This window comes from Mesoplodon mirus, assembly GCF_964341445.2.
Source record: "Mesoplodon mirus genome assembly, chromosome: 9".
NCBI lineage: Eukaryota > Metazoa > Chordata > Mammalia > Artiodactyla > Ziphiidae > Mesoplodon > Mesoplodon mirus.
The window spans coordinates 104280185-104352273 of NC_138985.1; the positions used below are offsets into that span (position 1 = coordinate 104280185).

The 72089-nt window shown below is 42.5% G+C and overlaps 1 protein-coding gene across 3 annotated transcripts; it reads right to left on the reverse strand.

Annotated features, from left to right (window-relative positions):
- Nucleotides 1-2864: 2864 nt before the first annotated feature.
- Nucleotides 2865-41579, reverse strand: TCAF1 (TRPM8 channel associated factor 1). Of its 3 annotated transcripts, none has more exons than XM_082631768.1 (9): nt 41435-41579; nt 20850-21483; nt 11501-12495; nt 11116-11213; nt 9764-9977; nt 9209-9448; nt 7803-8140; nt 5824-6074; nt 2865-3246 (listed from the first exon to the last, which is right to left on the reverse strand). In XM_082631768.1, the coding sequence occupies exons 1-9, from the start codon at nt 41478-41480 to the stop codon at nt 3237-3239; spliced, it is 2826 nt and encodes a 941-aa protein (XP_082487894.1). In that variant the 5' UTR covers nt 41481-41579; the 3' UTR covers nt 2865-3236. The 3 variants fall into 3 exon arrangements, with proteins under 3 accessions (XP_082487894.1, XP_082487895.1, XP_082487896.1); XM_082631769.1 differs by having other exon boundaries at nt 5798-6074; XM_082631770.1 differs by lacking the exon at nt 41435-41579 and adding an exon at nt 29175-29251.
- Between the last annotated feature and the right edge of the window lie 30510 nt (nt 41580-72089).

A 72089-nucleotide genomic window follows, 5' to 3' on the forward strand; every position in this document is an offset into this window, starting at 1 on the left:
TAAGGTCAATCAGTACACATTAGAGAGCTCCAGTTGGCCTTGGAAGGTAGACAATAGAAGAGAGTAAATTAATGAAGAAGGAAGAGCCACCAAGAAACTAGGCGTAGCAGGACACATGAAACTTGGGAGCCTGAAGATGTCCACTAGAAAGCTGGCTGTTTCTCCCAGCTACAGGGGAAAAATAGCTGAAAATCGATTATGACATTGAGGCAGTTTGGCAAAGAACATACCAAAGAGACTAACAGATGCATAGAAATCCTCTGACATCACCTGGTCTCGTATATGACTAAAACTTAGCAAAACTGTCAAATGAATAGTTCAGGAAAGCTTACATCATGGTCTTGAAATGCTCCTGGAATAGAGACAAACATCATGTGCCTTCTTGGGAAAGAACACTAGTTGGTGATTTTCATGAACACCCTGTTGACACATACATTCACTCAACAGATATTGAAAACCTGCTAGACAGTAAGCTTAATCAGCAGACACATGGTGAGATTGGGACAGGATTTGTTTTCTGTGGAACACCTGTAGAAACAAGAGGAAGGGGAAGTGTGTCTGAATAGCTGGAGGGTATTTAGTGTGGTTAGAACTAGAGGGTAATGGGGGATGTGATGAGCCTTGGACGCACTGGGTGGATCCAAATACTTGAGGGCCTTATAAGCCACTTTAAGTGTTTTGATTGGACTGTATCTTAGTCAATATGAAGCCATTGAAGGGTTTTTATTTAAGTTTATTAAAAATTTTTCAAAGTAATACATGCACAAGGTAAAAAATTAAATAGTACAGAAGGACTTAAAATGAAAAAGTTTCCCACCCCACCCTTTTAACCCTAGTCCCATGCCCTAGAGGCAATGCATTTAACAATTCCTATTTTTAGATATTCTGTTAACTAACTTCCTAACATTAAATAATGTTTGAACAATAATTTCTTGACTTATTAACTTTAGACAATCTTTAATAATCCCCCATTACAAAAGATAAGGATTTAACTTACACTATTCCCACCTTTCATTTGCCTATCCTTTTCCAAAGTTTTGACAGATGTCATTTTTAATACTTCTATTGGTTTATAGTTTTGAACAGTAACAATCCTTTAGTCCTTGTTCCATTAACTGTAGACTTTATCTTTTCATTCCCATTTTGAATAGGTAAGTAATTCTACTCTTCCCTCCACCTCTCTTCCCCCAACCAATTCTCAACCTCTTTCTGCTTTCTTTTTCCTTTTCAGGATTACTTTCCATTTTATTTCTGAATAAAAGATTAAGCCTTTCATGTTTTACCTATAGGCTGATCAGAATACTGAATACCAATAACTACATTATTTTGGCTTTGTAAATACTGTTTACTGGGAGCTAAGTAGAAGCTAGGATATTTTCTTCCAAACATATCCAATGTCATGTTTCCTGTGTCACTTGAAATGAAATGTACCTATTGCCAATGTCAAAATGAGTCTCTTCTTACATTCCATGAGTTTTTATTATTGTCTCATAATTGAACCTGAATTTGACATTTTTGTTTTGTTCTCGTTTACTAAAGAATGTATCTCCTCCATATTCTCAAACATTCCAGCTTCTCAAGGATAATATCTATGGCACAGAATGCATATTCTCCCGAGAGCCTGAGACTGTGTACTCTCATCTGAAATGGGTCTCTTGGTTAACTGTCACTCTAGAGTGAGCCATCCTACTGGATAACTGTCACTCTGGAGTGAGCCTTCCTGTTGGATAACTGTCACTCTGGAGTGAGCTATCCTATTGGATAATGGTCACTCTGGAGTCAGCCATCCTGGGTGAGGGCCACTGTTTTCTGGATTCCATTTCTTTCTCTTTCCCGATTTTCATTCTCATTTTGCTGGAGAACTTCCTCAGTAGGTGACAGAGAACTTCCTTTCCAGGTGCTAAGAGGGTAGACTTTCTGAAAACTTGCATGTCAGAAAATTTCTTTTGACTTGACTCTCGAGTTTGGCTTGCTATGGAATTCTGGGTACAATGATTTTTCATGTGTGAAGACACTTCTCTATTGGCTTCTAGCATTGTGTTGATGATGAAAAATCTGCTCCCAGTCTATTTCTCATCCCTTTTTAGTTGAGCTAATTATGACGACCTTATTTTATTTTTTTCTCTTGGCACTTTCAATATCTTCGCTCTATCCTTAATATTCCAAAATTTCACAAGATTATGTCTAGATGTAGGTTGTATAGGGTCCTCTCAATTTGGAGACTTATGGTTTTTTTCCTTCACATTTTGTGTTCTCTCTTCCAGAAACTCCTAACAGTTAGATATTGTCTATGTCTCTTTCCTCTCTTTATATTTTCTATTTCTTTTTGCTCTGTATCGAGGGAGATTCCCTCAACCTTATTTTACAGCCTGTCTACTAAATATTTTTGGCAGTCCTATTTCAATTTAAGGGCTCCTCTTATTTTCAGGGTTTTCCCTTTCTTTGTTGCATCCTGTTTTTATCTTACAAATGCACCTTAGATGTCTCCGAAGATATTTAAGTCATTTTCTTCCATGTTAACTGTTTCCCCTAGAGTTTGTTATATTTTTCAAATCTCCTGATTCTGATTGTTTATTTTTCTCACATGCTGCCCCCCTGGTCCCTCCCCCAACCCCTACCCCTAAGGCTCAATGTCTGGGAATTCCCAGCTGACCATTTGCATTGAAGAATCAGTGTAACTGTTTTTATAGGAGTTGCTGTGGGTTCCCTCTGCCATTGTGTGGTCTGTCTGCTTCTCCAGTAAGCCTTTCTGTGACTGAACGCACTTGGTTACTTGAGTAGGGATCTCAGCCATCTGTAGAGAACTAACTAGCTGCTAGGGGCTCACTTTTTTCCACAAGAGGAATTTATTTTGAAGCACCAACTCCTACCTCTCCTCAAGCAGTTTATTTAAATCCTTTACACAAACAACAATAAACAACAACATCAACAGACTTAACAGAGACCAGTGGTAGGTTGCCTGCATTCTGTGCAAAGGTTGGGGCAGAATGAGATGGGGTTCAATTTCACAACTGACATAATTCTTGAGCAGACAGACTTCAGGTGCCCACATCTCCTTGGGGTTACGTGTTTAGATCAGCTTATATTCCGTCTGAGGAGCTGCACTCTGTCATTATCACTTCTTCCACTTTCTCTCTTCCAGAAATGTATTGAGATCTTCTTCACTTATAACCAAATTCCTTCAGTTTTCTTTGCTGAGATGTGTCAATTCTCTTTTACATTTCTCGACTTCGGTTTCAGTGGGGCCTGGGGAGGAAGGGAAGTAAACTTACATGTTCAGTTCATCATCTTAAATTCAAAGTCCCATTGGAAGCTTTTAGAAAGGGGAGTGACATGGATAACTCGATATTTTTAAAAGGTCCCCGGGGCTGTACTGCTGAAAATGGACTAAGGAGGGCAAGAATGGAGATAAAAATTGTTCTAAATGACTGAGGATCTAATTTCCTTTCTGAAAACATAGTGTCTGAGACCTTTGGGAGTCAGACACTTTACCAAAAGAGCCCATCGTTCAAAATCCAATAAGCTAGTAGAATGCTTTCATGGTGCCCTGGAGATAAGGACTGAAACCCGAAGATCCCGGAACCCAGAGGACTGGGACCATACTAAAGGGATCATCCCAGCACTGTCCATTGGGAAGCACTTCAGGTGCCTACCTCAAAGTCTGCCTTTGAACTGGCATTTGGGGTAAACAAAAGGACTTTCTGTTCTGATAAAATTAGATGAAAGCTAAGTAAAAACAGCCAAAGTGCTGGCAAGGAGGGACATAAAGTTCCTTCTATTTGCTGGTTCATTTCTTCATTTACTCATTTATTTGCTTGTTCAAAGCACTGTAGTTACTAATACTCATTTGTATTCAGAATGCCTGGGTTCAGATCCCAGATCTATCACTTATTACCAATAAAGGCTTAGGCAATTTACTCAATCTCCAAAAAATTCAGTTCACTCATTTGAAAAATGGGAGCTGTTAAGTTTCCATTCCATAAGGTTACTGTGAAGATTAAATGAAACAATCTATATACCTGGCACATACTCAACAACCCACTAGTTGATAACAATTATTTTCAATGCTGAATGAATATTTAACATCTCTGTTTAAAGTACTTGGATGATAGATACTCATGAAATAAGGGAAAATAATTCTAGTATTAAGAAATGACACAATAAAAGAATTGAAAGAAAAACATTGTCTAGGTCAAATCTTATTGTCTATGCATCCATCCAATTCCCAATTAAGCAAATAAAACAGTGCACTAAAGCAACTAAATCAAAAGAAGTGAGCTAAAGGAAAACTGGCTGGATGTACACAGCATTAATCCTGGAGCCCCAACCCTAGCTGAAACTACAAAGAATTGGGAGGTTCTGAATAAGATTGGAAGCAAAGTTAAAAAAATCTCTGAATGTACTGTAATTAAATGAAATTTGGGTCAGTTGGATCCAGTTATCTTGTTCCAGTGTAAAGATTCTATTTGTGCATGGACTTTATCTGCCAAACAGCGACAGGAATCTGTGTCACTACGGAAATACAAACACCATCACTCAGCCGGATGCTCCTTGTTTGCTAAGGATGAACATCCTCATAGAATTGTTCTGGTTTTCAAGCAACTTCCACTCTTAATCAAAGAAGGGATTTTACCTGAAAGGTGGAATTGAAGGAGACCAAACCCCAAGCAGCTTTTAAAACCCCACTATAAATAGACCTTCCTTTAGATCATAGGGCAATATACCAGAATCCTTTCAGAGTCAGTGTATAAAAGTGTAGGATGGGATAGGATTAATTCACTGCATCTGTAAATGCCATCTGAAAGTGCAGTCCTGATCTAAAATGATAGAGTTAATCTGACAGTAACAGCGGCAGCTGCCAATTTCTCAGTACCTACTAAATGCCACGTACTGTCACTTTTAGAGGTGCTAAAATTTAATCCTCACAATAGTCCTATGAGATAGATCCCATTTTATAGATGAGGAAATTGAGTCACAGAGAAGTTAAGGAGCTTGCCCAGAGTCATATAACTAACTGGTCAAAGAACCAGAACCTAGATGTGGTAAGTCAACTGTGAGAGATGATGACCTTAATTAACCCCTGGGCTGTGGGAAGAGAATGGGGAGTAGGAAACTCACTACTCTGTGGACCATCACGAAATAAAACCACCCCTTAAGAGTGCATGCCCGGTATCCGCACTCCTCAGAATTACCGGTCTGAGTCTTCACCCACAACCCTGTGAGGCAGGGATCTTTGCCCTCACCTTACACACAAAGAAATGGGAGTTCAGAGATAAAACGACTTTCCCAAGAGCTAAAACCCTAGTTATGGGCTCTTCGTAATACACCAGACAGCTTCTGGAAAACTACCCAAGACATAAAATGTATTAGTCATCAGGGAGCTGTCTGAATATCATGGTAAATTAGTATTTCAGTTGGGTTCTATCGTCAGGTTTTTGGGGAAATGATCAAAAATAAAAGCCCAGGGAGTCCTCAGGGTGAGAGCCACCCTCTATGGGCTATGGTCCATGATGGTGAACCAAGGGCTGGCATAGGAGCAGGGGCCAAAGCTCTCAGCACTGGCCCAGCACAGGGTCAGGAGGGCATCTGATGGCTGAGAGCAGAGGAATGAGCTCATAAACGGAAGGCTTTGCTCCTGAGGAATTATGATTCCACTTTTTTCTATGTTCTGAACCCACTGCCCAGAGATATGACTAAGATCTAGGGGCAGTGAGCTTGAGAGGGCAAGGCTAGAACCTAAGAGACAGAGGTCGAGGAGTGGATCCCCATCTCTGCCTAACTCCCCAAACCTCTCTACCTGCCACCTCGCTGGGCACTCCTTACATCTGTGTGAGGAGGTACAATTTCATAATATTTTCCTTCCACTCAGGCAGATAGGCCAGGCTGGTTGCCACTTCCTTCTGGATCGGCCAGGCCCAGGCCTCAAAGAACGGAGCCAGGTTCTTCTGCACTTGGTGGGAGAACATCTTCACCCACAGATTCATTTTGTCGACATTGTCTGTGGGCAAGTTGGTCTGGTTCCTATACTCAGTGAAGAGACGGATGAACGGCTCCCACCCAAAGGCCTCCTGGAGCTGGAAAGAGAAGGAAGGAGGAGGATGAGACATCTGATCTACAAGAGACCCAACAAACACTCTAAATGAGTTAATGCATTTCACCCCTTAAACACCAGTTTCATATCTATCACTGACCCTCTGCTGTTTTACCTGCCAGCCTCAAGTGCTACTCTCATGTTCTGACGATGAGAAGGGCCTCTGAGCCGGCACAGGGCTCAACACAAAGCAGACGCTCAAGACAGCTGTGGTAAAAACTGCAGTGATTAGGATCAGGATTTACCACCAATATCATTATTCATCTATCTCACTAGACCATGAAAGTAGTCATAGGATATTACACGAGGATTTAAAATTGGTTGAAGTGGAAAAAATCCACTGTTTTTCATAGTTGCTAAGTTAAACCCCAACAATTAGGGAACTCCCAGCCGTATCCTGACATAATCCGCACTAACTGTAGGTCTATGTCAACTTGCAAGGCGACCAAAAACGGCCTTTGGGAAAAAAAGGTGAGTCCAGTAGCAGCAGAAGACAATGTATAGTCTAGGTAGCTAGAATTAAGAGTAAGGCGTAATTTTGGGAAAAGGCAGCCATCCCGAGGCTGTTGGAAACAGCCCATGTTAATTTATTTATTTTTGGCTGTGCTGGGTCTCTGTTGCTGTGCGCGGGCTTTCTCTAGTTGCGGCGAGCGGGGGCTACTCTTTGCTGTGCTGTGAGGGCTTCTCACTGCGGTGGCTTCTCTTGTTGTGGAGCACGGGCTCTAGAGCGCAGGCTCAGTAGTTGCGGTGCACGGGCTTAGTTGCTCTGTGGCATGTGGGATCTTCCTGGACCAGGGCTCGAACCCGTGTCCCCCGCATTGGCACGTGGATTCTTAACCACTGTGCCACCAGGGAAGCAGTTCCACCCTCGACTTGGTTTCACGGAGGAGGAACTTCTGTCCCGATGACAAGGTTAAAGCAGTCTCCTAGCAGTGTCACCGTCATCCTTGTGGCGGAGGGAATCTGCAGTGAGAACTCCAGCAGGAGGAAGGGCCAGAATAGAGTGTGGCTGGCCTGAGTTCCAGAATCCAAGGTGATGAAGCCCTCCACAGTGAGCTGGGAACTGATGCAGGGACCAGGGGGCTGGAACTGGGGTGTTGTGTGATAACTAAAAGGCAAAGGCCACCCCCATGTCCAGTCCAGTGAGGAAACCTGGCTTGCTTATAAGGTGGAAACTGAGGCACAGCCAAGTCATAGTAAGAAGACGGTTTACTCACCTAGGGAAAAAACAGCTCCTTTCCCACATAGAGTGTGTGAGAGAGAGTGTGTGAGAGAGAGAGTGTGTGTGTGTGCGCGCGCGCGCACAGCGCGCAAGTCGGTGTGTGTTCGGCTTTAGGGAGCTATTTAAACAGTGCAGTTTGGCTTCAGTCTCAGGTATGTCTAGGTTTAAAGCCAGTGACAGCAACTATATTTGTAGTATCACATTTGCCTCTACCAATTTTTAACCTTTCTCAGTGCTGTCTACTCTCAAACATCTCTTCAGAGTCCTGGGGTGAAGGGTGGGGCTGAGGTAATTAAGTCCACCTTAGGGCCATGCAAAGCGATGCCCTGAGAAGCATCCTCAACTAGCACCTTCACACCTGGGCGCTGTCAGGACCTCCCCCGCCTGGTGCGGGAGGCGGGTCAGCGGGAGGTTCCCCCGGCACCATGCTACCATCTGCTCAGGGTCCCCACTGCAGGGCTCCCACCACCCCCGGCGCTGGCCCAGCACCTGTAAGTACGTTTCCAGGGCCGTCCACGCGTTCCAGTTTTTCACATTGGGACCCTTGCCCAGGTAGATTCTGACTCTCTTCTCCCGAACTGGGGGCCACAGAGCGATATTGGCTCGTCCTCGAGGGATGCCCAGGACCGTCTCGTGCACATAGACACACCACAGGTTGCACGTGGCCTCGGTGGTGTGCGGGGGGAACTCCCACTCCTGCCGCTGCTGGTTGCGGCCCAGCTCGTGCACAGGGCCCCACAGCCCCTTGGTTCTGATGAGTTTCTCACTGATGAGCTCCTGCACCGACTCCAGGTGGCACATGATGGGGTAGCCTGCGTGCATCCAGCCTGGGAAAAGCAGGAGGGGGAAAAGAGGGTTAGAGCGCTCCCCACCCATCTAACAAAATTATTCTCTCTATTGTATCTGCCAAAACACCCAGTCCCCACCGACCCCATGACTTCCAGAACCCTGTAATGCTCAGAAAGGCAAAACCCGGACCCTCCTGGGCCTTCATCCTTATCCTCTTATTCTGTAATAATGCTTTCATCGCCGCTCTGACTGGCTATGGGAGCCGAGGCAGGTTACAGATCGCCGTTCATGTTACTATTCAATTTTTCTGTTTCTCTGAGGGTGCTCTGTGTGAACCCATCATTATACTCTTTTCTCAAAATTAAGAACTCGTGGTTCTCAGTATTTAAACATGGAATTGCCCACGTCGACACTACCTCATAGTGACCCACGTCGACACACTACCTCATAGTGATCATCTGCATAAGCCAAGAAAACTAAGGTCCAGAGAGATTTCCTTGGTTCTTTAATTTCTATACACCCTTCATTTTTCAGGCCTCTTGACCTGCTGGCAAAGATCTCTTTATTCAGTGCTTTCTCCCAACACCTGTGACCTAGGAAATGGCCCTCGGTCGGTTTTATCTACTCCTCGAAGTCCCCTGATGGAAGTCTGTGAAAACCCAGCATGTATTTTCTGCACCATTCCCACTGTTTGATAACATCTCTTGACTAAAACTGTTACATATTTTAACATACTGTGTACGTACAGTTCTGCGGCCTGCTTTTATGTGTCACATAACCTCATCATATTTCCTTATGCCATCAAAATATCACTTTAAACGTCTTCCTTAATGTCCACTGAAGGTATACACATTACATAATACATTACTGAACCATTCCGTAACTGTTGGGCACTTAGGTAGTTTCCATTGTTTTGTTGAGGGACACAGTGAGTCTTTTTCTTTTTGACGCATTTTTTCCCTTTCCATTTAAATAGCAAGGATTACATTTTATATGTCTTGCCATAAGAACATTTCTATCCTGCTGGCTGCCCACCGCACGGCTGTTGCAAGAAGGAAGGCCCTAAGACGGGGCAGCATGCACACAGGTTCGCCCCAGGCACCCACCGACTGAGATCTGCACGTCGGCAACGATCCTCTGAGGCAGACGCAGGGGGAAAGGCTCAGCCCCCAGCCGGGCCACGGCCTGCATCACCTCGTCCCAGAGGCGTAGCAGCGGCTCAGGGTTCTCCACAGTGCGAAGGTTTGCGGATGGCACCGTCAAGATGATGTTGTCTGTAGCCAGCTCTCCCCAGGGACCTGGATTCTCCTGGATACGCCTCTTCCATTCCTCCTGGGATGTCTCCCCTGGAAGACAGGCCACAGCACTTGAAACTTGGTTCCCCAAATCCCTGACACTAACACGTTCAACTTGAACCCTAGCAGGAGAACACCAATGCCATGAACCACCACGTACCTGCTCTATCCTTCTTCTACAAAGGTCCCATGGATGTGATACGGTTTGGTCTTTATCCCCTCAGCCTCAAGGCTGACTATAAGGAAGCTTCCCTCCCTTCCCTCCACCAACCCGAATCTCCCTCTTCCCACACCAGGCAGCCCCAGATGACCTCCTCGCCCCCAGCTCTCCCTGTCCCTCGGGTTCGCTCCAGGGCGTCCACTCACCTAGCCTGTAGTAGGGAGCGTGCACAGCTCCCTTGACCGTGATGGGCACGGAGCCCAGCTTGCTGCCCTGAGGCACAATGATGTACAGGAGGCCCCCCCAGAGGCAGGTGACCGCCTTGGTGGGCTTGTCCAGGCAGCAGCGGTTAATCACAAGGGGGACTCGGAACAGCTTGCTGGCCCTGGTCAGGTCATCGGTGTGGCAGCCAATCTGTACCTGGAGCAGAGAGATCCCCCACGTAGTGACCCTGGGGCATGCATGAGCCGAAGGGGAGAGCGCCCAGGACATGGGGACAGGAAGGGTCACGGGGCCATGACCCTAGGCAGCTCCAGGCATCCCACCGTTTATAAGCCCTGTGCGCTAAACCCATGAAATTGTATCATCCCTCAAGGTCGTATGGACCAGATCATGTGAATTCACTCTCAGGGCGGGTCAAACAGCTCCACAAAGGGTCATGCTGAGACGCTGATGTAGGGGCACCAGGTGTGGCCCAGATGCTAATTCTGAGGTGGGCGACTCCCACACAGAGTCCCTTGGTGTCTCTGTAACAGCCAGAATCCTAGGCTGCCTATTCCCCCGTGGTGATTCTGGCTTTGGGAAAGGGCAGAGGGGATCCTGACTTTTGACCTGAGAGAAGGCCCAGTGGGAGAACACGTGACCGGTTGATGTAGTGGAAGATTGATTCAGTTCCACCTGTCCTCCCAGGCCCCTATTCCTGCGCCAGTTGAGTCACCCCTGTCCTTAGAGGCATCCTGGGACTGTTCTCCCGGGTTTATGCTAAACAAGTTCCAGGACAGATACGGGCACAAAACAGATGCTAACCATCGTGATGACCCACAAGGGGGGGGAGAGCAGGACGGCAGCTTAATGTCGTGAATACGGTGTGTGTATGTGAAAGTGACAGAGCTGACGTGGACTGGGCAAGCTAGGAACAGTGTCTGGTGTCACAGGGAAGAAGCTGGAGTCAGAAGGACCTCGGGCTTTGATGTGAAATGTACACGGGATGGAACGTGGACTAAGATTTATTGGACTGTGTGCTAGGGCACCAGCCATCTGGTACCTCTCCTATTCCCCACTCTATGACATAAGTTAAAAGCACAAAATTTGAGCCAGAGGTTGGTTAGGTTTGAGTTCTGGGCGCTGAAATGTATCAAATCCATACATTTAAATCAATCAGTTAGCTGTTCTGCACCTTAGTTGCTTCATCCTAAGCAACTAAAGGGGGTGGAAGTACATGCCCTGTAGTGCCAGTTGGTTTTGTAGGAAGGTCAGGTCAGATGCCCACTATGAAAGCAAGAGCATTTGGCTTCCGTATTTGGCTTCCATGTTCTGTGGTAAGATGGGCATGCCTCACCTTCAGGTCAGCAGAGATAGCAGCTTCAGGCAGCGAGACCTGTATAATTTGCCTCCCGGGTATGTAGAGCGCGGTGCTCATCCAGCAATACCTGGTGCCTGCCAAAAGCCAAGGAAGAGGAGACATTACCCTTCCGCCACGATTCCACCGCCACCCAGCTTCCAGAGCCCCTTCCTGAGCTCTGCACATCTTCCTGCCTCCATGCTGCCCTGGCTCTGCTCTTCCAAACATCACCTAAAACCCCAACCCCCATCTCCTTGAGTGCACGGCAGAGGATGGAGATGGCCTCCTGGGGGTGATCAGATCTGGAGCTGAGCTGCTCAAGTCATCACGACCCACTGCCCCCCAGTTCCCACACACCAGGCTCCCACCCCTCATTCCTTACCTGGATTGTTGCAGTTGACCTCAACAGTGATAGGAGATTCCGAGGGGCGCAGGTAGAAGCTGCTGTACATATCTTCAATTTCTGGCACTAACAGAGAGAGGTCACTTCCAGTGTGGGCCAGCCCAGTGGCCAGGGAGAGCATAGCACCCCTGCAGCAGTCGCTGATGACAGGGGTCTCTCGGGTCGCTACTGGGAGCCGATAGCGACTTAGCAGCTTCCTTAGGAGCCGATGCACCGACATGTAGGCAGGGATCTCTTCTGCGGGGATCTGCAGGAAAGCTGCGCCATCCGGTCCCAGCTTTGCCAACCAGCCCTTTTCCACGTTCCCTCTCTTCCTGCCCATTATAACCTGGAACTCGGCCAGGGTGGAACGGAAATGATAGGTCCTTATCCCTGCCTTAGGAGTACGAAAGGGCCCAGGGTTGAGGCTTTGGCTGGTGATGCTAATGCCAAAGGGGTTGAGGAGGAGGTTTCCTGGGAACCGAGCCAAAGGGGACACTCCTGGGTTCTTGAAGGCCCACCACCAGGCTTGGGCTCCAACAAACAGGCCCCCGCCCTCTGCTACAAACTCCTGCAGCTCCTTGACTCCCACATCACTCATGGGCTCCAAGCAATAGACACTGGCCTCGCTGGGCAGACTGGGCTCAATGCTGCTGTCTATGCCCCCCACTGCAAGCAGCCCGCTCAGAGTCCTCAGCTCTGTCTGCACCACGACCTTGCCTCTGCGGCCTGCATCCAGCCAGCGCACAGCATTGAGCAGAAAGGGGCCCAGTTTACCAACGGTCAAAAGGACCTTGTGGCCAGTCACGACCACCCGGCCCCGGCCGTAGCGGGCGGCCGCTATGACACAGCCATGGTAGGAATCTAGCCCCAGGGGAAAGGCTAAAGCCCCGTGCACTAGCAGCTGGGACGGGAAGCAGTCCGAGTTGCTGATGTCCAGCTCAGAAATCCCGTGCAGGAGCTCATCTCTGTCCTCGGAGAGATCATCTTCACAACTGCAAAAGACACACGTGTTCTCTGTTACAAAGCATTCAGAACAGCACCCAGCATATAGCAAGCGTCAGACTTACTAATACCATTTTTAGCTCTTACAAGGGAACTGGGAGAACAAAGTGGGCACTGGGTAGGGAGACTTGCTGGAGGGAAGACAGAGGCACTCAGCATTAATTCTGCTCTGCTCATTCTCTGCGTACAAACCCTCCAAAGGAAATCTCGCAAGAAGTCCTGCTGGGTATACCCAATACTGTATCTTAAATATTCTGGATTTAAGTGTTTGTTTCAGCCTTTTAAGCACTATACAAAGAACTGAATGGAAAATCATGGTTTCATTCTTGTAAGGAGGCTTGTTTATAATTTCATGCATCTAATTTTCTACAAATAAAGTCAACCGAGAGCTGAGTCAGTCAGTGGCACTAGTGAAGAATCACTATTATCTCAAAAGGTCGGGCAGGGAGCTGACCGGCCTCAACTCTAGTGGAACCCTCCTGTTAGGTGAACCCAAGAGGATTGACTGCCTACACCCAGAATCCCACACATTCATTGTCGGCCCAACAGGAGTGATACACATCCGTGCTATAAGGTTTTTCTCATCACCAACTGTTCCTATTTAAGGGTAACAAACTCCTATAAGACCTCAGGACACCTATAACCCCCGAAATGGGGGATGCAGCCCCAGGTAGTGGGATTATGAGGGGGTAAGAGGTAGAGCGATCTCTAAGCTCGAGATCCCAGAGCTGGTTAAGTCACTCTCGTTAGGTAAATATCTGGCAACCGTATGGTCAGAGGCAGTTGTGAGGAAACACTGAAAACTGGGGGTCAGGTAGGTGGCATATTTACAGTATTTGTGTTATACTCTGGCAGAGCTGTAATTAACTGATGGGGAAACTATAGTCCTCTTAGCAGGTACAAACCTTTCCTGAAGATAAAGGTATCACCCTACAAGATGACTCTCCACCTCCTTGAAGCACTAGCCATTAAAATCATTCAACTAGCTGTTCTTGCTCTGATTCCAAATTCACCAAACAACCTTGTGATAATAATAGTACTTCCCAGGATCATCTGCCTAAAGAAAGAACTCACTGGCCAGGACAACCAAAATCTTCTATTTTTTGGTGACATTTATATTTCTCTAGCAACATCTTAGTATATCTTTAATTTGCTGATTCTAAAGCAAAAAACATTCGTTTTTAAATTTAAGTACTTTATGCATACAAAATTAAATAGAAAATGTTTTAGTTCTTTTATTTTTTAATAGATCTTTATTGAAGATGTGGCACATATATACAATGGAATATTACTCAGCCATAAAAAGCCATAAAAAGAAACGAAACAGAGTTATTTGTAGTGAGGTGGATGGACCTAGAGTCTGGCATACAGACTGAAGTAAGTCAGAAAGAGAAAAACAAATACCGTATGCTAACGCATATATATGGAATCTAAAAAAAAAAAAGGTTATGAAGAACCTAGGGGCAGGACAGGAATAATGACACAGATGTAGAGAATGGACTTGAGGGCTTGGAGTGGGATGGGGAAGCTGGGGTGAAGTGAGAGTAGCATCGACATATATATACCACTGAAAGTAAAATAGTTGGCTGGTGGGAAGCAGCAGCATAGCACGGGGAGATTAGCTCGGTGCTTTGTGGTTTAGTTCTTATCACGAGTTCTGTTAGTAAATTACATGCAATTAATTGTTTTACGAGTGTAGTCAGTGAAGAGGTGATTTACATTGGTATCAAGGTTTGTACATTAGCCTGTTACGACAAGATGAGCAATACTGAATGTGCAAAGTTGAGACCCAGACACTGCGTCACTAGCAGGACCCTGGATGCTCCCTGCTGAACCGGAAGCATCGTCAGAGACCTGTTATTTCTGACAGCCATGGCTTATGTGCAGGGGGAGATAAATAATTGTTTCATAAAAAAACCTGAATTGGATTTTTACTTTTCTTTTCCCTCTCTGTTCTGAAATGAAACAAAAGTTATTAAAAAAAGACAATAAAATCATGATAGCACTAGATTCACTATATTTCAAGAAGGGTGCAATCAGCAAGCTGGGACAGGAGGAATTTATAGGAAATATAAATCAAATGAAATCAGATTGATCAGAAACCCAAGAGAACAGAAGAATCTGTAACTGCACATATGTGAAAGAGAAGATCAAGAAAACAAAAGAACAGGGATTAATCATCATTTGTGAAAACAGCTATCCTTCCTTGCCTTGTTCTCAGTCTCAGGGTATTTCACCATTAAGTATGTTCTTAGCTATAGGTTTTTCAAAGAGGACTCATCACACTGAAGAAGTTCCCTTTTATTTCTAGTTAGCTGAAATTTTGTCATGATTTGACAATGAATTTTGTCAAAGGTTTTTTTGTGTGTGTACATCTATTGAATATATATGGTTTTTCTCATTTATTCTGTATTAACAGAATAATTAATTTGATATTTGAATGTTAAACCAGCCAAGCATTCCTAGAATAAGCCTTACTTGGTCATGATGTAGTATCCTTTTTATATATTGTTGTCTACTTACAATACTTAAGAATTTTTGTATCTATGTTCATGAGGGACATTGTTCTGTAGTTTTCTTGTCTTGCAATGTCTTTTTCTGGTTTTAGCATCAGAGAAATAATGTTTTCTCTGACAAAAACTTTTCTCCCCTCTTATTTTCTGAAAGAGTTCATGTAGAGTTAGCATCAAAAAAGATACAGTCCAAACTCTAAGCAGTGATTACCTCTGGGAAGAATTAGTAAGAGGCAGAGGTGGAGGACGAAGATCTTTCACTTTTTACTTTGTATACTTTGGGACTATTTCTCTTTTTTCCAGTAAGCATATATTTTGAAATTGAAAAAAGGAAAATGTGCATAAAAAGGAAAAGAAAACTGAATTGTGACTTAGCAATTTCTCTTCTCAAGTGGCCTATCTTCCCACTTGAATTCACTCTCTAAAAACTTCTAATTTATTTTGTGAGAACCAGTTAATACAATTCTACTATACATGGCTAGGACTGTAGTAAGACGCTCAGAGTTAGGTAGGTATGCTCACCCCATCTCGCAGGGCCATGACCCTGACCAACATCTGCAGTTAGCATTCTATCTATCCTAGCAATGACCTCCAAAGACTTATGGATCCTTGTTACAAATAAGCTTATTAATATCTGTTCAGATATTTTTGTTTTCCAAACTACTTGGGGAGTCATATACATGTTGATTATCTTCAGGAATTTGGCAGTTTTCTTGTTTCATTTCGGCTCACTTGAAGTAGTCAATTTTCAAAATCCTGAAATCTTCATAATCTGAAATTCAGAAGTCTTCTACATAATATCCCTTGGCCATCTCTCAAAATGAAGTAGAAATGTCTATATACATATATATATGTGTGTGTGTATAGATATATACATATGGCATCAATTTATATAACGTTTGCCAATTCAGGTTTCACAGGGGTGTTTTCAAGCCAAGAATTTGGAGTATGTGGACATTTCAGAGCATGACCACTGTTCGACATGCTTTTCTCCGCATCTCTGATGACCGTGAATAATACAGGGATTACTGAAGACTGAAAACCAGTCTCAATGGAGTAATGGCTGAAATGAGGGCAAGGACCGTCTACTCCAGCACTTCCCATTTAGAGGGAGAAAGACAGTTGAAAGCACACGCTAAGGTCACGGCGTGCAGTTGCTGGCAGCAAGCCCAGGTTTCCAGGTTCTACCGAACCTTGATATCACAAGCCCTCTTCCTACAACAGTTACTTGGTTTTTGTGACTTCCTCTAGGCCTGGTTATTGGAGACGTTTCTGCTCTTCTAATTCTCAGATCTCTGGAAATCATTTTTTTGAAATAAGAAAGCCCGAGACATAGCATATACCGAATAAATTGCTGGCTAAATGAATGGATGAATGAACACACATAGAACTAGAACTCTAACAGAAGCCTGAGATTTGTGTTAAAATGAGACAAGGGCCTTCTTATCCAAAAAACAGATTAAACTATTGTGGTTGCTTCTCCCCAAACCTCCCTCAGATCAGTTATCTAATGATATGTTTAATCAGCATCCAGTCCCTTTACTGGTGAAGCCAGTTCAGTGTCTAGTCCCCATTTGGTTAAATGTAGAAAGAGGGTAAAACATGGCAATCCATCATGATGCTGAAGTAGGAAAAATACCAGTTAAAATATCAATAGCTTATACAACTGGAGAAACGTACATGACTTGGGGCAAAGCAGCATGATGATGGCTGCCAAGTAATTTTCGATGTTTGGAAATGATATTCATGACCTCATACGCTTACATTACCACAGCCTGAAGGCTGATGTCAAAATAATTAAAGTGTTTTAGGTACTTTGAACATGTTTCTTAATTCATTTAATCCTCACAACCACCCTTAAAGGTAGTCATTATTAATCCTACTTTAGAGATGAGGCTTACTTATGGCTCAAGGTTTTAGAGTAAGCACCAGACAGAGCTTGGGAACTTATTAAATTTGGCCTCCACTAAAATCTGTGCTTTTCCCAGTAGATATGAAATCTCTTACTAGAATCCTGAGTCTTGAAATGAGGCTGTGTTTATGACAATGGATCCAGTGTTTGTTCAAATGAAATACTTAATAGAAAGAAGGTGGAACTGGTTCTGCATTTAAAGTACAATAGCCATTGCCCTCAGATCTGGAGATACAGTGGAGACCTCCGAGGATAAGCGGATGGAAGATTAGAAATTGCTCAGGGAACAGAGTACAGGCGGTGTGGTCTTACAGACAACATGGTGGCTAGTGCTCTAAGTGCAGATCATGGTGCTTTCCAGGCGGGAAGTGAGGGCAGTGACTATGAGACTTGTGTCCTGATATCTGCAGGTATTCTCACCAGGCTAAAAGTAGATCATCTGGTTTTATTATTTAGGGTTTTATTTTTCCATCATAAAAGTAGTAACAACTTCTGATAAAAATTTGATTCATCTTGATAAGGCCTGTGGACAGTTTATTCTTAGAAGGTTCATCCTAATATCTTATTTAGAATTTTAGTAAGAAATGCACAAGTAGCAAGGTTAAAGCTATCTTAATTCACACTCGCATGTTCAAATGTGGGTTTAAAAATAAATAACAAGATATTTGGGCAGAGTAACTAAACTCACAGGGACTTTCAATGTGAACCTGACAGCCTGTGATGGAAATAATCTTCCTTCTTGAATTCTAATAGAAGCATGTTGGTGTCTAGTATTGCTGAAAATGCGCTGATGGTATGTTATACAGTATTACATAATTACAAGAAGACTAAAGAAAGATCCAAGTCTTCAACAGTAGGCAAATGATTAAATACATGAGGTATATACACTGGCATTTGCATAAAATGAATCAAGTATAATTTTAACGATTACATAGAATGAAAAAGTTTATGAGCAGAATTCAAAATAGCATGTATACTAAGATGACAAGGGAGCAAAATCATGAATGAGTGGGGAAAATAATGTCCAAAGGTGAAAAGAGAGTTGTATTGTGGGTTTACAATTTAATAATTTTAAAATGAAAATAGAAAATAAGAGACCCAGCAATGTTGAAAAGGTCATCTAAAAGAGTATCCAATGAAGAAGAAGAATCATTCAAAAGTACAGGTGGCCCATGAACAACATAGGTTTGAACTGTGCAGGTCCACTTCCACACAGGGTTTTTTCCCAATACTAACTACCGCAGTCCTGCACGTTTCGCAGCTGGTTGAATCTGAGGCTGTGGAACCGAAGATACAGGGGGCCGACTGCAAGTTATACCTAGATTTTCAGCTGTGTCGAGGGACGACCCAAACCCTCAAGTTGTTCAAGGGTCAACTGTGCTGGCAACACTGCATGTGCATGTGTGTACACACGTTTCAGAAATAGCAGAAAGGAAAGTGAAAAAGACGTGATCCATTAAGAGAGTTAGAATTTTAAAAATAGTGTTTGCTTATGAAATAAAAAAGCATTTGTGTGTCACAAAGATGTGGAAGATTTTAAATGTGATTTCTGAATTGCATGTGAAGCAAGGTAATGAAATATATGCCTTCTTAAAGAACTGGATAGGAAGTTTGAAAATTAAAGTTTATAACTGAAAATCATCTATTAGTATCCCACAATCAAGAGATCTACCTGTTACTGATATTTTGGGCTTTCTTCTTATGTAATATTTTTACACATAGCTATGTATATCTTTAACAAAATTGGGAACATATTGAACCACAATTAGTATCCTATTTTATTTCACTTAATAGTATCCCCAAAGAGCCTTCCCTTGTCCTTAAACATTCTTGGAAACATAATATGTTTAATGGTTAGTTAATAATCCATTGTATAGTGTTCTCTAATTTCTACTCTTCCCAGTAACAAATAATGCTGAATTGCAACCCTTATGCACGAATCTGATTATATCTCAGATTATTTATTTTTTAAAGTCCTATTTTAACAAATATATTTTCAACGGTTGAGATTTAATTTACATAAAGTAAAATCCACACAATTTAGGTTTATAATTAATGAATTTGAATAAATGTATAGTTTGGTAATGACCACAACCGGAGGTGGGAGAAAGACAGGTTGATGTTGACCTTTCAGCATTGTTTTCATTTTTTGAACTCTGTGATTATATTACTTTGTAGAAGGAAGGAAATAAGGGATGAGCAAGGGAGAGGGAAGGAGGGTTGGATGGAACACACATACTGGGTGCTTGAGAGCTAATATTAAGGAAACTGGGGTGAGGAGGAGAGGTTTTTCTTTTCTCTTTTTCCCTACTCATCTCAACCTATGCATAGGTATTTTTTAATGTAGATAAGAAATGTATATATGTGACACACACACAGACATATATTCTCTTGTACCTTTTCCGTCTCTTCATTTCATCTCAGCCAATTAACTTAGGAAATCATTGCTGCCATCTTCAATCCATCCACAAGTCAAAAAATGACCCTCATAACATATAAGTAATTCTATGATATACCTACCTGCACAAGCACAGAGTCAAGAGTTGCAATGCAGTCTTACCTAGTGAATAACCGATGCTAATAACCCATAATCTGCACAGGAGATTCTATGCACTTCCCTTATTAAGTCTGATTTTTCCTCCTGCGTTAGCCTTCAAGTTGATTTCCCACGTGCACGCATGCACACACACACACACTCACATGATTTAACCAAAAAGAAAAAAATTCAGATTCAGTGATAATGAGATGATATAGGCATAGCCAAAGAAAAAAGAGGTATGATTTTGATAGAGAAAAACATCTTTTAAGGCAACTAAAGGGGATTACGTTGTTAAGAAATAGAATTATGCCCAAGTTTTACCTTCCTGTTCCTCAGAATGAAGATCACTAGTAAGCTGAAGTTTGATCAACCTGATCAATCACTGTGCCTCTGAACAACTCTTTCCTCATTGCACATATGAGAATGGAGCTGTGGGGCGTTCCAGGAGTTCCATGCCAAGGAGAGGCCACAGCTCATCCCCTAAGCCTCTGTACTAACCCTGGTGTACCCTCCTCACTCAGTTCTACCTCATTCTGCTCCCACTGGACAGAAATACCAATGCTCTTTGCTCTAAGGATGCTGAGAGTTTTCATGCACAATACAGGGCGTGGCCTGGTGTGACTTTTCTACTTCTGGGACTACTCCAGCTTCTCATCTCTCTCTTCACCCATCCAATCATCCATCCAACACATGTTTACTGAGCACCTACTAACCTGCTCCATGTTCAACACCATATGAGGTGCTGGAGCACAATGTGAAGGGAACAGGCTGGGCAAGGCCCTCAAAGAACTTTCTGTGTAGCCTGTCTCGGAACCCATCAGCTGCCTCCTTCATCCTCCATCAGCAGGTCTTTTGCTTCCAGAGATAAAAATCATCTCTGACTCCTAGATTTAAGATCTAGCACATAGAACTTATACCATCTTTCTGCTATCTCAACTTCTAAATCCTCTAGTTTTTACTTCCATCCTAACCCGATCTGGCTGGACATTTCAAAACCTTTCGCACAGCTCTCTAGACTTTGTCTTACTGGACCCCTCATGTCCGTCTTCCTTTTCCTTACACTTCAGTTGCAGGCAACCTTCACCTGCCACCTTCCTGGATTAGTCATGTGAACCCTGGGATTCAGCAATATATTTTACTAAACAAGATGCTGGGGGACATAATGGTCACTAAGATGTTTCTCCCCTCAAAGAGCTAAGTGATCTGGGCAGGGATCCTGCCCCTCCTGCGCCTCAGGGTATTTTAATACTCTGGTTGATTTACGGCAAATCCACGTTGAGTGCCAAATTCTCTTCTGTTAGCCTGGGAGTAGCCTGAAGACAAGAACCACCTTCTGCTTTTTAACCTGGGACCAACTCCCCACTGGGGTAATGCACTCACCTCACTAAGACTGGGATCTTGGGCATCTTCTTAGAGACTTTAAAGAAACTCGTGTCCCCTTTATTGTCGGTGAAGTACACGCCGGCCACGCTAGTCACAAGGTTCCCAGGGAACGTGAACAGAACCCTTTCATCGTCGCCCTGGTTGGCCCAATCCCAGGCTTGGCCTCCGATCAGCAAGCCCCCTCCACGTTTCATGAACCTGACCAACTTTTCAGTCATGGTTTCGTTGTAGGCATCAATACAATAAACCCCCAGGGAGTCTTTCACTTCTGGTTCAACCTTTGCCTCTACACCAGAGCCCTCAAGGATTTTGGCCAGAGGTGCCAGGGATGGGTGTACACCAACCGGAGCCCCAGGGGAAGAGCAAAGCCAGCCCACTGCATTGAGGAGAAAAGGAGTGAGCTGGGCCTCCACCAGGTAGTCCTCGTGGGACACCACCACCAGGCGGCCTCGGCCATAGGAAGAGGCAGCAATGAGGACCTGGCCCATGTCATTCACCATCACTGGGAAGGAGGCCTCTCCAATTAGAAGCAGTTCACATGGGATGGCATCTTCGGGGACATCCCAGCTTGTCACTCCATTCATAAGGGCCTCAAAGGCAGCAGACGGAGTCGCCATGGCTGGATCGGCTTCTGCAGAGAAGAAAGCAAAGACTCAGCCTGGTGAAGAATGGATAAACAAACAAACAAGCCAAGAGTTCACTCCTCCACTAGATGGGGCAATTCTTCCCATTAAGCAGATGAGACCGACACTGTGAACAGACTCAAGCACTCATCAGGGTCGTGTCTCCCAATCCAGGAGGCCCTGTTGTGCCCTGTCAGCTAACATTCTCATGGTCAGACTAAACAAGCTCGACATTTTGCATCACAGAAGGAAGCAAACAGAAGTGAAGAATTCGGGCAGACTTGCGTCTCCAAAGACATATATTTACAAGTCTCCAAAGACATATATTTAAGTACTAATTCCCAGCACCTGTGAGAGTGATCTTACTTGGAAATAGGGTCTTTGCAGATGTAACCAAGTTAAGGTGTGGTCACACTGGATTTGAGTGGGCTCTAACCTAATGACTAGTGTCCTGGTAAGAAGAGGATATTTGGACACAGACACAGGTACACAGGGGAGAGACACACAGGCTACGAGAACATGTGGGCAGAGACTGGGGTGATGTCTCTATGAGCCCGAGGAATGCCAAGGATTGCTGGCCCACACCAGAAGGCAGGAGAGAGGCAGGGAACACATTCTCCTTCAGAACTTCCAGAAAGAACCAAACCTGTCAACACTTGGATTTCACACTTCTAAGCCTCCAGAACTGTTAGAGCAGGGGTCCCCAACCCCTGGGCCGTGGACCATTACTGGTCTGCAGCCTGTAAGGAACTGAGCCGCACAGCAGGAGGTGAGCGGCGGTGAAGCTTCATCTCCCGCTCCCCATCGCTCCCCATCTCTCCAATCACCGCCTGAACCATCCCCGCCACCCCCGCCGCCTGTCCGTGGAAAAATTGTCTTCCACGAAACCGGTCCCTGGTGCCAAAAAGGCTGGGGACCGTTGTGTTAGAGAATACATTTCTGTTGTTGTAAGCTACCCAGTTTGTGGTACTTTGCTGTGGTAACCAGTGGAAACCAACGCAGTGGTGTAGCACGCTATCTCCCCACCACCACTCCTCCCCATTCGGCTTCCACACTGATCGTATTAATCTCAGCTTGGGGCCAGAATTTCAGTCTGAAAAGTCTGGGTCCTCATAGAGGGTTCTTTGGTCACAGTCATAGGCTGGGTAAGAGGAAAGCAGAAGTCCTCTGGCTTGAGTCCAGGTCCCAGACAATCAGAAGCAGAGGTAACAATTTATGAACTTACGGTAGATTCTCACTTGCACCTGGACATAGCAGAGAAAGGTGCGCATGTCTGTGGATGCGTACTCACAAAAGGCCTCTGCTTCTTCACCACGAGCTCCCGGCTTAAGGTCTCTCTGCAGTCTGAACTGCTCTATATGCACTTCACTGAAGCACTTCCCTCAAGGACAGACGTGTTTAACAGTCAGGACATCCAGGCCTCACTGACCACTCGGTGGGTCTGGACAATGCTGCTCTCCTGGTCCTTGAGGCTATTACCACCTCTAACCTTATGGCCTGAGCCAACCTCATCATGTGTAACCTCTCAAACCACTTCATTCCTATCCTTCTCTTCCCTCTTCTGAAAATGTTTATCTCTGGCCCTTACTGCTTTTTTCCCTGTGAAAGAATATGCTCACTCAAGGTATTACAGCAAAGCAATTATGAGCTTAGGCTCTGGAGTTAGGCTGAACTTAGCTTCCTCGTTCATTAAGTAGGGATAATACTATCTACCACATAGGATTGTTCTGAAGATTAAAGGAGTAGCATAGGTTAAGTGCCTTTCCATTATGTATTATATATGGATCTATAGATATGTAGATACATATACGTGTTCAATTATTATATATATATCTTTGCTTAAAATTACTAGGTTAAGAATAAGCTATTTAAGTATGTGCAAGATAGGGAATTATTATAAAGTGAAAACAAATCTAACCTAATGTTAGATTTTACCACCACTGGATTAAGCATTTATTGACTCTGATTTTACAGGTTTCATATTTTGGAGCCAGTACTAATACTGATGATTATTTAGTTCTCAAGGATTTCTATGGGCCCTTGGCAGAGGCCTTCTCTGTGCCTTCCCCAGGCCACAGATGCAAAGGCCCTGGTCCTGACATAAGTAATAAACTCAAGACCCTTACTGAAAGCACACTCTGCCATTTGTAACTGTCTCTAAAACTAAAAAGTCTTAAATTTATTCTTTTCCCTCCAAGTTAGCTCCTCTTGGGTAAAAACATAAGCTCGAGGTCCCTAGTTGTTAAAGAGGGTAACCTCCACCCCAGAGAACTACTGAGAAGATACAATCAGTAGACAGTTGGTTAATAAGAATCTGTCACGTCCCTGGCTCCTCCTGGGGTCCACAAATAGCCAGGACAGCAAACGGCAAGGAGTCACAGTTGTGTCCCTCCTCTCTTCTGATCCATATCCAGCTGGTCACAGTGTCGTTCGTCCTTCATGGTTTCCAGTCACACTGCCGTTAACCTAGTTTGGGTCCTCAGTGATTCATTCCTGGACTAAATGGACCCAGCTTCTAAGTCACCAGCATCTGTTCTCGCCTTTATTCTTCTACAGCCACTGATTGTATTATTTCCCAGAAAAGAACCGCCCAGAGCTTCGCCTTTGCCCACAGGGGAAAATCTGAGCTTCCTCTTGGGGTTTAAGGCCTCCAGGGCTGGCTGCTTCTTACTTTCCAGCATATCTCTTGCAGCTTCCAGAATACTTGGCCTTCTTGGACATGCCCTGCTTTCATTTTAGATTCTCTTTACATTCTCTTTCTTCCTGTTCCCTCTCCCACATCTTTCAAGCCACTGAAATCCTACCTTTCTAAGAGAAAATATTCACAGAAAAGGAAACTTAATTAATCTATGAAAATAGGCTCAATATCACTAATCAGGCAATTTAAATACAATGTACGTTGCCCATAAGATCGTCCAGAAAGAAGGGGGCAAAAAAGAAATAGGAAGAGGAGGAGGAGGAAGAGGAGGAGAGGAAGGTAAAGATAATAATGTCCAATGTCCCAAGGCTATGCAAACACTAGCACAATCTGTTAGAAGGACTGAGAATCTGAAAGCAATCTGACAGTGGCAACTCAGTTTCAAAGGTGTGCCCATCTTAAGATGAGCAAGCCTACTAATAACCTGTCTTACAAAAATAAGAACAGCAGTATTAAAGATACATGCACAAGGATGGTCACTGCCAAACAAAACTACAAATGGAGATAGATAAGTGAAAACCTAGACAGGGAGATAAGACAGATGACAAACAATATTTCCTAGAACCATTTTTGACTGCCGTGGGTACAGGATCTCTAACCCAAAGTCACAGCTACCCAACTTCCATGTATTCCCCGGATACGCCATGGCACCGAACCTGAGACCCTGGGGCACAGCCCCCAGGCGGCCACCCATACACATGCTGTAAACAACTGCCATGCTGCCCCCGGCGTTGATTCTCCAAACACACCTAGAGCAGGGAACTCGTAGTTGTGTCTCACTAGCTGTACTCTGAGCTAGTTCATGGGAGAAGAAATATCTGTAGAGAAGTGACAAAGGGATGGACAGGTGGCCTGGAGATTTGAAAAGTAGGGGACAAGGGAGAAGAGGGGTGCTTTTTCTTTTTATTTATTTTTATTTTTTTTTCTGCTTTATAACACATTTAATCAGTTATACATATACATATGTCCCCATATCTCTTCCCTTTTGCGTCTCCCTCCCACCCTCCCTATCCCACCCCTCCAGGCGGTCACAAAGCACCGAGCTGATCTCCCCTATCTCCCCGAGCTGATCTCCCCTGATCTCCCCGTGCTATGCAGCTGCTTCCCACTAGCTATCTACCTTACGTTTGGTAGTGTATATATGTCCATGCCGCTCTTTCGCTTTGTCACAGCTTACCCTTCCCCCTCCCCATATCCTCAAGTCCATTCTCTAGTAGGTCTGTGTCTTTATTCCTGTCTTACTCCTATGTTCTTCATGACATTTTTTTTCCTTAAATTCCACATATATGTGTCAGCATACAGTATTTGTCTTTCTCTTTCTGACTTACTTCACTCTGTATGACAGACTCTAGGTCCATCCACCTCATTACAAATTTCGTTTCTTTTTATGGCTGAGTAATATTCCATTGTATACATGTGCCACATCTTCTTTATCCATTCATCCGATGATGGACATTTAGGTTGTTTCCATCTCCGGGCTATTGTAAATAGGGCTGCTATGAACATTTTGGTACATGTCTCTTTTTGAATCATGGTGTTCTCAGGGTATATGCCCAGTAGTGGGATTGCTGGGTCATATGGTAGTTCTATTTGTACTTTTTTAAGGAACCTCCATACTGTTCTCCATAGTGGCTGTGCCAATTCACATTCCCACCAGCAGTGCAAGAGTGTTCCCTTTTTTCCACACGAGGGGTGCTTTTTCTGCTGAGTCTCCCACCTGGTTCCTGGGCTTGACGGGTGGCCTGAGGTGAGTGGGGTTTGGGTGGAACCACCTGAGCGCCCTTCTCTCTGCCGGTTTTCCTTGTTCCTGCACCGTGAGTGAGGCTGCCCTGTCAGCCTTAGTCTGACAGCAAGGCTCTGAGTGTGGCAAGACAAGCTTTGAGAAGGAGACTGCTTGAGAAAAGCATGGTAATCTGTATTAGAGTATCACGAGGCTTTTATAAAGAACAGTGTTAGATCTAGTTTTCTTCTACCTAGAAGAACGCCCTAGATGTATCTGAAGTGACACTTTCAAACTGCTATAATATGTAGGACAAGAGCCCACCTTTGTATGGATGGAGCTCCTAACAGCAGTAGCAGTAATTTCAGTGGTAGTGACGACAGTACGGTGCTTACCAGGTTGCAGGCATCAGTGTAAGCGCTTTACAGACATTATTTAATCCTGACGATAAGCCGATGAGGTATGTACTGTCACTATCCCCATTTTAAAAATGTGCAAGACCAAAAAACAAACAAAACAAAAAACCAGATGGCCAGAGAATTTGTTACTCGCTTAAGTCACACAGGTGGTAAGTGGATCCTTCATTCAAACCCAGGAAATCTAGCACTGATACATAAGCCTGTTACTAGGATTTTATATAAACAGGATACTATGGAGGCCACATTTCAACAAGCTAACACTGACTGCGTAGGAAAGGAAGAGGTGACCAGTATTCTTTCTCTTTATATAAGTCTGCACAACCATCCTTTGAATTGTTGCATATATTTCTATTACAATTAAAAATAGCACAGGTTGGGCCTCCCTGGTGGCGCAGTGGTTGAGAGTCCGCCTGCCGATGCAGGGGACACGGGTTCGTGCCCCAGTCCGGGAAGATCCCACATGACGCGGAGCTGCTGGGCCCGTGAGCCATGGCCGCTGAGCCTGCGCGTCCGGAGCCTGTGCTCCGCAACGGGAGAGGCCACAGCAGTGAGAGGCCCGCGTACCGCAAAAAGGAAAAAGAAAAAAAAGCACAGGTAATATAGATTCAATCAAGTAAACACATTAAATGATTGAATATATACATGACTGGATTCATCAACTGATCCTATCTCACTCATTTTAAAATGTCTTCCTTCATCTCCCAAGTTGTGCATTTGTCCACCAGTAAATGTGAATTCCTCCTCTGTGGAGGTTCCCTGAACTTTGTAGCTGGCTCTGTCCCCACTTTAACCAGCTATCAATGACTCCCACACTTGATTTTTCAACCAAATGCTTCTTCTTTGTGCCTGAACCCCTGTTTGCCCTCCTAGCTTGGTGAGCACAGATGGACATAGCCTGGGGTAATCTCTTATTTCTCCCCTTAAGTTCTTCATCCTTGGTTCTCCTTCTGTGGATCCTGCTTTCTCTCCCCAGGCCCACTAACTAATGGAACCCAAGGCACTTCGGGAGTAGAAGGCACCTCAGGCACGACCTGTAACTCAGGGAGAGAGCTTTACAGATCCCTTACCCCTTCCACAAAGAGGCCCCATGGTACCTAAACGGGGTCTCCCTTTAAGAGACGAATCTAGAAGGGAAAAAGGGTAGTGGGCCTGCCTTGGATATGGCACGACATCCTGCACTGTAGCTTGGTTTGAAATCCCCAAAGTAGAGTAAGTATCTGAGGTCAGGGGACGTGTTTTATAAATCTGGATTCCCCACAAGAATGAGGAGGTGCTCCACGGATGGACGACTGAATCATGGATGTGGATGTTAGGGCAAACCTGGGATCAATTCTTCAGCCTATAGCTACTCGGGCCTTGAAAAATGATCCATATCACAGACACCCAATCCTATAGGTCTTCTCGTCTTCATGCAGTTTTTTCCACGAACGCTTTATTTTTCCTTATACGTCCAGTATCTTTTCCAGTGTCCACCATCTTCTGTTAATAGTAGCCAAAATTGGGGTGGGTTCATACCAGCCCAATCTTATTTATTTTTCACTTAAAATGGTTTAATTCATACATTTAAAAGAATATGTAATGCATATGGAAGAATATGGATGGTAAAATAATAAAACAATTTAAAAATTAAACAAACTTCCATACACCAATCACCCAGATTAAAAAACAGACCGTTACTAACATCTTTGAAGGCCCTCTTGTGGCCCTCCAGAATCAATTCCTCCCCCCATCCCCATAAAAATACGCATGATTCAGAACTTTGCTTTTTCTATTCCTCTGGTTTAATCTTGATGCGCTCCCTTCTTAATTCCTAACTTCCCCCTGGGCTCTCTGTCTTTCTCTCACTCATATTTGCTCACTTTTCTCACTAGGTAAATCCCAGGAAGATAGCATAATGTAGGAGTATGAGCCCATGAGTGAGACTTGAGTTAAAAAAAAAAAAAAAAAAAAAGCCAGGTGTTGCCTCTTCCTCGCTGTTGATCATCCGGCTTCAGAGGGTGTCCTATCAAATGGACAATGTGGGAGAGGGCCGGCCTTGACTCCAAGGGGCTGTCAGGACTAAGTGCTGGTGGGGGATCCCCCTCCCTCCTTTCCTCTCCAGGCCCTCACCAGGCCAGACTTTCCTCCCCAGGCCCAGAGCCAGTCTGCAAAGAGCATGTCGGTGACGTCAGAGGAGCGGAGAGGGGGCTGAGGTGGGGGGAAGCAGCAGAGGGAGGGGTGAGAGGAGGGAAGACAGCGGAAAAGCTTGCGTGCGTTGGCAGGGAATTCTCCAGGCCCGCTGGCACGGAGGTCTGGGTGGGTTGGAGGTACACAGACCATCGGCCCCTCTTAGACACACACACACATCCCCTAGTCTCCGTGGGGGCAATGCAAGTGGGCGAGGGATCTCAGTCCCAGAGAGTGTTTGCAAAGATCGAAGGGCAGTAGGACAGAAGTGATGCTCTATCACCAGCTCCCTGTGCGCCCCTGAGCAAGCCCTGACACCTCCCTGGGCTACGGTAGTCTCACCCGAGAAAGCTGCGCATTAGATGCTGTTTCTCTAGGCCGTGTTTGTGCGTAACTCGACAACACAAAGCAATTAAACAAACAGAGGTTAGAACCCCAAGAGGAGGAGCAATGCGGCGGGAGCGATGCAGAGTCGGAGAACACAGAACAGTCTCTCAAAGGAAGGCGGACACAACAGCGAGGGACTGTGCCCCTATCTGGGAACCGGCAACCCTGCCACTCGCCGGGGCCCGCAGGTCCGCCCGCGCCCCCCTCGCGCCCCCTCGGCCTCCGGCACCGCCCTCTCCCTACCCGAGCTCAGTCCACGGCCACCCGCCCCTGGTCCAGCCTGCGGGGCATTCGGAGAGGGCCACTCACCAGGTTGCCCTGCAACTTCCAAGGCGGCAGCTGGAAGAAGGAGGGCTGGGGCCAGAGGGAGACGCAAGGTTCTGCGGGGAAGGGGCGTCCCTGCAAGCGGCGCAGGGCGAGCGAGCTGGGCGGAGACGGAGCGGGGGTGGGGGTGGGGTTCCGGACTAGTCTCCTCCTCCCCGCTTCCTCCTGGGCGGGACCGCGACCCCAAGGGGCGGCGCTTGGCAGGGGACAGCACTTCTTTGTGTCGCCGGCCCTGTCGGCTCGGCATTGCGGTGGCCCCCATTCTGGCAGTGGGGACGGCCGTCTAATTCAAGACAAAACTTCTCTGACTAGTCATTAGTAAAGGAAATGGCTGAACAAACCATAGGACACAGCCTACAGACTATTATTCAATTCTAAGGAAGAGGTTAGATCTCCATTTCGTTGGAGGAATGTACTTGACATATTGCCTAGGGGAAAATAAAAATTGTAGAAATTGTTGAATATGCTTTCATTTTTCTAATAAAAAGCATCCCTCCATATATTTGTATTATGGTGGGTGAAAGGATAGCTGCACCTCTACTCTACCTGCTAATACCGTTTAACTTGAGGAACAGCGCAGGGCAACCTTTATATAGCGCTGCATTATCTGCACTGTTGTTTGTGTTGTTTCGTAAATTAAGAATATAGTATATTTCAAGCAAACAATAGGTGGCTCAAACCTATTCTTCTGTGTACTTTTCAAATCCTCTTTCTTTCCTAAAGTCCTTTCTGATGACCAGTTGACGGATGCTCCTCCCTTCTCTGAATTGCAAGTTCCTACTTTGTGTGGTGATTTCACCTAGCTCAGGTGCTACGGTAGTATAATGTAGGATAATGGTTAGGAACTCAGACTGTTACCAGATAACCTGGATTCAGATCTTAGTGCTATACGTTACGGGCTGAGTGACTGTGCACAAGTTACTTAATTCCTCTGTTCCTCAGATTAAGCTGGTGAGCGAATACAAAGTTCTTAGATCAATGTCTGGCATGTACAGTAAGACTGTATGACTGCTTGTTAAATAAAATAAATATTCCGGTCATCCTAAGATTTAATAAATATGTTTCAGGAAAATGCATACTTTTTCATCTTGACTAGGATTTTGGTCCAAACCCAAGTCATATTTCCTTTCTCCATCTCCCTTCAATCCTCTTTCCCCAAATTGAATCATATGAACAATAATTCAATAGAAGCATGTGGGCAGGTGAGCTCACTGGCAGGGTTTACATAGAGGAAATGCCAAGAACAGAAATCAAGAGGACCTGAATTCAGGATCCTGCCCGGTGAAGGAGTTATGGTGAAGATGTCTTTTATCTTCTCCAGGGGTCAGGGTCCTCTTCTAAACAAAGAGGGCTGGTGACTTGCTTGCTAAGACCCTTTTGGGTCTGAAATGCCAAGACTAGTAGCACCAAGGTAAAACCTGAAACACTGTTTCATGAAAAATTTAAAATTCAAAACAAAAATGCATATCCTGCATATATAAAAATAAAAAATAGGACAAAAATATACATGGGAGGGATACAACCTAACTTACCTCTCAGGATGGTGGCATGAGACTTGGTGGAGAAAAGGTTTTAAATGTCAGATTTTGTTTCTTAAAAAGGAGGAGACACACAGAGGGAGAGAGGGGGAGTGACGTTGAGAGAGAAAGAGGGAGCTGAAGGAAAGGTGATAAAATGTCAACACCTGATAAATCTGTTATATTATTTTCTGTACTTATCTGTAGCTTTGACAGATTTTATTATGAAAAATGTTTAGAAAGGGAAAGAATGCATTAGACTTTTGATGGTTACCTTCCTGGAGGAGAAGAAATAAAGAACTAAAGAAATAAAAGCCAGAGTGGTAGAAAAAAAAAGCAGAGCCAGAAACAGACATGGAGAAACCTCAGGGAATCCTCTTTGAGAGACATCTGCCTCCTTAGGCCCAATTGGTCTCAGACCCAAAACCCGACCACTTTCTCAGTCCCGCTGGGCCCACTCCCCTGGGCCCACTCCCCTGGGACCCTGGCCGCGTCCCTCCCTCTCCCAGCCCGGCCGCAGGGAACTCAGTTGGTGCTCCGTAGCCTGCTCTGGTCCCAGAAACCACCTTTGTACAAGACTCACCCGTAGTCCAGCAATATGCACACCCACTACTTCAAAGGGGGAAGGGACTCCTCTGCAGAGACGTGACAGGGAGAAGGAGCACACAGCCCGGGATTTGAAAATTGGTGGAGGTGGTGGTGGACGCTGCGGGTAGAGGTGAGCGGCGGCGGGGGTGGGGGAGGGAGAAGGCGGCCGTCCCGGGAGCTGATTGGCTGACGCAGCGGTGGGGGCGGAGCCTCGCCGGCAGCTCCCAAACCGCAGAGGCCCCGCTTTGTGTCAGTTTCTGCGCGCAGATGCCCCCAGCAAATCCAGGACGGAGAACCCCCGCCCCCGCCCCGGCAGTGCTGCAGGGCAGTTTGCGGAAAAAGAAATCCGTGAGACTATTTACGAGCAAACGAGTTGGTGGATAGTGATAGTTCTTTATATAAAATAATACAACTATTTCTAAGGATGTGTTAAATCTACATATATTTGCCAGGAGTTTGGCTATATTTATTTATTTATTTACTTATTTTTACCACAGCTATTAAAGGTGTTTATTTTTTTATTATTTTTTTACACCTATTGGAGTATAATTGCTTTACAATGGTGTGTTAGTTTCTGCTTTATAACAAAGTGAATCAGTTATACGTATACATATGTTCCCATATCCCTTCCCTCTTGCGTCTCCCTCCCTCCCACCCTCCCTATCCCACCCCTCTAGGTGGTCACAAAGCACCGAGCTGATCTCCCTGTGCTATGCGGCTGCTTCCCACTAGCTATCTATTTTACGTTTGGTAGTGTATATAATGTCCATGCCTCTCTCTCACTTTGTCACAGCTTACCCTTCCCCCTCCCCATATCCTCAAGTCCATTCTCTAGTAGGTCTGTGTCTTTATTCCTGTCTTACTATACATATATTTTTTAATAAACATTTAACGTGGTAGGTAAGACGGAGATTTTGCATTTTTGTACATATAAATTTAAAAATATTTTTATCTGCTTATATAAACACGAAGTTTATGGAAGACATACATCAAACTATAAGAATCGGACAATAAAGAGAAGATTACTTGTATTTTTTCTTCTCACACCTCATTAACGTTTCAACGGTAATATATATTATTTTGTGATAAAAATAGATAGATTTAATCAACTAAGAATAGATAAAATATCCTTGCTCAAGCAGCCGGTAGTGACCCTTCTATAAATATGATTTCTCCCTGTGTATGGGTTTCTTGAATTTCGTTCCTAGTCCTGACTCATTTTAATCAAGAAAGAGTGGGATGCAACGCTTGACTTTTGAGCCAGGATCTGGCTTTATGCCTGACCACATATTGTCTTGAACCAGGTGTCTGCTCATTTAGCTTGGTGAGCTCAACATTAGAAACCAGGGTGAAAACCACAGCCCCTTTTTACGGCTGGCCCCAAAGGCCTACAAGATCTGTGGGACCTCTGTATACTGTCCTGTTTCCTCACCCCTCACCCATCACCACCCTGGTCCCTATACACCGGGTACCTAAGGAGAAGATGTCCCCAGACCAAACTATCCTCAGGAAGAGACAATTTTAATGCTTTCTCCCCTAGCACAAAACAGTGTCCAGGCTGGACCTTCCAAAGGAATGTGGATTCAAGATAAAGTGGATAGAGTACCACACCTTGTACTACTTCAGGGTTTCATTACAACTCCCCAAACTAGAGCAAGCACAAGCCAAGAACTCTTTCATTCTTTTCCAGATTCTCCACTTAATGTGGCCGTAAACAGGTGCTCCATGATGTCCAACTGATGGTTGAATGGACAAGACAGATGATTGTGGGGTGAGGAAAGCAATCCTAGGATCACTCCTATATGAAACAAATAGGACCGTGACATAGAAAACTGACCAAATTACAGATTTTCTGTATTGTAAGTTTTCTCCTCATCTTCGTGCTCTTTTAATTTTCTCCCTTAGGCCTTTTGTTTTCTGTGTCTCCCAAAATTTCAACTGGTTCTATCCTCTCTTTCTCTGTTTCAGACTCTACCTTACTAGCTCAATTATAAATCCTGTATCCTCTCTTTTTTTTTTTCTTGCGGTACACGGGCCTCTCACTGTTGTGGCCTCTCCCGTTGCTGTGCTCCGGAGGCGCAGGCTCAGCGGCCATGGCTCACGGGCCCAGCCGCTCCGAGGCATGTGGGATCTTCCCGAACCGGGGCACGAACCCGTGTCCCCTGCATCGGCAGACGGACCTTCAACCACTGCACCACCAGGGAAGCCCCCTGTATCCTTTCTTATTTCTACTTCCCCTAGAGGTTCTGTTTTACTTTCCAATTTCTGCCCTGAGTAATAGAGACTGCCATGAAATCCTGAAAGCACTGAAATAAGTTTTGAGATATTAAGTTCTGTAGATACTCAGCAACATAGGAATGAATGAAGAAGTTATTAACAGTCCATACGACAAAATGTTATGCAGTTTTTAAGAAGATGAGCTCAAGTCAAACCTTGAGGAATGCTCTCAACATATATTTTCAGTGAAAAATTAATGATCCTACTTTTGTATGTTTCTGTTTATCTAACAGGAAAAATAAGGATATATTTGGCTACCTCAGGAAGTGGGAAGGGTTGACCAGTAATTTTTTCTTTAGATATTTTGTATTTTTAAAATGTTACAAAAATTATTTTGAAATCAAAAATAAGACTATTCAGTAATACCACTCTTAAGTATATATCCAACAGAAATGCATACACATGTCACCAAAAGACATGTACTAGAATGTTCAAAGCAGCACCACCCTTAATAGTCTGGAAGTGACCCAAAAGCTACCCTCACTGCTTTCTCATCCCTAGCGCCACCGCAGCACTACCTTCTTTAAACTACTTTTTATTTTTTGGCTGCACCGAGGCATGTGGGATCTTAGCTCCCCCACCAGGGATGGAAGCTGCGTTCCCTGCATTGGAAGCACAGTCTTAACCACTGGACTGCCAGGGAAGTCCCCTACTTTCTATTATAAGAGTCTTCAATGTTACTTTCAGACCCACAAATATTGAGAATTTATTACCAAAAGGTCTGCTTTAACAGAAATTCTAAAGGATATATCTCAAGAAGAAATAAAATAATCTTAGATAAATAATCTGAGATGTAAGACAAAATGGTGAGAGACTTCCAATTCTGTCATTGAGAAAATACCTTGTTTAGAACAATGCTTCCACTAAAAACAGCAATAAAAGTTGGATAAAATGTAGGAAACAAGGGAAGACTTTGAAGAGCAAACAATGTAAGCAGGATGAGAGAAGCTACAATCCTGAGGGAAGGAAAACACAGGACATGAACTGCTCATTCCCTGTGGCTTCTTTTAGGGCATTTTCCAGTTCACAATGCAGGATAACTGAGGCCAAGCAGGAAGTGTCAGCCTTACTGTTTCAAGATTACCAAACCAGTTAAAACTCAAAGGAGTGAAATTTCAGACAAGAAGAAATCTCAGAGAAGTGAATCTAAAAATCTATGTACAAATTCCCCTTAAGTCAATGGCTGACTCCTAAACTATGCATGCATAGGGAGAGACCCAAAAAACTTGCAGAAAATAATGGCTAAAATGCCAATCAATTGAGCAGTCATTTCAGTAGCTGTACTATTATGGAAATATGGAGGTCAAGTCCCACCAAAGTAACTGATTTTTATCAACACTATCCGCTTTCAGTTGAGACATGAGAAAAACCATGGCATATGAATAAAAATAATGCCTGAGAAGTAAGGTCTATGCTCTTGGATAAAGGAAAAACCTGAAAGGGACCAGTTCTAAGAAAGCTTAAAGCTTATCTCTGATAGTATTAAAGTAATCTTCTGGTACTTTATCTGTCCCCCACACCAGAAAAATCCTCTTTGATAAACACTAACATCAACCAGAGCTTTCTGATTTTTCATTCATGATGTCCTGCATCCAATCAAAAATTTAGAAGGAGGCTTAAAAATAAGGATGAATTATCAAGAACTCAAGAAGAACAACAAAAAATAGAAACAGACAAGTGGTTCAGACATTTGAATTCTTAGACAGGGATTGATTTTAAAATAACAGTGATTAATGTGTTCAAAAATAACAGAAACAGGCTGGAGAATTCCAGTATAGAATTAAAACATAAAATATTAAAATGGAAATTTTAGAAATAAAATATAATCCTTGAAATCAGGAATTCAATAGTTGGTTGTAATACCATATTAGACACAAATGACCAAAGAATTGATAAGCTGCAACAAGAATCAGTAGAAAGTATCTAAAAGTAACACACAGAGGAAAGAAAGGATGCATAAGGAGATGAAAGGATACAGTAAAACTATAATAAGAATTATGAGACATAGTAAAACGTCTTGACATATGTGTAATTAGACTCCCAGAAGAAGAGGAGAGACAGTGAAACAGGAGCAATATGCTAATAATTAATGATTGAAAATTCTCAAGAGATGAAAAACATCAAAACTCAAATTAAAAAAAAAAAACCCTCGGGCTTCTCTGGTGGCACAGTGGTTGAGAGTCCGCCTGCCGATGCAGGGGACGCGGGTTCGTGTCCCGGTCCGGGAAGATCCCACATGCCGCGGAGCAGCTGGGCCCGTGAGCCATGGCTGCTGAGCCTGCATGTCCGGAGCCTGTGCTCCGCAACGGGAGAGGCCACAGCAGAGAGAGGCCCACGTACCACAAAAAACAAACAAACAAACAAAAAAACCCTCCTCATTCCCTAAGCAGAATAAATACAAAGAAAACTACACCTAGGCACATTATAGTCAAATGCTAAGAAACAAATTCAGAGAGGAAATCTAAAAGTCAGCGAGAAATAAAGGATACTTTCCATTTAGAGGAACAATAATACATCTGACTTTTCAAAAGAAAATGATAGAAACCAGAACACAGTGGTATTGGTTAAAAAAAAAAAAAAAAGACAATCTGCCAACCTAAAACTCTATGCACAACAAAAATATCCCTCAAAAAATGAAGGCAAAATAAAGACAATTTTAGATAAAAGCTGAGAGAATCTGCTAGCATTACAGTATAAAAAGCAGTACTTCAAAATTAAGAAAAATGATCCCAGATGGGAGTACATAACTATAGGAAGGAATTGAGAATACTGGAAACTGGAAAGAGTAAATACCTGGGCAAATATCAATATTGATATTTAAATAAACAAATACGTCTTGTGGGATATAAAAGCATAATAAGCATACAATAACAATAGCACAGCTGCAAGATGGGGGTTAATGAAGATAAATGATTTTAAATTTATTGCATTGTTTGAGCCTTACCCATACCCTGACACCAAAGTCAGACAAGGAGACTATAAGAAAGGAAATTACAGACCAACATCCCTGATGAATATAGATTTAAAAATCCTCAACAAAACATTACCAAAGTGAATTCAACAGTACATTAAAAAAATCATACACCATGATCAGGTGGGATTTATTCCAGGGATGCAAGGATGGTTCAACATCTGCAAATCAATAAATGTGCTACCACATTAACAAAATGAAGGATAAAATCATCTCAGCAGATGCAGAAAAAGCATTTGACAAAATACAACTCCCTTCCATGACGAAAAATTGTCAACAAATTGGATATAGAAGGAATGTATCTCAACATAATAAAGGCCACATATGGCAAGCCTACAGTTAACATCACACTCAAGAGTGAAGGCTGAAAGCTTCTCCTCTAGGATCAGGGACAAGACAAGGGGTCCCCCTTTCACTTTTTTTCAACATAGTACTGGAATTTCTAGCCAGAGCAATGAGGCAAGAAAAAAAAATGCCATCCAAAATGGAAAGAAAGAAGTTAAATTGTCTTTGTTTGCAGATATCTCTGTTTGCAGATGACTAACTTCTTTTATTAAGCTTTTCTATATATAAATTTGCAGACAATTCAACATTATTACTTCTTCCAATCCATGAACAGAGTATCTTTTAATTTGTGTCTTCAGTTACTTTCATCAATATTTTACAGTTTTCAGTGTACAGGTCTTTTACCTTCTTGGTTAAATTGGTTCCTAAGTATTTATTGTTTTTGATGCTATTGTAAATGGGATTCTTGTTTTAAATTTCACTTTCAGGAAATTGCTAAATTGCTGTTAGTGTATAGAAACACAACTGATTTTTGTAAGTTGACTTTACATCCTGTAACCATACATTCAACTGATCTCTGACAAATGTGCAAAGCACACACAATGGGGAAAGGACAGTGTCTTCAATAAATGGTGTTGGAATAACTGGATATCCACATGCAGAAAAATGAAAATGAATTCTTCCCTCATACCATATACAAAAAGCAATTCAAAATGCATTAAATACTTAAACGTAAGATCTGAAACTGTAAAGCTACTAGAAGAAAACACTGGAAAAAAGCTTAACATTGGGCTGGGAAATAAATTTCTAGATATGACCCCAAAAACACATGCAATAAAAGCAAAAATAAACAAGTGGGGCTATATCAAACTAAAGTGTCTGCACAGGGAAGGAAATAGCAGAGTAAAGGGACAACCCATAGAATGGGAGAAAATACTTACAAACCATATATCCAATAAGGAGTTAATAATATCTAAAATATATGAGGAACTCAAACAACTCAATAGCAAGAAAACAAATAATCCAATTAAAAATAAGCAAAGGACCTGAATAGATATTTCGCAAAAGAAGATATACAAATGGCCAACAGGTATATGGGAAAGTACTCAAATCCACTAATCATCATGGAGATGCAAATCTAAACCACAAGATATCACTTCACACCTGTTAGAAGGGCTAATATCAAAAAGAGAAAAAATAGCAAGTGTTGGTGAGGATGTGGAGAAAAGGAAACCCTTGCACGTTGTTGATGTGAAGGTAACTGGTACAGTCATTATAGCAAACAGTATAAAGATTCATCAAAAAATTAAAATTAGAACTACCATATTATCTAACAATCCTAGTTCTGGGTATATATTCAAAGGACATGAAATCAGTAACTGGAAATAATATCTGCACTGCCATGTTCACTGCAGCATTATTCACAGTAGCCAAGATATGGAAACAACCTAAGTGACTAACAAATGGATTAATGAATAAAGAAATTGTGGCATATATACACAATGGAATTTATTTAGCCATTAAAAAGAAGGAACTCCTGCCATTTGTGACAACATGGATGAACCTCAAGGCATTATGCTAAGTTTTGAAATAATTCAGAAAGAGAAAGACAAATACTGTACAACTTCACTTATATGTGGAATCTAAAAAAGTTGAACTTATAGAAGCAGAGAGTAGCATGGTCGTTACTAGGAGTTGGGGAGAGGCTGGAAATGGGGAAATATTGAGCAAAGGTTACAAAGTTTCAGATATGCAGGCTGAATAAGTTCTGGAGCGCTAATGTATAGCACAATGACTGTCGTTAACAATATTGTATTATATACTTGAAATTTGCTAAGATAGTGTATCTCAATTGTCCTCACCAAAAAATGGTAACTATGCAAGGTGATAAATATGTTAATTAGCTTGACTGTGGTAATCATTTCACAATGTTTACATATATCTAAACATCACATTGTACACCTTAGATATATGCAAGTTTTATTTCTCAATTATACTTCAATAAATGTTATGAGTTATGTGTGCTATACTACTAGATTACTGCTAAAACATTTGACCTAAAACATTAGAACATGTAACTTCCAAATAAGAGAAGGAGTAAAATGGGGAATAAAAGAGAAAAAAGAAAGAGTGGTTAGGAATGAAAGAGACAGATAAAGCAGAAAAAATTAAAAGCAAATATAAGATGGTAAAAATAAATCCAATTGTATTACTAATCACAGTAAATATAACTGGATTAAATTATTCAATGATAAGTTATAACTGTCTAACAAAAAATTTTAAAACCTAGGATTTAAAAAATACATATAAGTTTATGACATATATGTTTTTTTATGTACTGGTATCTCATTGTGGTTTTTATTTATTTAAAAAATTTTTAGTTTACATTGGACTATAGTTGATTTACAGTGTTGTGTTAGTTTCAGGTGTACAGCAAAGTGATTCAGTTATACATATACATATACCTATTCTTTTTCAAATTATTTTCCCATTTAGGTTATTACAGAATATTGAGCAGAGTTCCCTGTGCTATACAGTAGGTCCTTGTTGCTTATCTATTTGAAATACAGTAGTGTGTATATGTCAATCCCAAACTCCCAATCTATCCCTCCCCACAATCTTTCCCCATAAATTTGTTTTCTGAGAGTCTGTTCTGTTTTGTAAATATTTTCATTTGTATCTTTTTTTTTAGATTCCACATATAAGCAGCATGTACAAGATAGTTAGAGGACATTATTTGTTAATATCCCGGGTAGTAGGCAGCCCTTAAAATGGCCCCCAATAATCGCTGCCTCCAGATATTCATGGTCTTGTTTAACCCCATTCCTCTGAGTGTGGACTGGAACTGGTGACTCACTTCTAACGCACAGAAGACAGCAAAAATAATGGGATGTCACTTTTGAGATTAAGTTACAAAAAGTCTCTGGCTTTTGTCTTTCTCTGTCTCTGGAAGCCTTCACTCTGGTGGAAGCAAGCTGCCATGCTGTATAAGCAAGCTGCCATGCTTGCTTATACAGAGGCCCATGTGGCAAAGACGTGATGTGTTCAACCAAAGCCAGTGAGGCCAAGAGGCCTGCCAACAGTCATGCGAGTGAGCCTGAAAGGGGGTCCCTCCACCCAGCCTTTAAATGACTGTAGCCCTAGCCAATACCTTGCTTAGAGCCTGAGAAAGACACTGAGTCAGACTCCCAGCAAAGCTCCTCCTGGATTCTTGACCCACTGAAACTGTGAGATAATATGCTTTTTGTTTGTTTTGTTTTAAGCTGCTAAGTGTTGGAGTAATTTGCTACACAGCAATAGATAACTAATATAAACCCCAAAGGAGCAACAAACAACAAATGTAGAATGAATGAATTATAGTAGACTCAAGCCATAAACAGTGAAAATGAAGGAATCATCAACGGGCGTGAACCTCAAAAACTTAATACGTAGGGTACAATGCCATTAATACTAAAGTAAAAAATAGGGAAAGCCAACACATATATATGTTTTTGGAATACACACACAAATGGTAAAATTCTAAAGGAAAGCAAAGGCATGATTAATACAAAAAATCAGGATAGATGTTCTCTCTCAGGGAAGGGAGAAGGATGGGCATGACCTAGGATACAAAGGGGCTTCTAGGGTACTGCTATGTCCTATTTCCTGACCTAGGAGATGGTCAGGCACTCACTTTATTAGCGTATATACCTTTTATTAATAAATTTTAAAAAATCAAATCAAAGAAAAAAAGAAAGTACTGAAGTGAAGTCAATTCACAAATAAATATTTTGGGGTACAGAAGGATGGATGGATGGATGGATGGTCATCTAGCCATACGTTCTGTCCTTTATGTCTAGTTAGACCTGCACGTCCTCCAAGAAGTTTCCATGATTATCTGATTCGTAAATTTTTTTCTCCTACACATAAGGCCTTCTCCCTCCATTTCGGGTTGAGCCAAGTCAGTGGCCAGCTCGGGTCTGTTTACCTGGGAACTGTTCAATCCAACCCTGACTGCCTCAGGCCAAAGGCACTGCAGATTGAAGAGTCCGCCCGACGCCCCGCACCCACTCTCCCGCACCTTGCCCCTCACTCCCCCACCGCAGACACACTCAGAGCCGGAGGACGCGTAAAGCACTTGGGGAGGAAAGCACTTTCACCCTTCGGGCTCTGCAGAAGCAAGCCACCCCCAAAGAATTCAAGAGCAAGTCCCTGGGAGGTGAAATGACATCGCCTCCACGGTTCCTTTCAGCTGAAATCTCGACGGCTCCCTGCGGAGCACAAAAAAGCACAAGAAAACAGGGGGTCCCGCGCCTCCAGACCAGCAAGGGTGAGTAACAACGAAGCAAGAAGGGAACAGAGATGGAGCTGCCGGGAGACACCAGACAAGGAGCCGAGAAATAAACAGCAAGCAATCCTCTGTGGCACTCACCTTGCTGCCTCCCCTTGGGTACCTCAGAGGCCCCACGGCAGCCCTCACGCCTCCCGGACCCCACACAAACGCACGTCCCGGGCATGCGCATTGCCCACGTCGCACGTCTCCCCGCCCGGCCACCCGCGCTCCGGACCGTGGCCTGTGTCACCGCCAGGCCTCTCCTGTCCAGAACCCACCGCGGGCCCACACTCACCCTTAGCCCCTCTATTCCCTGCAGCGCGGGTTGGGGCAGAGAACATCGGCTAGGAGGGGGCGGCAGCGGTTCCCAACGGGCAGGAGCTCCTCAGGCGAAAAAGAACTGCGCAGCTGACTGAGGACTGGGATGTAGAAAGGATGGCGGTTGGGGGTGGCTAAGAGGGGGGCGGTCCCGGGATCTGATTGGTGGCCGCGCTGGTGGGGGCGGAGCCTGGCCGGCCGCCCCAATCGCAGAGGCCCCGCTTTGTGTCAGTTTTTGCACGAAGATGCAGCCTTAAATCCCGGATGCAGACGGGAGTGCAGGAGGGCAATTTATCGAAAAAGGAATCCGTCAGACTATGAACAAGTGAACGGTTGAAAATAGTAATATATTTTCATATAGTATAATGCACAATTATTTCCAAGGACGAGTTAAGTCTATGGGTCCTAGACATATTTTGAATTAAAAGAATGAAGTTGCCTTAAAATGGAGGGTTTGGTTACATGCTTATATAAGAAGAAAACAATCTCATGGTGCTTATATAGGGCGAAGGGCTAAGAATGAAGAAGTTGGCTATTGATACGTATCTTCATAACCACTGAATTTTAAAAAAAAATCACATGTATTGTTTTATAAACCAAATAAAACAGGAAGGTGTTAAAATCTTTTGCTGACCAACAAATAGTGACAGATATTGGGTGTGCGGGAGAAACAGAAAGGTATAGCTGTTGAAAGCCTGGACTCTGAAGCCACTGCCACATCTTCTACTTACCAGCTTGGGGAGTGCATTCCTTTCCTATGGGTGCCCTAACAAGTGACCACGAACTTGGTGCCTTGAAACATCACATTTGCTATCTTGCAGCTCTGTAGGTCAGAAGTCCAGCGAGTGAGCATGTCACTGGGTACATCAGGGTGTAAGCAGGGCTCCCAGTTCCTTCTGGAGGCTCTAGGGGAGAATCCATTTCCTTGCCTTTTCCAGCTTCAAGAGGCTGCCCGAATTCTTTGGCTTGGGCCCCTTGCTCCATCTTCAAAGCCAACAATCTCATCCCTTGGATCTCTGTTTCTGTCATCACATCCCATTCTCCGCTTCTCCTCTTTCATTTGTTTCTGAGTGAGTTTGACCTGTTAGTTCCTTTGTGTCCTGGACCCAGCAGGCCTCCCTCAGTTCTAAATCTACTGCCCTTTTTTTTTTTTTTTTTTTGCAGTACGTGGGCCTCTCACTGTTGTGGCCTCTCCGGCCGCGGAGCACAGACTCCGGACGCGCAGGCTCAACGGCCATGGCTCACGGGCCCAGCCGCTCCGCGGCACGCGGGATCCTCCCGGACCGGGGCACGAACCCGTGTCCCCTGCATCGGCAGGCGGACTCTCAACCACTGCGCCACCAGGGAAGCCCATCTACTGCCCTTTTTATGCTCATTTCCTTTGGTCTTTCTGTTCCTCTTCTCCCTTTTACATTGTTCATCTTTGTCCCCCAGATAATTTAGTTTTTTACGGGTAGGAAGTGTTGTGCGTAGAACATCTTACCACCAGAACACTTGCGTTGATCTACTGCTGCTGAAAAGTCTGCTGCTTCTCAGAGTTGTTGACATACATGTGACATGTGTGAGAAGGACGTTCTAAACTCCCAGGGGCTGTCAGGCAAGTTCCCAGTCTTCGTGGGCTCCTCTCTCCCTCCTTTCCTCCCCAGGCCCAGAGCCATTCTGCAAAGAGCAGACTGACGTCAGAGGAGGAGGGGCGAGGGGCCCGGGGGTGGGGGGAGGCAGCGGCGGGGGAGGAGAGGAACTGTCCCCACTGGCAGGGAATTTGCTGGCTGAAGTCCACGTGGTCTGCTTGTGTTTGCAGGCTGGAGGAGGTTCACAGGCTGCACTGGCCTTGTCTCCTGCCAGCCCCCAACACACACACACACACACACACACACACACTCTCTCTCTCTCTCTCTCTCTCTCTCTCTCTCTCTCTCTCTCTCTCTCTCTCTCTCTCTCTCTCTCTCTCTCTCCCAGCAAAGCCTAAAGGACTGGGCCGGTGATCTTGGCCTCAGGGATTTTGTACTGAAACCACTGGAGCCTAATTAGACATCTGAATGTCAAGGGCATGCTGCATCTCCACCTGTGCTCACCCTTTCTGCTGCCTGTGTTTCAGTATTCCTTTTTTGATAAAGATGGAGACTGGAGGAGATGTTTTAGCTCTGAAACTCTGTGACCAGTTGCACAGCAAAAACAACCCCAGCTGAAAATGGTGGGCTCTGCTGCTGTGTCTGGGAAGAGAGTGTGGGCGGGCAGGCATGTGCTTGCCTTCTGACGGTCAGTTTTTGAGAGGAGGAGGGATATGGCAAGAGAGAAATGCAGCTGTCTTGGCGGAGAGAACGAGAAAGAGAGAAGGCTCAAGGCCAAGGAACCCGGGTCTTTTAGCAACACTCAGTCTGCAATCCCTCAACACCCATCTGCATCCACCGGGTCCCCCAGGATGCCCCACTCAACTGCACAAACATTGGCTTTTCCTTTCACCTTCAGGACTTTGTAGTCAGAACCTACCCCTCTGTGCCTGGGTTGCCGGGTTGCTCACTTCCGGAAACCTCTGAGAAGTGAACCCCGTTGTCTGCCCTCCAATCCCAGGTCAGGCCTGGTACGGTAGCTCTGAGGGAGATCAGACTTTGCAGGGAAGTGAGGGGACCCATGACATGCTGGGGTTTCGACGAAAGGAGGTGTGGGAGAAGGGAGCAGAGGTCGTGCTATGAACACGAAGGCTAACCCTCCCCTGAGTAAGAGGGAATTCTTCCTGCCTTCAAACTGGGACGTGGCCTTTTGTCCCGCCTGCAAACTCCAGCTGAACCATGGGCTCTTCCTGAGTGGTGTGCCTGTTGACCTTCAGACTGGAGTTATACCATCTGCTGTCCTGGGCCTGCAGCTTGCAGACTCACCCTGCAGATTTTGAGACTTGCCAGCCTCCAAAACTGTGGGAGCCAATTCCTGATAATATCAATAAATCTCTCCCTATCTATCTATCTATCTATTCATCCATCTATCCTGTTGGTTCTGTTTCTCTGGAGAACTCTGACTAATACGGTCCCCACCTTCTCCTGGGTTATTCACTTGGAACTTGCTGACCAGCACTATGTACACCCCCCATGCCCTCCGCACTGCTCCCAGCCTCTACATGGCTCTGCTGCTGGTCACTCCTGTTAACTCGTGAATACAAGCCGCTCACAGGAGCTCCTCTTTATTCACAGAAGCGAAGGGTGAACTCAGGACAGGCCTTACTCCATGTGTTTCCTCCTGCTTTTTTTCTCCTCACCACCCATTAGAGATCTATGTTGTACAGCAAACGGACTTCCAGTGTGGAAGAGGGAGATTTCAGTACACTGATTGTAACTCTTCACCCTAGTCTGGGATAAAACCCCAAGGGAATCTGCTACAGGAGAGTCTTTATGGTTGCTTCCTTCTCTCCCCATTTTCTTCCTCATCTCCTCATACGTCCCTCCCTGTGGACCTTTATAGGGACTAAAATAGATGTTTAAAATGGAATTATTACAAACACCAACGCAAAGAAGAAAATTTTTAAAGCTCAAGTTTGGAATATTTTGTGTTTGGAAATCAAGTTTGCTCAGTCTTAAGTAGGAACTTCACTGAGAAATAAATATAATCAAATTAGGAACAGTGGGAGGATGGGAGAAAACTGGAGGGAGACTGATTAAGCTGAAGAATTTTTTTTTAAATGAAAGGTTAAGTGCTATCTCTTTTTTTTTTTTTAGGATAATGACTTCCTCATTTTTATGAAAGCAATACAATGCATAAATCGATGGGGAAAAAAGGAAAAACATAAAGAGGATCATACTGTACATATTATTTTTAATTTAAAAGGTATCTGTCTTGATAGTTTGGGCTGTTATAACAAAAATATAGACTGGGTAAATTAAACAAGAAATATTTATCTCTCATAGTACTGGAGGCTGGGAAATCCAAGATCAAGTTGCCAGCAGATTTGATGTCTGGCAAGAACCCTCTTCCTGGTTCATAGATGGTGTCTTCTTGATGTTCTCACATGGCAGAGAAAGAGAGCTCAGATTTTTTCATCCCCTTCCTAGGGCACTAATCCCATTCTTGAGGGCTTCAACCTCATGACCTAATGACCTCCATTACATTAGGGTTTAAGATTTCAACATATGAATTCTGGGGGACACGTTCATTCCATAACAGTATTACTTTTAAGCTAACTTGAATTCAACAAAGAAGATGAAGAATTGCTCAGGTAAATGTTTCTCTACAACAAGAACATCTGAAATAATGTTAAGTGTTCTGTGCCAGGGTTTTCTCCACTGGGCTGGGTGTGTCCTCTACTCATGGCATGATACTGTTGAACCCTGGGAAACCATGAGTGCTGCAGGTTTCCCTGTTCTCTGCCAAGACCGTGATGGAGGTAGAGAGAAGTTTCTACACCTGAAAGATTGTACTCTGACTTTTTCCAGGGCTACTCACCATGTCATTCCACTGTCTCAGGACTGGATGATAGCAGTGAGAATTCTTAGCATTTTATACACTCACCTTCTTCCCTCAGCACAATTTCTCAGCCTCTGCTGGGGCTGTTAGCAACATGAGTGAGGGTAGTGTTTTTTTTTTTTTTTTTTTTTTTTTCCGTACGCGGGCCTCTCACTGTTGTGGCCTCTCCCGTTGCGGAGCACAGGCTCCAGACGCGCAGGCTCAGCGGCCATGGCTCACGGGCCCAGCCGCTCCGCGGCATATGGGATCCTCCCAGACCGGGGCACGAACCCGCATCCCCTGCATCGGCAGGCGGACTCTCAACCACTGCGCCACCAGGGAGGCCCAGAGGGTAGTGTTTAAACATTATTCCAGGCTGAACCAAAATCTAATTTTTTGTAGAGGCAGGATCTGGAAGCTGGCTTCAAATACCCATTTTTATATAAGACATGGCTAGAGAGAGCCTGGTATATAGCAAGGGCCATGCATTTATTATTAAATTATATTCACTTTCAGAAGTTTATGAAATGAGGTTGTGCCCCCATTCCTTCTTTGCTGTATGATAAGAAATATTTCTTTTGTGCTCTTACACCTTTCTTTAAATTAATTTCATTACATATTGATGGAAGGGAATTTTGTGATCTGGCCTCCTGCCATCTTTACTTGGAAATTCCTACAGCTGCCATCTAACAGAAGTAAGCATTTATGCTAAGCACCACGTTTCTGGAAGGATTTCATCTACTTTCTTTTATAGAATTCTCAAGTGATCACACTTTTTACATTAACTTGAAAAAGTTTTATGGGTCATTTTTCTCCTAGTCTCTCAAATAGTCTCTCTACCCTAAATCTGCAGTCTCTTTCTTTTGCTCTGTCTGTCTCTCTTTAAATCCCATTTAGAAATTCAAATAAGGTGTTTTGAAGAAAGAAAAAAAATAACCTAACATCCTTCTAAGGGAAGGAAAACAATCTATTTTAAAGCAGAATCCAAAAAAAAAAAAAAAGTCTTGACACTTTTTTTGGTCCAGGCTCAGGCTGGGATATGCTTGGAGAGGCACTCTCAGACATTCCTTGGCTTATAGAAGTTACTGATGATGGCACTACCAGAGCCTGGGGGCATGGGAGCCTCCAAACCCACTCATTTTCCTCTAGCTAGCTTCTTCCCAGGCCCCCATTCCCTCAGATTTAGGGCCTGGATTTTAGGCATGTGACCCTGGGCAAGTCAGATTTAGGCTGGCCATTCCTGGAGAAAGTTCCCAGATCCTGAAGACACTAGGGGTCTGCCTCAACAGAGCTTGGGGCAGGGGAAGCCTCCCAACCCATCCATCCATCTTGAGCCAGCCAGCTGCTCTACCCACATCCCTTTAAACCAGGGCCTGAATACTAGGCCGGCAAGTCCCAGAGGGGCTGGAAGCTGACCTAGACTTGTGTGTTCTGAAAGGCAGGAGACTCAAACAGACCCTTGGATGTAAGGGAAGCCTGTTTTCTCAACCCACCCACATCCCTTAAGCTAACTGCAAGTTCTTCCCCGAACCCATCACACTCTAGGGTCTCCATGTCTGGTCTAGTAATGGTCAATCCATGTTCACAGTGACCTTCTTTATCTAGAAGGTATCCTCTGCCCTCAACCTCTCCTGTTGCAAAAAACAAAACAAAACCCCAAACCTCTATGTTTTTATTTGCTTATGGATAGAAAAATTAACATGCTCACTAAGTTAGATACCCATCTGGATTAACTAAAAAACGTCCCTTAGAAATGGTGCAACCTACCAACGTGACTGATGCATTTCCAATGGCAGGTGCAGCAGGGCTGAAGAGGTCAAACCCAAACCTGGGTATGCAAACACTGTGATTATGTGAGAGTTTGGCTTCAGGGTATAAATCCTATTTATATCCTGCTTTTTTTCCAACTAAAATTGTGTGTGTGTGTGTGTGTGTGTTTTCATTACATTTTCTGACTGGTCATTGCTAGTCTGAAGGAATGCTACTGATTTTTTTAAAAGAAACTATCAAGAATGATATTAGTTATTGATTTAAAATTGATATAATATTTATCAGGTGGAGGAAATATCTTTTTATTTCTTAGTGTACCCAAATATATAAAATCTGGAATGGGTGAAGCATCTTATTGAATTTCTTCTGTTTTTTTTCTTAGTGATCCAGTAGATTTCTAGATTTTAACTTCTTACATTGGAGGAATGTATGTACTTGGTTATAGTAAATTCTGTTTTCATTAAGCTGTTATACATTTATTAAGCTGTTTATATTTATTTAGAAATGAAACTCTTTTTTTCTGGGATATCTAGGGACAGAGTTCTGTGGAATACCAATTGGGGACAAATTGGTCTTGTTCTAACTTTGCCAGGTTTACTACCAAAGCTATGTTAACTTTATAGAATCTAGACATGAATAAAGCTTTGTCAATATTTTTGTTTATTTATAAAATACTAAAATAACATATTTTTCATGATTATAAAACTACCACATGTTCATTACAGAAAATTGGGAAAATACCAAAAATCAGAGAACAAAAATATTTGTCACCTATATGTATTCCCAATATTAGAGATAATTGTGGTTAACATTCTAATCAATTTTAATTTATCTATATCTATATAGGTATCTATCTTAGATTTATGTATATTCAGATATTTATAAAATTGAAATTATCGTGTGTATTGTATACAGTTCTGTGTTGTATTCTTTTCGCCATGATTTATATTTCGGACATTTTACCATGTCATTAAATATTCTTTAAACATATTCTTTTAATAGCTGTATAACAGTTCAACTCATTTACTGAAATTATACTTAATTATTTTCCATTTTGAAATTACGTTATTCCAGAAATTTGCTAGTCAAAATAGTCTAGTTAAAAACATCTGTTTTACTTACATCTTGAGCTGCATTCTGATTATAGGATGGATTCCTTGAAGCAGAAGTAATGAGCCAAAAGACATAGGCTTTAGAAGATTTTTGATACATAGTGCCAAATTATCCTCTAGAAACGTTTTATATATTTCAGCTCAACATAAATGTACCCATCTGGACTTCCAATGGACTGAATATCTTCTTTTCTAAACATTATGTAGTATTTCCACATGTTGACTGAAATCCGTTTTGGTATAGTTTGAAACATGTGTGGCCTAATGGGCTTTTCTCTACTTTCTCTCCTTCCCGGAGTCCAACACATATGGAGCCTAAAATGAGAGAGAGGCATATTTTGAAATATCAGCTAGTGTATAGGGACGTTAGGAAGATTTACTAGCTTAAAATCAGATTTGCAGTTGATATATCTGCTGCTCACGACTGCAAATGACAGTGCCGGGCACGGCAATCTCTGCACACGCCCGCTGCAGCCATCTTGGATTGCACGGTCACGTGCAGCGTCTCTGCACACGGGCCCCGGTCGCCATCTTGGATTGCACCGTCACGTGCAGCCTCTCTGCACACGGGCCCCGGTCGCCATCTTGGATCCAGTGTCGTTCGCCTCTCTTCTGCACACGCCCGCCTGAGGCGAGGTTCCGGCGGCAGCCGTTCTGCCCTAGGAACTCCGGTCGGAAGAGCCGGCTGCGGGGCCTTAGCACGTAGCCCCTCTGTGTGCAAGTGAAACCCGACTAAGCACAAGGAAAGAAAAAAAGGTTAGGCTTTATTTTATTACCCAGATTTTATTTTTATTGCCAGGAAATAGTTAATGGCCTTCCCTGGTGGCACTTCTGGGGCAGAACATTGCTTAAAAACGGCCCAGATACTTGAAGGGGACATTTGTGAAGCTGTGCAGTGAGGTGTGATGGGGGATGTAGCCGCCGCCTCTGTGTCCCCAGAGAGGCTCCGTGCAAACGAAGTCATGGTGTCGGGCTCTGGATTCAGACCTCGGTTTTCTTGGGAGGAGCGGGTGCTGGTGCCGAGGACCGGCAGGCCAGTCTGTTTGCCGTGTTGCTGGGCGCCTGGTAGGAGAATGAAGCGAATGGAAATTCCAAGCACACAGTGATATGTTCTCTGTCTAATGTGTCCGGTTCCTGCTGCTGCTCTGCGACGGAGGTTTTGCTTCTGCCTCCCGGCAGTCCAGCGGGATTGAAAATGAAGGTCACCCTTTCCCGCCCCTTTGCCCTCAGCTCGCTCCCTCGGGCCGGGTCTTCAGCATCCTCCCCGTGGGCCTGGCCTTCTGCCCAAAGCGGGGATTTGTCCCGAGAGGCACCGAAGCTCACTTTGTCCTTTACTTGTCTTTTTTTTTTTTTTTTGCGGTACGCGGGCCTCTCACTGTTGTGGCCTCTCCCGTTGCGGAGCACAGGCTCCGGACGCGCAGGCGCGCAGGCTCCGGACGCGCAGGCTCAGCGGCCATGGCTCACGGGCGTGGGCCCAGCCGCTCCGCGGCATGGGGGATCTTCCCGGACCGGGGCACGAGCCCGCGTCCCCTGCATCGGCAGGCGGACTCTCAACCACTGCGCCACCAGGGAAGCCCTGTCCTTTACTTGTCTTTTATTTCCTGGTGAGGATTTGTTTCTGTTCCCTCTTCGTCACTTTTCCAGCTTGAAATACATCCCTCGCTGTCATTTTGCAATTCTCAGAACTAGAAAGAAAACCAGTAGGAAAATAGAAAAATGGCATCAACCTGTTATTATCATAATTATTGTTCCTTTTATAGCTAAGTCTTGAGGAAGCATCTAATTGTAACTGGCTTTTGGGGACAGCAGTGAGCAAGCATAGTTTTTGTATAGAAATGCCCTTGGTTCTTAGGAAGTTGAGGGTTTGATACCAAGAACCATGGACACTTGCATACAATGGAAGTGACCAAGTGTCCTAATTTTTTAAAATTTTTATTTAGTTAGTTAGTTTTGGCTGTGTTTGGGTCTTCGTTGCTGTGCTCGGGCTTTCTCTAGTTGTGCGGCAAGCAGGGGCTACTCTTTGTTGCAGAGCACGGGCTCTAGGCGTGTGGGCTTCAAGTAGAGCTTGCCAGCTCTAGAGCATAGGCTCAGTAGTTGTGGCACACGGGCTTAGTTGCTCTGCGGCGTGTGGGATCTTCCCGGACCAGGGCTCGAACCCATGTCCCCTGCATTGGCAGGCGGATTCTTAACCACTGCGCCACCAGAGAAGTCCCCCAAATGTCCTAATTTTATTGGGTAAATCCTAACTTCCTTCTGCCTTTGATCCCCCATCTGTTCTATGAGACCCTAGGCAGGTCTCTTGAGCTCTCTTGGCTTCAGGTGAGGCTAGTAAGATCTTACCTGAAGTCAGGGGCAGGACCACATCATCTCTGAAGGCCCCTCAGTGCTAAGATCTACAATTCTGTGAATACTCTTTACTCAAAGATCCCAGAAACAAAGTCACAATCCAGCAAAATTTCAGAATTCCCACTCTCCACAGAAGTGTTCTGAGATAAGAAGAAATGCTAAGCAAATGAGATCGTATGTAAGTCAGACTACAGATCTCTAAAATAGAGAGGACTGAGAAAATGTATACCAGATTTCTAACTGTCTATCAGGCAATAGGCAAAAAATTTTAATTATGCAATGAGATTATATAGAGTTTTCTGTAAGGCAATAATAAAGTCCCTAAAAATGTGACCTGGTTCAGCTAAGGCACAGACAGGAGGCATTTAGAGTCAAACACAACTGACTGACTCACTGGCGTAACCAGGCACAGAGCCATTTGGGGTTCTTTTTGCTAATGTGTAATTGAAATGGAAGAGGAGGAAGCCAAAGCCAGGGAGAAGTATGAGACTCAAGATAGAACAGCTGAGACTGCATCTTAGACCCAAGTTTAAGTCTCGGAGTATGATGGACAAGGTGACAGGTTGAACTGATGGTGGCTCTTTGCTTCTAAAGGTAGAGAGGACTGAGATGCAGCAAACCCCACCTTGGCTGGGGGAGGATTCAGGTGGAAAGGACATCTCAATTTTTGTTATTCATGAAGAATGGATGGGCATGAGATCACAAACTTTACTCTCCTGTAGGGGTTTCACTTTAGTACTGAAGTTAAACAAAGTGTCTTAATAGTCAGTTGGATGATTTTGTTAAATAGATGTCGGGCATTTGCATCAGAGACCGGCCCAATTCATTATTGATCACAAACCTCCCTGACCTTTGGAGATTCCACTATCTCCTCTGAAGGATTTGGCACTACCTACGCTTCTAAATGGAATTACCTAGAATGTGTGGCTGGAAATGGTTTTGCGTGCATCTTGATGACAAAATGAAATGCATCTCTATCTGTGCAAATCTACCTGTATTAGGTCCTGTAAAGCACTTGGTTGTTGCTTTACAAGAAAATGTGGAAGTTTGTGAGTTTTTCTTGTTATGAACACTTGCTTCATTTATGATCAATTTATACTCCACACCTTTGCTTAAGTGTTATTCTATATACAAACACTTCATTTCAATTAAACTTTTTATTGAAAGTTGAATTTCAGAGCAATATCTCTGAAGAAAATTTAACTACAGTTAGGCTTCCAAATTAAATTTAAAATTCAACTGCTTGTGTTATTATCTATGTGAAAAACTCAACAAAGATGGCAAGACAATTAAGGCCTGTATTTCAGATGGTTAAATTTACATATGCCCAGGCAATAATGTCTCCATCACGATTCACTCCTCTGCCTAGAAGACGGTAGGTTCTTTTGATATTGGGTACTTTAAAATGTAGAGAAAACCACCTATCATTTTATTTGAAACATAAAAGACAAAGGAATATGTAAAATGGCAACAGATGTTGCATTTAATTGTCATTATCTCTTTAGTCTGCTTCAGTCTAGAACAGTTCATATGTAGAAACATTGTACCGTTGGTTTCTAATATCTCACTTTGAACATACAAATTAATGTGCAGATAGTATATTTCTTCAAGTTTATACAACGCTTTATAAGGAAGACTAATTAGATAAATCCTTTTATTGTATATAAAAACAAAATATATGTGTTAGAATTATTTGTCTAAATTAGGTTGTTAGGGAATCATACGTAAAATGCAATTTTGATTTTCAAAAGAGGAGAAGGACTTGACGGGAGGATAGGAAGAAAGTGAGATGGCAAAAGTAGGCGGGAGGGGAAAGCTGCGTCCACATCCACCATCATGAGTGGAGGCTGCACCCGGGTCTGGGTGCCATGTGTATTAGTGCTGGGTGGCGGATTGCCATCTCCAGTGCCTCCAACATGTGTAAACAGGGGGGTGGGTCTACTCAGCTCCAGGGGTTATGTAGCAGAAAGAGCAGATGGAAGGGAGCAAACTTGGGAACGCCTGCCTGTGCTCCATCCTTAATTCCTTATGTGGTGCTGTCCATTTTCTTCTCTGAACCTCAGTTTTCATGCCTTAGGGGGAAAAAAGGGATATGTCAGGACTGTGAAATTCTGAGATGAGAAATAAGGCACAAGAGTAACACAAGTGGAGTACAGTAGAAACATAATCATCAAGAAAACTTTTGCCCACTTTGGGCTCGCAGCCTCTAACCCAGAGACACACCTTCCTACGTTCCACACATTTACAAAGATCCGAGATTCCAACCACATGAGTGCTCAAAGACTTCCTTCCTCCCCACCCCCACCCAAGGAACTTTCCATCTGTCCTCTCGTCCTTGACACCTGTTAAGCTAAATTGCCATATTCCTGAAACTCTTAGAGGTAAAAGCTCCCTCTTTTGTGCTTACTCTTCCCACTCAGAATGTGCTTAAAAGGAGATTCATTGTCAAAGAAGTGATGAAGAGATAGATAAACAGCCTGCAGTTTTAAAAAGTAGGAAAAGAGAGTTAAAAAGGAGAGTTATTATCCATAGAAGCCTCTTTTGTTCCCGCCGGGCTTCACTGGAGGCCCGAGGAGCTGGCGTTCTCTGTGGAGACACTTCTGATTCAACAAGATTTATGGACACAGCTCATGGGGCTCCTATGCTTAAAGAAACTCATAAACCTGGGTGCAAAGAAATTACAAAACTATTAAAAATATTTTAATCTTATTAAAATGTGATTTTTCTTCTTTTAACGGATCAAGTCTGACATAGCTTTCTCACTGAAGTGCTGTCAGACACATTCTGCACAGCTGGAGGTGGCGAGTTCCAACAGGGTTTTGAAAATTATCACCAAGGGGCTTTAAGGTAAAGGAGCATACAGGAGAAGGAAGAAGGTTGTTTTGCATTAAAATACATACATACATACATACAATGAAAAAGCTGAGCTGCCTTCTAGGGATGGAAAGAATTAGTCATGGGCGTGGGCTCTCCAAGGGCATTAGGAACACCGTGCTTCTACCCGCCCTCAGAATTTCTCTGTTTCAGGGATGGGGCAAGCAGAAAATATTTCCTTCAGTCACACTAACACACAATCAAACCTGTTCTTTCAGTGATCTTCAAATACCAACAAGACAAATCGATGACTGCAGTGGCAGAGGAAGGAAAACAGTTTAAAAAGGCTGTCTAAAGAGATTATAGTTAACAGCTTCCCTAATTATCCATGTGGTTCCCCATGTTCCGTGGATGGTCTTTCACCTTAGTGCAAATTTGGGGCTCAGTTTAGGGGCTGTGGGTGAGGGAAGGTTGATATCTTTAAATTTCAAAGATTATTTAAAGGCCTCCTTCTGTGGTAGGAGACTGAAAGAATATCTAAAGGAAAAATAAAGGTGTGGACCCAAAATTAAAGCCGAAAGTGAAATATTTCCATTAAGAATTTAAACTGATAGGTAGAAAGATAAAAATAAACCTCCCATCATTACAAGATCCAAAGAAAGCTACTCTTAACCTTAAATATTTTCTTCCTTTTCCTATTTTTAAAAGCATAGTTGCAAATCGGGTTTAATTAATTAATTAAATCGTTCAACAATGATTAAAAAAATTTTTTTGAAATAATTGTAGATTCATAGGAAGTTGTAAAAAGATGTACAGAGAGTTTCTGTGTACCCTTCACCTAGTTTTCCCTAATGGTAACATCTTGTATAATTATATTACAGTATCACAGCCAGGAAACAGACATTGGTACAATCCACTGAGCTTGTTCAGATTTCACCGGTTTTATATTCACTTATTTGTGTGTATGTACAGTATAAATAATTCTGTGCTTTTTTTTTTTTTTTTTTTGGCTGTGTTGGGTCTTTGTTGCTGCGCACGGGCTTTCTCTAGTTGTTGTGGGGGGGGCTACTCTTTGTTGCGGTGCGAGGACTTCTCATTGTGGTGGCTTGTCTTGTTGCGGAGCACGGGGCTCTAGGTGCGTGGGCTTCAGTAGTTGTGGCACATGGGCTCAGTAGTTGTGGCTTGCGGGCTCTAGAGTGGAGGCTTAGTAGTTGTGGCGCACGGGCTTAGTTGCTCCGCGGCATGTGGGATCTTCCCAGACCAGGGCTCAAACCCGTGTCTCCCGCATTGGCAGGCAGATTCTTAACCACTGCGCCACCAGGAAGCCCTCTGTGCTGTTTGTATCACATGTGTACATTTGTGTAACCACCACAATCAAGGTACAGAACTGTTCCATCACCACAAAGCTTCCTCATGCCACCCCTTTACAGCCACATGCACCCTAACAACAATTTTGATTTTTGCACAGTTTCACTGTTATGGCCCTAGAAAAATATTATTGAACAAGCAAAAGTCCCTGCTCTATTGAGAAGAGACAGAAAATAAACAATTAAAAAAAATGAATACAGGCATATCTTGGGAATATTGCATGTTCAGCTCCAGACCACCACAATAAAGTGAACATTGAAATAAAGGAAGTCACATGAATTTTTTGGTTTCCAGTGCACATAAAAGTTAATGTTTACCCTATACTGTAGTCTATTAAGTGTGCAATAGCACTATGTCTAAAAAAATTACATACCTTAATTAAAAAATACTTTATTGCTTAAAAATTGCTCACCATCATCTGAGTCTTCAGCGAGTCATAATCTTTTGCAATAGGAACATCAAAGATCACTGATCACTGATCCCCATAACAAATACAGTAATAGTGAACAATTTTGAAATACTGCAAGAATTACCAAAATGTGACACAGAGACACAAAGTGAGCAATTGCTGTTGGAAGAATGGCGTCAATAGATTTGCTTGATGCAGGGCTGCCACCAAAACTTACATTTGTAAAAAATGCAGTAACTGGGAAGCTCAGTAAAATGAGGTCTGCCTGTAGAAAAAAAAATCAAAAGGCTTTTAGGACTGGAAAGAACTAGTCATGGGTGTTTTCATGATTTTAGGAAAGGCACGCCTCTGTGAATCTAAAGCTGTGTTCTGGGTTTCAGGTGGATGGGACAAAAAGATTGAGGAGATTGAGAGCAGGAAATACTGAAGGTTTTTCCAGATAATGAAGGTAGATAGAAAAACACACCAAATGTATCTTTTCAATTAGCCCTCGCTGCTTAAGCTAGGAGATTGACTCTGGCGGGGACAGAAGGCAGGCATTGAAAACTATCCGAGAGGCAGTTGCGGACGTAGCTTGAAGTCACTTTCCTGATTATCTGTGGTGAGTCATCCATTTATAGGGCAAAGCTGTCCTGTTGGTGCATTCAGGTCACCGCAAGACAGTGAACTGAGATTGGTGCCTTGAAGTTTCAAGGGTTAATCTTTGCAACATTTCTTTGACGGTGTCCTCCCTGTGGTTATAGCCTGGGCCCAAGCTTTTTAAAGAAAAATCAGATGGGCAAACAAAAAAGGAAACTTGCTCTTTTTCTTTCTTCTCTTATGGCATTTAAACAGATAATTGGAAAGAAGAAAAAAACCCAGTCATTGTACCACTCCTGTTATTTACGAAGTTTTCACATTCTCTAGAATGTGAAAATCCTCTCTGGATATTCTGTAATTGGTGGGATAATGTGGAAAATGCGGCACCATGAGCACACGCTGTATGTAAGAGAGGGGGAGGGAGATGAAAGAAGAAGATGAGTCAAATATACAGATGCACACAGGACGCATCCAGGAAGAAAGTATGTGAAGATGCTAAATCCTTATTTCTGTGACTGGTATTGTGGTCACAGTACTTGTGACTTTTGTCCACCATCTGTCCCATGATATCTTTACCCTTACCCAGCTTCACTGCTTGTTTCACTTCACTCAGAGAGTCAACCAATGTTCGTTCTGAGAAAACAGAAATGTTGAGAGTGGGCATTACCTATGTAGAAACATAATACCACGTACCACAGAGTACCACAGAGCCTATCTGTTGACTCCTGTTTTTCTCTTTTTCATTTTGCAGACATTATGTTTTTTCAGGGAGGTATTTTCTCAGCCAGTGCCAATAAATTAAATTCCTCCTGGCCACCTGGAGGCTACAGGCATTCCTAATTAGTAGCTGCTTATGAAAGACATTCTGGGTCTGTAGGCGAGAGGAGAGAGAGAGCTGTCAATACAGGAGCAACAGAAGAGGAAATTCTAAACAATAAAACCATTAAGAAAAAACTTGTTTTTTAAAGTTGGACGCTAAAAATGTTTGAGGATAAAAATCAGATTCAGAATTTAATAACCATAAAGGCATCCTTGAAGGTTGTCTGCAAAGCAAGCCCTTTGGGGAGCAAAATCACCCCCAGTTGAGAGCCATTGGATTACAGTGTATACAACCAAAAACCCTCACAAAATATTGTTTCCCAGCTGGAAATATCTTAATTTTTCAATAGACTCTTCTACCTGGGTAATGGGCTACATGGTGAAACTTCTGTATCTCTTAAGCATTAGACCATTTCCTTATTTATTTTTCTGAAGAATATAAGTAAAATGATGAGTTTTGAGTTCTTATGAGCCGTGGTTGGAAGCACTTTTCACTGTTAACTCATTTAGTACATTGCCTTTTGGGGAAAACACTTTTATTATCCCTACTTTATAGAAGAGGCACCTGAGGCCCAGAGAGGTTAAGAAACGTCCTTAAGGCCACACTGCTAGTAGGGGATAGAGCCACGATTTTGAAAATTGATTTTTAGAACATATTATTTTCTTTTGAATTACTTGGGGCTGACAAAATTTTCTGATAGCACAAAAGGGTATATTATAAAACATAAATCTTTTCTACACATTCACTGTAGTCTTCTTCCAAAGCGAACACAGTTTGTATGTATGTATGTATATACAAATAGCCCTTCTAACACAATTTGTACATATACAAACTGCTTTATATCTTACTTTTTTTTACTCTTCAACGTATCTTGGAATCCATTTTATGTCATTAATATATAAGGAGTTACTCATTTTTACATTAAAATGATTGGCTCTTGATAGGATTAAAGAAACTTTTAATACAAAATTTAAAAAATCTATGAAAGAGAAGAAATAGTAATGAATCTCTGTGTTTATATGTGTACAACAGTCAGCTTCAACAATGATCAAATCATGGCCAATCTTGTTTTATATATAACACCACCATTTTTCCTTCCTTCAATTATTCTGAAGCACTATTTCCTTATGTACCTCTAAAAGATACAGACTTGTTAAATTTATTACGAAAATACTATTATTACACTTAATAAAATTTAACAATAGTTCCTTAAATCATCAATTATCCATTAAACGTTCATACGACTACTTTTCTCCCACTTGCATCCTAATTTTTAAAAATATTCTTTGTACCATATAGGTATTAGGTCAGGGATACACCAAATTAAAAGCAAACTATATTAGAAGCACACTGAATCTCCAGTCTGGATCTGACTGCGGTGGTCTGGTCTGTAGAGGCTGAAGACCACATGCTGCTCCTGTTCCTTCGCATGAGATAACACTGAGTGGACTCTGCTTTAGACTCTCTACTATACAGTCGTCTGTTAAAACTTTCTAAAAATTAGTTTAATGTTTATCCTCAATTTTATCATTTTAGCACTTTTCTTGTCTTTGTGTGTATCCAAATTTCTGTCTGGTATTATGTTCCCTTTGTCTGACAAATTTCCAAGAACGTTTTTGTAGTGTGGGTTTTCTAGCCATAAGTTCTGTTTTTGTTTTTTCTGATGAACTTCTATTTCTTCTTGATCTTTGAAAGATATTTTCTCTGAAATTTGGGTTGACAGCTTTTCTTTTTTTGTCAGCACTTTACAATTGTCACTCCATTGCCTTCTAGCACATAGTTGTTTTTATTATTTTTTTTTAAATTTTTTGCTGTACGCGGGCCTCTCTCTGTTGTGGTCTCTCCCGTTGCAGAGGACAGGCTCCGGATGCGCAGGCTCAGCAGCCATGGCTCACGAGCCCAGCCGCTCCGCGGCATGTGGGATCTTCCCGGACTGGGGCACGAACCTGTGTCCCCTGCATCAGCAGGCGGACTCTCAACCACTGCGCCACCAGGGAAGCCCCAGCACATAGTTTTGATGGGGGTAGAGGTTTCTTTTCTCTCGTTCTGATTCTCAGTCTTAGGCTCATCCTTTGTTCCCAAGTCTCAGGCAAGGGCCTTCTGCAGAGCTCCCGTTGGGGTTGTATTAGAGATGACCAAGTAGGGTGCCAGGATTTTCCTCCATGCCAGCCAGCAGTGAGCCACCTCTCCACCTGGGCATCAGTGGAAGCTATGTGGAGAGCCTAGACTTTCACCCCTACCTGGCTGTAGTGAGGTACCCTCCTCCTTTTAATCTTCTCATTGTTAAGAAAATTGAATTCATAATGTAAAAACTCCCCCCAAATAACTCTCCAGGCCCATATGGTTTTACTGGAAAATTCTACCAGACAGAGAAGAATTAACACGAATTCTGCCTGATAGTTTCCAGAATTAGAAGAAAGAAGCGCTTCCAAATTCATTTTATGAAGCTAGTATTATCCTGATACCAAAACCATAAAAAAGATGACACATAAAACCACAAACCAATATATCTCTTGAAAATAGATGTAAACATTCTTAACAGTGTATTAGCAAATAGCATACATCAATATATAAAAAGAAATATACAGCATAGTGGAGTTTACTTCAGGAATGCAAGTCTGGTTCAATATTTGAAAATAAATCGATGTATAGACAATATTTATAGACTAAGAAAGAAAAATTACATAATCATCAACTAATGCAGAAAAACATTTGATGAAACTCAACATATATTCATAATAGAAATCCTCAAAAAATAGGAATAGAGGGGAACTTCCTCAACTTGACAAACAGCATTTACAAAAAGCCCACAGCTAACACTACACTAAATAATAAATGAATGATTTCCTCCTAAGATCAGGAATAGGGTGGTAGTATCTGCTCTCAACATTCTTATTCAACATAGTGCTAGGCATTCTAGCCATACAGTAAAGTAAGAAAGAAAATGAAGGCATGCAGATTGGAAACGATGAAATAAAACTGTCCCTAATAGACAGTTTCTATTGTCTACCTAGAAAATCCCAAGAAATCTATGAAAATCTCCTAGAGTAAGTAAATTCTTCAAGGCCACAGGATATAAGATAAGCAAAAATCCATTGTATTTCTATATACTAACAATAAATATGTGAACACTGAAATTAAAAATACAATACCAATTACAAGAGCTCAAAAATGAAATAATTTTATGTAAATCTGACAAAATATACAGAATTTATATGCTTAAAGCTACATGTTGCAAATAAAAGAAATAAAAATGATTTAAATAAATGGAGAGATACTTTGTTCACAGATTGGAAGACTCAGTAAAGATTTGAATTCTCCACAAATTTATATATAGGCTTAACACAATTCCTATCAAAAGCCCAAGTTTTTTTTGTACGTATACAGAAGACTGTTTTAAAGTTTATATAGAAAGGCAAAGGAAGTAGAATAGTGAAAAAATTTTGAAAAAGGAATATAAAATTAGGGGGGGAATCAATCTATCCAGTTTTAAGGTTTATTATATATCGACAGTAATAAAGACTATGTGGTATCCCATCTATGTGGGATAGATGCATAGATCAGTGGAACACAATAGGGGACCCAGAAATAAATACATGTATGTACCCTACTAATTTTTGACAACGGTCCAAAGCAATTTAATGGAGAAAGATAGACTTTACTACAAATGGTACTGGAGCAATTGGCCATCCATCCATAGGCAAAAGAAAAAAAAGCAGCTCCGTAGGTCTTACAGCTTATTAAAAAAATTAACCTAATGGGCCATGGACTTATGTAAAGCTATAAATTTATAAATTGCAAGATATTACCATTGGGGGAAACTAGAAAAGGGTACAAGTGATACTTCTGTATTATTTAATACACAGTGATTTTAAAATACAAAATTTAATTTAAAAAATAAGTATGAATCACTTCACAATGTATACATATATCAAATAATTACTTTGTGCACATCAAATATTTTACAATTTTGTTAATTATACATCAATAAACCTGAAAAAATGTTTAAAGAGGTGTAAGTTTCACCCTTCTGTGTTAAGGATTTTGGGTGACCTTATTGCTTTTTCATTTATTTTTCAGTAGTTGCTGAAGCTCCCTTTGTCAACTTTCTGTAGAGCTGGATTTTAAAATCTGTCTATTTAATGCTGATGTCTATTTTCTGAGCTCGTAGTACAATGAGAAATGTACTAGGATGTCCATTATACTCCCAATGCTCACAGAAGCCCATGAGACTGCACGTACATCAGGGGATTGAGGTACATCTCTCCTGTCTCTAGGAGAAGAAATAAAGGCATCTGAATCCAAAAGGGGAGAAATGGTATTTACACTAGAATTAGATGCAGCCGCGTCACTTCTCCCTAGATTGGGGCATTGAAGGCTGAAGTTTGATTTGGGTTATAGGAGAACATACTAAAGCCTCAGTAAGCTGCATCTCTTTTTAGAGTGACTTAAGGCTATAACGAAGATGTTGGTGGGAGAAGGATGGAGAACAGCCTTCCACAGGGAGAAGGCAGCATGGAGGCTCTGCTCTTGTGAATTGGGAATGGGGGCAGCAGTTAACATTCTAATGCGTGGGGCTCCTGAGGGGAGTCTGTTGGCCCGACGTTGGCCAGCGCAACTGCTGCCAAAGCTTGTCAGGTCTGTGTTGGAGCCGTTTTTGGAGCTCTTGTCAGCTTCCTCCCAGTAGTGTTCCTCATGATCACAGTTAGTCCCAGATGACTTATGAGCCTGGAGCCCAAGGAATTTGGGGGTTTCTGTTCTACATGGTCCATCCCTTTGTTGGAAGGGAAAACTCTTTAGATCCACTTAGACATAGATGGTAACAGAGATGTTTATTTGGTTAGACACGGATTAATATTTGAGAGGCATCAACAGCATGTGGGAGTGTGAAATTATGTGACTTATTAGGGACTTTGGATTAGGGATATGAAACATGACTGGTGAAATCTTCTTATTCTAAGTATCATAGCAAATTATATAGTAAAATAAGTCTGCTTTGCAGAAAGCATGAGGCTTGGGTATAATATTTTTCAACAGACTTCTCCCAGGTTTAGTACTGATATAAAGAGACAAAGACACTAAAGGAAAAAGCCCAGAATTATAAAATCTTTAGTTAGGTATTAGTATTAACTAACAGATGGTGGGAGTATTAACGTATTACATTTCCAGACAAGAAAAGATAAATTATTAATTGCTTTAAAGCCATCTGTCTCAATTATTTCTGAAGGGTTTGCTACACATACTATGCTTTTCCTTTTAATAACAGATAAATTAAGATGTAAGGCAATTAATGGTTTATGCAAAGACCTTCAGCACTTAGGGAGTGAATTGGAGTTAGGATCTATGTCTCCTCTCATCCCAGGGTTGGTTCCTCTAGAATTGGCTGTAGAGACTGCACTGTGGAGACTTGCCAGACAGAGGGAATTTTACTGCAAAAGAAAACCCTAGTCTTAGTAACAGGGGACTAGAAATATAAAGAAGGTGAGAATTCACAGGATGAAACCATAATAAAATGTCACCAAAAGTGAATGTTAGGTTGCACATGTTTGAGAAACTGAGTTTAAAAAATTGGACTTGATTAAGTAAAAATTCAAGTAATCATATCAGGCTAAAGAGGTTAACAAGACCCCAAAGAGAAAAAAAAATTAATTGTTCTTTCAGCATGTCAAACTCATCTTTGAGATATCAGCCACCCAAAGGGCCCTGGGCTCTCTGTTTCTGTACATGAGGATGATGCAAATACTACTTCTCAAGATGGATACACTCACTGTCTGTCTACATCAGACATCTTGAGTCACGAATCAGAGAACTCTTTCTTTAACTGAAAGTGCCATTGCTATGGACAGTTCAGCTTTATAAAGGTATGACTAATTTCTTTTGATCAGCATGAAAGAAACATATCTGCAGGTATATAAATATGTGGGACCCACAGTTATGTGTTCTGCTTCTTTATTCAGGGCTTTCACTTGTCCCATCCAAGACTGTTTAGAATCCCAATACAGAGGTCAAATAGGTTTAAGCTTAAATGGACACATTTTCTTTATTTAAACAAAAAAAATCATAACTGACTAAATTGAACTAATTAGTTGTATTAAATTATATAAAATATGTTGTATTAGGAATCTGAAAACTAATTTTCTGTTTTCATTTCTTTGTCATAGAGAGAAGGCATTTTGGTTCTATTTGTTGTATTAATAACTGGAATAATGGGAGAAGGCATGTGGAGGTACGTTTAACTAGGTTCAGCAGAAGTTATATTTTAACCATGAGGAGTTGGTCTTTGCTCTCCAAACCTCATGCCTGATTTTTCCTATAATTTCTGTGTCATTCCTCATCCCTCCGTCATTTGTAAGGGTCTCAGTTTTTTGTTTTTTTTTAAATTTTGTTTATTTTTGGCTGCATTGTGTCTTCGTTGCTGCACGTGGGCTTTCTCTAGTTGCGGCGAATGGGGGCTACTCTTCGGTGTGGTGCACGGGCTTCTCATTGCGGTGGCTTCTCTTTTTTTTTTTTTTTTTGCGGTACGCGGGCCTCTCACTGTTGTGGCCTCTCCCATTGCGGAGCACAGGATCCGGACGCGCAGGCTCAGCGGCCATGGCTCACGGGCCCAGCTGCTCCGCGGCATGTGGGATCTTCCCCGACCGGGGCACGAACCCGTGTCCCCTGCATCGGCAGGCGGACTCTCAACCACTGCGCCACCAGGGAAGCCCTACGGTGGCTTCTCTTGTTGTGGAGCATGGGCTCTAGGCACAAGGGCTTCAGTAGTTGTGACATGCGGGCTTCAGTAGTTGTGGCGCATGGGCTTAGTTGCTCCGCAGCATATGGGATCTTCCCAGACTAGGGCTTGAACCCATGTCCCCTGCTTTGGCAGGCGGATTCTTAACCACTGCGCCACCAGGGAAGCCCAGGGTCTCAGTTTTCAACTCTTACATGACCTGTTTTTAAAGGGTCACAATAAATTCAAGTAATTCATATTTTAAAATACGATTTAGAATAATTATGTCTAAACAGTTCACAAAGAGGACAGCTCAACATGAAAGGAATAAATACAGATGCTATATATAGTTTCTTAATCTACTCAGTGTCTAAGGAAGGACTCTGTGACTGTAGAAACCAGGAATATTTGTTTATCAATGTATCAAGATTTAAATACTTTAAAAATCAAGAAAATGGATTTTTAGAAATAAATACACTCTTTGATGGGTTAAAAGTACTTTGCCGACATAGCCATGTCAGGTATTAGTAGAATTTTATAATAGAAAGCTCTGCTCTAAAACATGCACATGATATTGAATGCTACAGTTAATATAATAAAATAATATAATGAATCTCTTATTCAGGATGTATTTATTTATTTATTTTTAAATAAATCTATTTATCTGTCTATCTATTTTTGGCTGTGCACGGGCTTTCTCTAGTTGCGGTGAGTGGGGGCTACTCTTCGTTGTGGTGCGCGGGCTTCTCACTGCGGTGGCTTCTCTTGTGGCAGAGCACGTACTCTAGGCTTGTGGGCTCAGTAGTTGTGGCTCGCGAGCTCTAGAGCACAGGCTCAGTAGATGTGGCGCATGGGCCTAGTTGCTCCGTGGCATGTGGGATCCACCGCCTCATCTAACATGTCATAATCCTGCCTGAATGTTCCGTGAATTGTGGAGTAAAGTACTAAATGTACCATCACGAGCGTATACTATATAAAATGGTAGGGGAAAGTGATGAAAGAAGAAAATTAGTAAAAAGTACAAGTATACACATATCAAATTACACATGACACTTCAAGAAGGAGAATCTGTGGAGATGCTGATCCTCATTTCTGTGCCTGGATGAGATATTTGCGACTATTCTCCACTTGTCATCCCACGACCCTTTGCCTTCACCAGCCTCCACTTGTTTGCTTATCACCGCTTCTCCCATCTTCACGGTCAGCAGCCCAGGAAACCTCTCCCTGAATCTGATCCTCTGCCTCCATTTTCACATCTCTTTCTTCTGACCCTGCCTCCATCACTGTGCTCTCTTAAGGATCCTGCTTACTGCATGGAACCACTAAGATGATCCAGGATAGTCTCCATTTTAAGTTCCTTAATTTAAAACGTGTACAAATTTCTGTTAACATAAAAGGCAGCATATTCACATGTTCTGAGAATTAGGACAAAGACATCTTCAGGGGGTCATTACTCAGCCTATCACAGAACCTATTCAGATAGGACACGGTTTTTCCACATGACCCTAGTAATCTTCAATAGCTTCCTTACTTTCTGATGCAATATAATATACCATCCCATCTTTTACATTTCCTGCCTTATAATGGGAATTATTTCTTCAAGAAGCCCTGAAGAATCCATTATCATCTCTTGTGATCTAGGTCTGCTGGAAAATGTTCATTCAATTTTGTTTATCTGAAAATGTCTCCTTCAATCTCGAGATATTTTCTCTACATATAGAATTCTTTGATGACAGTCCCCCCCACCCGATCCCCTGCCTCAGAGCTTTAACTATATCCCTCCCTTGTCTTCTGTTTTGCATAGTTTCTGAGAAGAATTCTACTTTGATTTAGATGTTTGTTCTTCTGTATGTGGTGTATCTTTATTTCAGACTGCCTTCAAGATTTTCACTTTATTTTTTGGCTTTTAGATAGAATATCTTATGTCTAGGCTTTTGTTTTTCCTTACTCTATTTTGCTGAATTTCTTGGTTTTGTGCTTTCATTTCTCTATTTTTTCCGGCCACTATATGTTCAAATATTTCTGCTCTGATCTTTAGGATTAACGAGAACCTGCTGTACAGCACAGGGAGCTCTACTTCACTTTGCTGTACAGTAGAAAATAATACAACATTGTAAAATAACTGTACCCCAATAAAAAAAGAGATGTGCCAAAATTAAAATGAAACAACACAAAAACAAAAGATATTTGCTCTACATGTAGAATTCTTTGTTGACAGCCTCCCAGCACTGCCTCCCCCCACCCCCAGGCTCTAAAGATGTCACTCATTTATCTTCTGGCTTGCATAGTTTCTGAGAAGAATTCTGCTTTAATTTAGATCTTTGTTCTTCTGTATATGGAGTATCTTTTTATCTCTGGATGCCTTTAATATTTTCACCTTATTTTTGGCTTGTATACAATTAAATATCGTGTTTAGGTTTTTATATTTTATTTTATTTTATTTTTTTAGTTATCCTGTTTGGCTGACTTTCTTGGATTTGTGCTTTGCTTTCTTTCACTGCCTTTCTTTTTTTTTTTTTTAAAGCCATTATCTCTTCAGTATTTCTTATACTTCTGTCTCCATTTTCTGTTGGGATTTCCAATTTCCCATATGTTAGATTGCTATTGTCTTACAGTCCTCAGAAGTTCTTTTCTCTTTCTATCATTATAATTTTTTCCTCTTTGTGTTCCAGTTTTGCCAGTTTCTATTGATTTATCTTTATCTGCACTGATTGTTTCTTGGCTCTATGGGTCTATTCATAAGCAATCTTTGTTTCTGTGACTGTGTCCTTTCTGTCTAGCATTTCCATTTAACTCCTCCATATAGTTTTGAATTCTCTTTTGAAATTACTCAAGCATTTATGACATCATCCATTTTTTCCACTAGATCCTTTACTTTTTTTTTTTTTTTTTTTTTTTTTTTTTTGCTGTACGCGGGCCTCTCACTGTTGTGGCCTCTCCCGTTGCGGAGCACAGGCTCCGGACGCACAGGCTCAGCGGCCATGGCTCACGGGCCCAGCCGCTCTGCGGCATATGGGATCCTCCCAGACCGGGGCACGAACCCGTATCCCCTGCATCGGCAGGCGGACTCTCAACCACTGCGCCACCAGGGAGGCCCCCTTTACTTATTTATGAGAGTTACTTTAACCCCCTGTGTGGCAGTTCTTATAATACAGGTATATCTAATTCTGGTTCTTTAATTTCTTTGTTCAGTGCAGTGTAATTTTTCTTACCTTTTCCTCTGGCCTTTTGATTGGTACCCAGACATTTTGTGTGTATAGTGAGATAGTCTTATACCTTGAAATGGACACATCTCTACTGTTTATCCTGTAGTCTTGTGTTGTGAAGAGTGTGGGAATCAGTGTAGTCATGGGTGGAGCTGGGTCTGAGTTTTGTGTTGCTGTGGTTATCCTCAGTGCAGCAACAAATTCAATGATTTCTATCATTACTTGTGCTTTGGGTGGGATATTCAGTCATTGGAGGGTTTTCCCCAGTGTTCCTGTTCCTCCCTTAGTTTTAAGCTGCACTGTGAGACTGCATGTCACAGGATGTGTCTTTCCACATGTTCTCTGTAATCCATGGTAAACTGCTGTTACTTGTTCCTCAATTCTTGCTAGTCTGGGGATGGAGGATGAGGGTTTATTTTCTGTTGTCCTGGGTCTAACTCAGACTTAGGCACATCCTTTGTCCCTGTGTCTCAGGGTTGGAGCTCTCTTAGTGGTCTTGCCACTTCTGCAGAGTGAGGAGATAGATGGCTTATGATCTGGACACAGCAGTTTCCTGTCCCAAGGACCCTGCACAAGAATTTATTTTTCTGTTTTCCCTCTTTAATGAATCTTCAGCTGTCTCTGAGGAAAGCAGGCACTGTTATCCTTCCCCCAGTGGCTTCAGGCTTCTGTTCCATAATGGAGATGATTTGGTGGTTGGAGAGTTCCTTCTGCTCACAGCGGTGGCTGCGGCTGCCTTCACACAGACCTGCACCAGGAGGAAGGCTTTCTTTGGTTTTCCACTTTTCCCCAAATATTCATGTGAGGACTGTTCTAAGTCTGTGGAGAAAATATTGAGAATTGGTGGGAACTCCTCTTTTTGCCATGGCTCTCAGCCACTTTATAGTTAGAGTACCCTGCACTTACACGTTAGCAATTTGTTAAAGAAGTTCTCACTGGCTCGTTTGGGGGCCCTATTTTCCTTCCATGCTGTGGCCCAGGTAAGTAAGAGCTCATATCCTGTCTCTTTCTGGATGTACTTATCTTTCCCGAGATCTCATGCTATTTAGTTGTCCTGCAATCTTAGTTTACTGACGATTTCAAGAATAGTTATGATTTTGTAGATTACCAAAACTTTTCTTGTTTTAGGATGGAGCCAGTGCTCTTTCCAGCTTTCTACAACCTAAGTGGAATCTAGAACAAGCTCAGTTACTTTATCTAAGTAGACTCTCTTTTTTAGAGCATTTTTAGATGCACAGCAAAGGTGAGCAGAAAGTACTGAAAGTTCCCATATATTATATCTGTCCCCCCAGACAACCCACCTACAACAGACACAGCCTTCCCACTATAAACATCCTCCAGCAGAGATTGGACATTTTCAATTTTTAAAAGGACTTTTAACAGATAAAGTAAAAGTGGGGGAGGTGGGTGATAATTTACAACTCAGTAATATATAAATGGCAAATAATGATTTTCAAGCTAAGGAATTTCAAGTCAAACAAACGAATTTCTGGAAGCAGCTTAACCAAATTATATGCATAGTTTCGGAGCAAATAATTTATGTTCATACTTTTCTTTAAAATCCAAGCCTACACATTGATAATATATATTAGTGTGTCTGTCACAAATGCTTCTTGAAGGAACTATTTCAATTTCTAGGTAGACACCTATGAGATAAACTTCCTAGGTAGAAGACAGAGCATTTCCTGTTTGGGGAACAGCAAGAATTTTAGAATCCTGGGAGCTCACATGGGAGAGAAGCAGGGAAACTCTTAGATTGTGGTTGACTTAAAATTTTTTCTCCCTCAGATGGTTGAGATACGGGATTAAAGTCCTTGGAAACTTTGGATCAGATATTTGTGAAGTGTATAATAGTGAAGTGTTGTCGTGAAAGATTAATGTGACAGTGGTCTACAGAGTGAATTGTTGAAGTAGTTCTCAAATTGTATTCTCTCAGAAACACCTGAAAAGTGTTTTATTCTATCAGAAGCACCTGAGGGGCTCCTTAAATCACAGTTTGCTGGACCTTATCTGCATAGTTTCTTATTCATCAAGTCTGGGTAGAGTGAAGTCTATCACACTTTGAAAGGTACTGAATTAAGTCACACTTAGGAACAAAATGCTAAAATAATAGAGACCAGCAGTATTAATAATGGAAATGAAGGACCCATGTGACTGATGTTTTGAAGTAAGAGTTGATGTAACTTGCTGAATGATAGAGGTTGGATGAGGAGGAAGATTTCCCCAGGTTTTGAGCAGGAGTGACTGAGAGGATTGTGAATTCTTGTGAGAAGCTTGGCATTTGGGAATTCACCTCTGTTGTCTGCAGATGAGAGGGAAAAAACAGTAGTGATGTAGACTTCTGGATACTGTGACCAGAACCCTCACAGTAATGGGATTTTTCCAACTTGCCCGAGAGAAAATCTGCAACCAGTCTGTTAATTGTGTGGGAGTTAAGAAATTCAGATGAGGAATGAGAAGCCTCTCTACTTTGCCTGTGTACTGCTTGGGACATCACATAAGCTTTGTCACAGTCACTGGGTGCTATAATATCAGAAGCCATGGGAACGTGATGGAATGTGTTAGTGGATGAGCAGAAGGATGATACATTGGGTGAGTATACATGATCTGGCAAATAATTAATGGATATTAGGTAAAGAGATGAGTTGGCGTGTGGCTGAGGGAATGCATAGATGGTTGGACTAGCAGATGAACAAATGGATGAGTGAATATGGAGATGGTTATAGACAGCTGGGTAAAGGAGTGGCTATGTTAATGGCAGTGTTAAGAGTTACTGGGTATATGACTTGGTTGAAGAATAAGCAGATACATGGTTCACTTAAAGGGTGCATGATGCCTAAGGACCATATCAGATAATGTGACTGCATTCTGTCCAAATTACATTAAATCTTTTCATAAATAACAAAAATTTGAAGAGGCATAAACTGTTAACACACTGTGTTTAAGGACTTTGCAACCTCTTTTCCCTTTTTTATCCGGAGGCCATAAAAATCTATTGTTGTAAATTTTATTTGGAGTTTTAAGTCTTTCTATATGTTGCAATTACCATCAGCAATGTACTCAGGTCCATTTAAAATGCAGTGCTCATAGCAGCCCAGTGGACTCTTGGAACATGTCTCAGGGGAGTGAAAACACCTCTCCTGTCTCCAGGAGAGGTGAGGGCATCCTGAGCAGAAGAGGATAATTGGCTTTTCACCAGGTGGATGCAGGCCTAGCCACTGCTCACTAGAATAGGGGCATGAGCACTAACGTCAGTTTGGGCTATGGGAGGATATCCTGAAAGCTCAGAAAACTGGCTTCAGTGAGTTTTCTGATGACCTAAGGCTTCAGTGGATTGCTGTAGTCTGAGGGGGATGGATAGAATAGTCTTGCACAGGGAGGAGAAAAGTAGCATCAAGACCCTGCCCTTGAGAACAGGGAGTGGAGGCAGCGGTTAACACTCTAATGCATACGGCTCCTGAGGGGAACCTCTTGGCCCACATGGCTGATTCAGCCGCTGCTGCACCTCATTACGTTTGTGTTTGAGCCAATTCTGGGGCACCGGTGAACCTCCTCCTAGCACTTTCCCTCACAATCTAAACTAGTCCCAGGTGATCTTAGCGCAGGAACCGAGGAGTGTGGGCCCCTTCATTTCTCTGGTCCATCACTTTGTTGGGGGGAAGTACTCCTCAGAAACCAACATAAACCTCGACTGAAGGAGACATGCCTGTTTTGTCTGGCGCACTAATCAATGAGTGTGAGCTCTGACAGGTACCCACAGAGGGTGTGTGTAAACGGAGGCTTCTACAGGGGCAGAAATAGAACTGATCTGATTAGAGGATCAAGGATGTGAACCATGAACATTGACATCTTCTCATCTTAATAAGTATGGCAAAGGTAGTGAAGTAATTCTGCTTTCCAGAACCTGGGGACTTAGGTATATTTCTGTTCTAAGAGTTGTCAATTCCAAACCATAGTAATGGCAGAAAGAGTGATAGTGAAATGGAGGGAATGAGGTAGAAAATGATTAATATTTAGAAATTGGAGATAGTATGGGTAAATTCTACATTATAGTTGGGCAAGACACTAAGGAACAAACCAAGATCTGTAAAATGATGGTTAGGTATTAATATTCATGAACATGTAAGAATATATTACAGTTCCAAAAAAGATAAATTGTTAATTGCTATGAAGTCTTTTATCTCAATTATTTCCCCAAGAGTATGTATACAAAGTATTCTGATTTTACTTTGAGTTTTAGAAAATAGAATGGTAAGATGATGAAATGGATTACTCAAAGTCGTACGATACCCAGAATGTGAAGTGGGACGAGAATTGAGGTCTCCTGTCTCTCGTTTAAAGGCTGGTGACTCTATAAGCTTCAGGGATTGCACTGTGGACACACGGTGAATTCAGGGAATTATATTGCAAAAGAATGCATGCCTAGTCTTACGTATAGAACAAGACATATAAAGAAGGCGAGCATTTACAAAATGAAGTCCTGATAAGATAAATAATCAAAGGATCTCAGGTTTGCACTTACTGGAGAAGCTTGGCCTCTATAATTGTTGATTATGTGAAAAGCCAGGAAACCAAGTCCAGACAGAAGTAGAAAACTTAATTACCTTCTGAGGATATAAAACTGTTTTTGAGAAATCACCCATCCAAGTGGTCCTGGGTTCCCTGTTCCAAACATGAGGGTGATGCAAATATTCCTGCCCGAGATGAATGCTTTCAGTGTACAGAGCATACATATATCCATCCACAGATCCAATGAATATTTCTCTAAATTAAAGCCCTTTTCTTTGACAGCTTAACTGTGTGAAGGTATGGTTTGGTTTATTTTGATCAGCATAAAAGAAAACTTATTTGTAGGTTGTGCGACTTACCTTCACGTGCTCTGCTTCTGTATGCAGGACTTCTCTTTGTATCAGCTAAGACTGTAGGGGACTCTAATAAGAAGGACAATATGATTAAGACTCAAGGATGTTACAAAACATGATGCACAAACAATCTTTTAGGGGAAAAAAGACTTTGGCTTCTTATCCCTTAGCTATAGTGCACTATCTTTATAATGAAATAATAG

What these genes read in the sequence shown, in the direction of transcription:
- TCAF1 (XM_082631768.1), bottom strand. Translation starts at nt 41,480, where the DNA reads ATGTTCTCTGCCCCAACCCGCGCTGCAGGGAATAGAGGGGCTAAGG. An exon ending in CGCTCCCTACTACAGGCTAG is followed by an intron (nt 9,449 to 9,763) that starts GTGAGTGGACGC and finishes CCTGTCTTCCAG; the next exon opens with GGGAGACATCCCAGGAGGAA. An exon ending in CGACGTGCAGATCTCAGTCG is followed by an intron (nt 8,141 to 9,208) that starts GTGGGTGCCTGG and finishes TGCTTTTCCCAG; the next exon opens with GCTGGATGCACGCAGGCTAC.